The sequence below is a fragment of the Larimichthys crocea genome, chromosome XXI, assembly GCF_000972845.2.
Source record: "Larimichthys crocea isolate SSNF chromosome XXI, L_crocea_2.0, whole genome shotgun sequence".
Lineage (NCBI taxonomy): Eukaryota > Metazoa > Chordata > Actinopteri > Sciaenidae > Larimichthys > Larimichthys crocea.
This window is the reverse complement of record NC_040031.1, coordinates 21054226-21126314: the sequence shown is the minus strand read 5'-3', so window position 1 is coordinate 21126314 and position 72089 is coordinate 21054226. Positions and strand designations below refer to the sequence as shown.

Below are 72089 nucleotides of genomic sequence, written 5' to 3'. Positions count from 1 at the left end.
CAAGCAAAGACAAAGGCCCGTCAGCAGCCGGCAGTACACCTGCAACAAGTGTTGCCAGCTCAAAAGACTAGAGACTGGCCACACCCGCATCGCAGGTGTCTCCTACTGTGCCACTGTCGGCGGGAAAACTGGAGGAGTGGAGGGAGGAGATGAAAAAGAAGAAAGGAGGCCAAGGGGACTGATTTTTGACATGCTTTTATTTTGACAGGACTAATTTTTTGTTATTTGATTTTAAACACACATTTTACACACACTTTTTTTGCTTTTTTATTTTGGTGTATCGTGTTTGTGTCCTGTTGGACCTCTTGTTTGGGTGTGTTCAATAAAATCACTCAAACTCATTCTGAAGTTTGTTTGGAAGCTTTATTTCTTATTAACATTAAAGTGCAACACTTCGTCTTCTCCCGCTTATCCCGACTCGGTCTCGCAGCAGCAGCTTTAGCAGGGATACATTACAGGGTTAGGGTTAGGGAATACATTTTATTCATTCATTCATTGGTTACCTTTTGGGTTAGGTTTAGGGGTTCGGGAATACATTGTATTCATTCATTGGTTACATTAATTCATTACTTACTGTTACTTACTTACTGTAGTAATGCTATGTTAATTACTATGTTCTTACCTTGTCCCGAGCAGGGATCGAACCGCCTGCAGCACAGAGATACCAGGATGCGCCAGGGGGGCTACATCAGTGTAGAAAAGTAGAGCAGCAGTGCAATAAATATTTCACTCAATATTATCAATTTATAAAATAGATATATGTAATGTGAATGTCTTTTTGTGTTGTAGCTGTTAAACCAACTGTACACTACCTGAGCCAGATATGTTTCTCAGCAGGTGATGGAGATCAAACCGGAGCTCCATTAAGGTTATTTTACACATGCATTTATTAAGCACAAAGCTCCTGTAAATGTGACTTTAAAAAAGAAAAAATGCATATATGATATAAGTTGAGCACTTCATTGAGTATCCACAAAAATGTTTTAGTTCATTTGGTTGTTCAGGCCATTTTTAAACAATTTGTGAGGTGTGGCTGATCCAAGTGGCAACTTCCAGTGCTGGGAAATTAAGTCAATGTGCGAAAAAATACAATTCCTCCAGTGGCCATAAGAGACAGGCTGCAGAAGTGATCCAGTCTCCAAAAACTGCCATATTCAAATGTCCAAACATGTTTACAGCCTGTTTCAAGAAACAGTTTTTTGGTCTCTATAGCTAATTTCCCTGTTCATGACAACTGTTCTGAGGGTGAATTTTTTTTAACTCACACATTCAGATGAAATTAAACCTTAAAGTTATGCATATTTAACAGCGTGACTGCTTTGATTGACAGGTGGGTGCGGTTACAGATGGCTGGTGCAACCTGGCATCACTCTGCCCTACAGCTTCTGCCTCGTTTCACACTGTACAGAGGAAAAGATCCAGTCAACTGTTGAATCAGTAAATCATCTGGGTCTGCTGGATCAGCGAGTGATCCACAGGTCTCCTGAGTCTCTTGACTCTTTTGATTCTCTCCTGTTTCCCGCTCTGTATGGATTTACTTGATGGATCTGAATCTGAGTCTGCAGGAAGTTACGCTGATCGGCTGTGTCGTCTTTCTCCAAAAGTTGTTGTTTTGGGGTTTTGTGTGTTTTTGGTATTTGCAGCATTTTTCTTTTTCATTTGTTTTGTGGGTTTGCATGTTTTTGCTTCTGCTTCATTTCTGTGATTGCAGCATTTTTCTCTTGCAGCGTTTTTCTCTTGCATTTGTTTCATATGTTTGTATGTTTTGGGTTTTGCATCATTCCTGTGTTTGCAGCGTTTGGCCATTTGTGGCGTGTTTGCCCTTAACGGCTACCGTAGGTCAGGCAGGCAGTTTTCTTGCAACAACACTGCAGCTGAAAGGTTTGCTTCAGTCTATAGGACAGAAGATTACCCGCTCTTTTTCAAACAGTGATACACACAAAAAGACTGGCTGTGTGGATGTCCAGCAAGGAACTGCCTTTTCTGCTTTCCCTGCCTTCTTTTCTCAACCTGTGACAATGTCTGGACCCAGATGGGATATTGTGAGATGAAAAATTTGCCAAGAAGCCTCAGCAAATAGCGGTCTACCACTCACATTCAAAGCCAGATTGCATTAAAAACAAGTTGAACATGGGATCTCCAGGATCAACTTGGCTTCAGATGAACAGCAGAGACTCAACATCAATGCTAAGGTAAAGGAGAACCAAGAGAGATTTTGAATGCCACCTGCTTCCTTGCCAAACAGCAGCTGGCATTTCATGGAAATGATGAAGGTACAGGCTCTGCTAATCATGGCAACTATGCTGAGCTCCTGTATGCTTTTGCTGAGAAAGATGACTAGCTATACATTTGGATAAATCCACTGTATTTTCTGTTTGTCAAACAGAATACAGAATGATTTAATTGAAGCGGACGGTGAGGTCATTATAAATTACATTAAAAAGGAGATCAGTGCAGCCCCAGAAGTAGACGAGACCACAGATGTCACAAACAAAGCTCAGATTTCTGTCATTTTGCGCTGTGTGGCTAAAACTGAATCAGAATGTGAGGTGAAGGAGGCGTTTTTGGGCTTCAATGACGTGAGTGCGGACAGACGTGCTCCTGGGAGTGTTGGAGAAATATTACCGTGTCGCCAAGCTTGTAGCTCAGACTTATGATGGGGCGGCTGTAATGGCAGAGCTTAATGGGGTACAGGCTAAAATTAAAGAGAAGGTGCACACAAGCTGAACCTGGTGCTGTTGCATTCAGCAAAATGCATGCCCAATTCTCGCATGTTTTTTAAAACAGTGGAGGGACTAGGGACATTTTTTTAGCAAGTCCACAAAGCGCACCCACTTGCTGGATGATGTTGTCAAGCGCTGTTTACCCAGAGCAGCGCCTAGAAGATGAAGCTCTAAGTCTAGGCTGCTGCAGGCCATAAGCATGCACCAAAATGACCTGTGCGCATTATTCCACATCATTGTGGAAAATCCTGACAGCTGGGATAATGACATGCTGATGATGGCAGCAGGATACGATCAGTGGTTGTCAAAAGCATCGACATACTTTCTCCTCACGGCATATGAGCGCATTTTCAATTAAACTGACACACGTGCTGCAAAACAAAGTGATGGATATTGAATACTGTCTTGCGTGCATCTGCGTCACCGTTGCAGCTCTCGAGTGCTTCAGACTGGAGTTTGACAGTTCCTATGACTGATTTGAGCAGAAATGCGGTGCCTTGGCCTGACAGAATGTGGAAACAGAGTCAGACAGTCGGTCAGAGATGAACAGAGACAAGTGCTCTGTAACATTCTGGACAAAATCAGTGATCAAATGAAGGCCAGGTTTGATCATTTCAGTGAACTAGCTTTCCTTGGTTTGGTGGATTGCGCAAAATTCAGGACATTTTTGTCCAGAAGGATTGGCGCATAGACTTCATTTATAATTAAGATCATGATAACGTTTTTTTTTTTTTTTTTTAATGAAATGTGCGTCACATGGGCTACAGTTTGTATGTGTAAAGAATGCTGATATGAGATATGAAACATAACCTGTTAACTGCAGCCGATCAAATGGTTAATAACCTACTCAGTTGGGTTCATATATTTGTATTTTTGAATCTGATGGAGTCAGTGCTTCACCAGCCATGAACCTCACCACACGTCACTGGTCCAAGTGCCCCTCCACAAAAATCTCATCTCATGAAAATGCTGGACCGGGGCCTTTGTTTAGGCACAAAGTGGGTGATTATTGGGGATTCAAATTTGGCTAACTTTCCAAAGTGATGATTTACAGGTTGACAGGTACCCAGGGGCCACATCTGCACATGCTGCTAAACCTTATTAACAAAGCCATTACATCCACCAGGGTGGAGAAAACCATACTGACTTTCAGCTTAAACAACATCCGAAATCAACCTCAACCCAACAACTACTAGCTGCAAAAGGCAGGTGATGACTGCTTCCCGGAGGCTGAGGTCTGGGTGCCAGTAATCTATTCCCGGTTCCTACCTCAAAAAGAACGAAACAATCTAGTCCTCAGTCACCAGATTGTTAAAAACTGTTCACAAATACCTGAACTCCCATTTAAGTCCTCGACCACATCGACTGGACGGCTACAGCTCAGCAGATGTTCACATTATTTTGTTTATAACAATTTCCGGCCCCATAGAACCAAACCAAACCTAAATTCAGAGGAAGCTTCAGCCCCTTAAGGAACTGATAAATAATAAGTATTATTATAAAACCAGCTGATAAACGCAGCTCGGTCATTAGAATTTTCACTGTTTTCAGTTTACGTGACACCGCAAAGAAAACGAAAGGGGATTCTTCTTATCTTCTTCTTATTGATTTTAGTCCAGATTGACAGCAGTGTTTCTGTTCAAGTTGTGAGGAACTTCTCAGGCTCTCTTCTAGTCTTAAACACCAGATGTGTTGCCAAGAAGGCGCAACAGAGTGTTTCCGAGAGTTCTCAAAAAATATGATATGAGACACCAGAGACAGTGTCTTTACAGGAGCTGCACTGGATGTGGTTTCACAACCTGACTGAACAAGACCTCAAACTGAGGGCAGTAAAAACACCTTCAAACACTATAGTTCACTGCCACAGCTCCAAGACATTTACACCACCCACTAGAAGAAGAAGGGAACACCAGCCACTCTGCACATGGTGTGTTTTCTTCAGAAAAGCATTCGAGCTCAGACCAGAAGCCTTACAGACAGTTTGTACCCCCAGGTGGTCAAAATAATGAACAGTAGGCACCTTACATAACTTGCAGAGACTTATTATCATTCTTTTAGTGTTGTTTATTTATGCTCCCTGATGTAAAATCACATTACTGTGCACTAAGTCACCTAACGTTACTTTAATTATAGTACAAGTACACATGGTAACACATTTTGTTTGGTTACATTTAATATTTTTGTGTCCTGTTCTTTTGAGGGGATGAAATCTGTAAAAATGACACTATGTCACATTCACATATTCACACACATACACTGATGGCAGATGCTGCTCAACAGAGAAAAACTACCCCGGTCATACAGCCTTCAGGAGCAGTTTGGCGTTCAGTTGAAGATCACTTCAACATGTGAACTGAAACAGCGATCTTCTAATTACCAACCCGCTCTACAGCTGAGCCACAGTCACACCTACACAGCATGTGAATATTTTCATTGCATGTGTCTGAGCTGCTCGCCTTACACTGATGGAAATGGAGCAGCTGAAGTGTGTTTGTAGTGTGCCATCTAGTGGTCAAACGTGGATAAATGGATTGAAAAGGTGCACTGCTGCACCGCTATCATTGTTAAACTGTAAACATTTTTGGGATGATTAGGTTAAATAACTATTAAAAAAGAAGAAAAATAATTTTAATGCTAAATGATATGCAGTGATTCTTATGGTTTTAATCTCTGAAATAGTAAGAACACTCACTTGTTGGGGTCATCTTAAACGAAGCTGTACACATATTATTTTTATTACTATTACTATTAAACATTGGGATAAAAGAAACTGGTTTTGGGCAAAGTGAGGAAATATGTACCTCAAATAATTCTAAAATATTATGCATATGTGTGTATATTATATATGAAGGTAAACATGAAACAGTGAATACTGGGGCGGCCGTGGCTCAGTGGTAGAGTGGGTCGTCCAATAACCTGAAAGTTGGTGGTTCCTTGAACATGGCACCGTAGCCCCCTAACATCTGTTCCCCCACCGCTCCAGTATATATGTGTATATGGCATCTGTCTATGTGTGTGGTCCTGTGCATTTGTGTTCTGACAGATGCCAGCTGGTTTGGTTAAATGCGGAGGAATAATTTTGTGTGTATAAACATGATTAATTAAGTTTCAACTTAACTTAACTTAATACATTCCAATAACAATAAAACAAAGTGTTAAAAATAGATAAAATAAATCAGTACAATTAAATAAAAGCTCTGACAGAAGAGGCCAGAAAGTGTGTGTAAGACAATAGATGGCAGCATTAGTAAATGAAGATCTCTAACAACGCTCATCTCCATTCAGCTGTTTGATCCCAAGTCCTCATCTTGTTGTACTTAAATAGATGTGTTTTGTTTGGGTCTCCAACTCTGCTAGCACATGTGCATCGTGGCATAGCTATGTTTGTTCACAAGTAAACTCAGCAGAAGCTGTCATCCGACATAAAAATCATGCGGAGTACAAGTCATGTCTTCTGTGGAGGAACTTTGTTAAAGGTGTGAAAATAAGAACAGGAAGTCAAACAATGAACACATTCTGGTTGCATTATGGTACCTTTTTGGTCTACGGACAACTCAAAGTGCTTTCAAAACACGATCACCCGTTCACAGACGCAGTAATGGCTGAGGGTGCCATGGAGGTGCCACCTGGTCAACAATGCCTCCTATCCAAAGCCCTCATGCTGATACCAAGCTCACCCAAACACACGTTGGTGTCATCCATCAGGAGCAATGCTCAAGGACACTTTGATTGGACTGATGGAGCCAGGAATCAAACTGCCACCCTCTACTTCTAGACCACCTAAACTAGGGTCCAGTATCTTTGGATCTTGACCCAGGGACTATCTATTTGAAGTCCTCATCTTTTTGGAAGTACTAAACTAAACCTTCCTAACAACGGTACCCAGTGGTGTACTCTAATGGTACTGTTGACATACCATGTTTCTGGGCAGGGATAATAGCATTTTCACAACATGACTGACACTGGGCAGATTTTTCACTTTTATTGAGATACAGTCAAGGTAGAAAACATGGTAAAGACAAATAGAAAGCTAATACAAACCGTGCAAACACGAAATAGAACAAACACAGAAACACTTGAGTACATGTGAAAATTATGCAAGTTAAAGGCTTACTCTTGAATTTGATAGAGCAGCCATTAGCAGCCCCAAATTCAAAACCTTTGGCTGGACAAATTCCTGATATTGACCAAAAGGGAATGAAACTGTAAGACAACATAAACTCTAGTGCTGTGTGAAGTGGATATGATGGTTACGTTCTGTAACAGTCCAACAGAGAAGGAGAAAAACAATGGGAAAGAACACGCATTAAAACACTCTAAATAACAATCACTCAACACAGTGTGAGTGACAGATAAATGAGAGACATCCTGGAGATATGAATGAAAACAGCGTCTTGAAACTGCACTGATAACATTTTGGACTCAAACGTAACTTAACCATGCAATATGCTATTTTAGTACACTTTCCGAAATTTGCAGATGAACATTTAGTGTTCAGGAATTCACATTAGACACTAGTGCTCATCATGCATGGTCCAAGATAGGTCTCCACCTAGTCTTGTTCTCCCAGCTCTGAGGTTTACATTCAGTGATTTGGGGGTGCTGGTGGCTGCTATAGCAATGCATGTTTGTATATACAGTATCTTTAACATCACATAGGTTCAGGGTAGAGTATAGATTCAATATTCAGTATAGATCAAGAATGTCCTTCTAAAAATGGATAGAGATAGATTCTGACAAGGTTTTTTAGGAATCAGTGCTTAAAAAACGCCTGGATTAACATTATAAATGTATTTAAAACCGACTCATTGAACAAACTCCTTTAATCAGGAAAGGGAAGAAAAGAGAAAGGGGTTAAACCTCAGAATCTTGTTAATCCATAATCCTTTTCTCCATTCTCTTCCCACCTCATAGCTCACTGGCCAATCACAGCCATGTTAGGCTGTTGTCACAGTGGCACTTGAATCCAACTGGGTGTTGTCTCCTGTCATCAGAGGGCTGCCCGGCCTATAGGAGAGCAAGGAAGGAGGAAAAAATTAGTCTTAGTGCATGAGCGGATTACATGGAGTAACAGGCACAGGAGCTCACCTAACCACAGGGGTGGAGAGGTAGGGTAGGAGGGCTAATCCAATTTGGATTAGACCAGGTGGTTTCTAGGGGAGGAAAGTAGTTTTGCAAATCTGCAGGTCTCCAAACTCTTTGTGATCAAATCAGACTGACAAAGAATTAGAAGAACGAAATATAAAGATTGTTATATAGGCATAAGGTTTTCATCAGCTTTCTGATAGAGTGCTGCTTGGGTGGCTGTGTCTGCTGCCACTGCAAATGGTCAGATGTGCTGATGTTATTCACTTAAACAGTAAAGAATGCAGCTGATTGATCTAATAGCAAAAAAGCAGGAACAAAGACCAGAAAGACCTGAATGCACAACTTTATGATATCACTTACCTAAATTTTGTGGTAACAGACTCATTTCCCTTGGCCTGGCTAGACACTGAACTGTCATCTTTAGTAAACTCTGAATGGGAGATCAAGGTAGGACTCTCTGATTGGGTGCGACGGGTAGAGTTGTCTATTCTTCTCATGGACAGCCTGCCTCGTGAGGTCTCTCCCCATGGCCTGGGAAGTACAGACCGTCCAGAGGAGATGGAGGGCTGAGAGTTTTGTGACTCGTTTAGACAGAAGACTGAACGGGCATCACTAAAGGACACAGATGGAATGATCTCTTCTGTGTTGTTATCTGTGGCACGTGTCACCATTCTTGGAGAACCTGGGCGAGATGAGGGCCTAGAAGGGGTCTGAGGTCTGACCACAGGAGGGCTTGGAAATCTGTGGCACACAGAGGGACAAGATGGTGGTAGGCGTACTCTAGAGACAGGAGGTGCTGTCACAGGCAGGCTGCAAGAGGACATCTCACCCTCATAAAATTCATTGCTTTCACATCTCTGACCTAATCTGGCTTGAAGGGGAGAAGGTCCTCTGCTACTTAGTTCTGCAATGTTCCTCTTGTCACGACATTCTGCTGCATTGCGCAGGTGAATGGTCTTCCTTGCCTGTTGGTAGAGACAGTTAGTCTTGTCCATCTCTCGGTGCAGATCAGTATCTGGTTTCTGGTCTGCATCTTGCATCCCCATATCGGCATCCTGCCTAACAGGACGGGCAGATGAGATACCAATCAATCTTGATGTCACGCTGACACGACTTGGCAGCACTTCCACATTCTGCATGGATGCTTTTAGACGCTGGGAAACTCTGGTGTTTTTAATTATCATTTCCTCATTTCTTTCATTGCTGTCAGTACTCTGGAAGGAGTTGTCCATCAGAACCTCTGGAGGTGGAGGTGGTAGGTTGTCTACATCCAGATCATACTTGCTGTCAGGCCAGCTGTTGTTATTATTGTTGCCATTGATGACTAAACCCCTCTCATTACCATTTACTGTGTCAGATAGGAGAAGGATCTCACTTTTTCTGGGCCTCCTGATATGAGGTGGAATATTAGCAAGGCTCTGCCCTGGTCTACCATCAACCCCTTGGCTGAAGGTATTTATCAGCCTCCTGACAGACTGGCGTTTGGGCGGTTGGGGTGTTAAAGGTGGTAAGGAACAAGGGGATTGATTTGCTTTGATTGGGCCTTTTTGTGCACCTGCTGATCCGCTTAATGAATGCCGTCTTAGTCCAGCTCTATACAGGTCATAATGAGGCCCTGCTAACTCTTTGTATCCTCGGGTTTCAGCCATCTTCTTTATTCGCTTATCCAACTCCCTCTGGCTATTTTGTAGCTCCATAATTATGTTTACACATCTGGTGGATGAAGAGTGTTCCGGTTTTCTTACAGTGACTGCAGTCAGGGGTCGTTTGACTGTAGACTGCAGATCCTGCATGCAATTTGCATGTATGCATAGGAGAGGTTGACTGGGATCTGGTGGGGAAGAGTTTGACCTCTTCCTTTCAGGCTGAATACCTTCATCTTCATCATCCTCATCCTCTTCATCATCATCATCATCTTCCTCCTCATCCTCTTCATCATCTTCATTGTGGCCTGCCAGGTTGGGTAAATTACTGGGCAGAGTCTCAAATGCACCACGAATGTTGATTCCAGACCCACAACTTCCAGATCCAGCACTCCCTCGGTGGTGGCGGTGTCTCTCAGACCCTGTCAGACTCTCATTTTCTCCGCCAATACCGCTGTCCTCACTGTGCAGAGCTGAATCCTCTGGGTGAGATTTCCTCATTGCAGCTCCCTCTACCCATGCCAACACTTGAGCCAACCTCTGTTCTGCTGATTGCTTGGCCTGCAGCTTTTCAACCAGCAGATTAGAAAGGGAAGAAAAATATTCTGCTGCTTCCTCAAGAGTGGTGTCACCCAGTGCCTGTACTGAGCCCCCGACAAGCCTCATTTTCTCAGTTGAATGCTGCAGCAGTTGTTGTAACAGATCTGGAGGTGGATTAGGACAGCCGGCTGTTGCTATGCTAGGTTTAGCTTGCATAACGACTGGGCCCAACATCCCAGAAGGCAAGGCCATATAGTCCCCATGCTCCTTCAACATCAGCTCCCCCTCCTCAGCCATCTCCTCTAGACCCTGGTTGATCTCCTCAAAGCGCAACACCAAAGCAGACATCAGGGGCTGAAGGGACAGCTGTGTCTGGGCAGCCTGGTCCAGCAGGTTCAACAGAGTCTCATATTTAGAAATGTTTGGGTTCAGAAAGGCATAGGCTGCTTGGTGAGCCCTCACCATATTGGGTGGGAAGTCCAACTTTGCCTGGACAATAGAGGACTTCTGCTTTCCCAAAGAGCGTCGCTGACCTTTATTTTTCTTTCTTTTCTCTATCCTTTTAATCTTAACTGGTTGTACAACCTCATCTGCTACTTCTCCGGGCACCTCTGTTTCTTTAATCTCCTCTGCATTTTGGGGAGCTGTTGTGTTTAAGGCCAACTGAGAACCTGCAGTCTCTTCAATGAGATGTTCTTCAGTGGGTTCATTTTCTTTTGCATCGGTCGTCAAACATTTCTCCTCCCCTACAGGTCTAGAATCAATGACATCCTGTGGTTCTTCAGCCAGCAGAGCCTTTTGCAGTCCAGGGGCATCTGGCTTTAAAAATAACTTCCCTTTGGATGGAGAGCAGCCCATTTTCAAACGGAGAAAAATGGAGAAAAATGTGTTACCTTTGTTGACAAAAAATTTGTCAGAAGAAAAAGGTAAAGACAAAGTGTAAATCCATAGGTTAGGACCTCTGTAGGCGGTTAGACAAGGTCTTTTGAGCCCTCCAACATTCCAAATCCAGCCTCCACATGTTAGTTTTCATATATTTCTTCAGTAGACACCTGCAACCTGTTGAGTGAACTGTCTACCAAGCAGGGCTTGCAATGGTAAGGAGCTGAGAGGATAAGAAGGATCGAGGGTTGGGGGGGTTCTTCCCTCTCTCTTCTCAGCACACAGATGGTCATGTTAAGTGCATCAGCACACACACACGCAGGCATTCACATGTAATACTTTAAGCTCATCAGGCTAATCAGAGCTGAGTTTATCAGGTGGCGTTTTTAGCTTCATCCACTGTGCTGTTAACATCCTGTTGGGTTCACTAATAAACAACAGCTTAGTGCCATGCTACATACTTTCAGGTTTTGATGATGTGTCCATGTTACGATGAGAGTTTGGTGCTCTTGACTTCTAAACTGGAGGTTATCCAGCCTTAAACCGCACCTCATTAACAGCATAAAAAAAACAGGCCTTGTGAGGTAATCAAGGTTTAAGATCAACAGTATGTCACAAGGTTAAAAAATGAAGAGGAAGAACACACTTACAGCAAACAATACCAACTATAATGACAACAGACATCAGGCTGTTACAGTATACACAGTAAGACCTTCTTGATTTGTATCCTGGTTGGCCTAAATACTGTAGTTCTCTAGTTTGATATCCCATATTTGTTTTGCTTGTTATGTCAACATAACAAGTTCTTTGCTTGTTATGTTGACTTATACAAAACATGCATGCTACAGGATCGTAACCAGAATTCTAGATATATACTAAGTTTAAGAGTCGTCCACAATAAGTACATTTTTCATTCACTTTTCTTAATAGTTTTACTGTTTAATTTCATTTTCTGTAAATTCTACTTTTTATTATTTATTTTTTTTCCCATCATGGAGGTCTTAGTGCTGTTTTAAGCCCCGTTCACACTGCCAAGGTTGTAGCCACAGCCCTGATATGACTCACTAATAAAAATATACTGTTGGATGAGGCTGTGATGCTTATTCTTGGTCTTTTCACAGATAGTAGGTGACCCAAAAAGCTAATTACAGACACTTGAATGCAAATGTGTGAATGTTAGACAGGCCTTTACTGAGAAAAAGCAGGTTGATCGATTAACAAAGTTATATATAAATTATAATAAATAAAAAAACAGCACTCTCACATTGGGGGTAATCTCAACGTTACAGAATCCCAGAAAGCCTGATTACAGAGATGTCTTGAAGCTTCTCTGTAATCCTTGCCACCCAAACCCAGGTGTATGAACCGGTCAAGCTGTTGGCCAACAGAGCAGAAGGAGCTTAAGCTGCTGGAGTTCTGACATTTGCTTCATGTGCTGAGTGTTCTGTAGAGTTTAGACAAATATGAGGTACTTAAGTATTGTTAATATGTGCTCTGTTACGCTTGTGGTCCATCTCATTCTTTTCTAATTTGTAATCACTGTAATTAACTTTGTTGTTCCTAAACCTATCTAGACTTTATTGGAAGTGTATTTAGCTAGCGACTGTATCACACATTCTTACAAATGCATAATTGTGATGAGAAATGCTTTCTGCCTGTTAAATAGAAGAACAGAATGTTGCCTTCCCATCAACGTGGTGTCAAAGAAGTATGCAATTGTTCTTGGCCAGGCTGTTAATCGTTCATGTGAACGTACATGTTTTTGAAAAGCTCACACTTGAATGGTAAAAATATGCTCTGAGGGGGTAAAGGTCTAATCAGAAATAAAATGATTATTTATTTATTTATTTATGTGGATCAGTGAAGACAAGCCAGTGTGTTTGTGTGTCGGCAGGACAAGTGGCTTTAATACCTTAAGTTGAATCTTTTATTTTATTTTTGTTTATTTTATTTTTTTTTGCGCATGCGTGAAAGCTTCACGCTGCCTGTTAGCTCCTCCAGCCTTTGAGGTCGCTTTTTTGACTTTGACTTTTTTTTGACTTTTTTCTCTTTTGTTCGTTTTTGTTTTCTTCGCTGTGGCTCTGTGGAGTCCTGCCCTCTCTGGCAGGGTTGTTTTTAGAGAGTTTTTGTGTTTTTGTCGTGTTTTCTCTTCGTGTTGTTTTTTTAAAATGCTGCTTCCACCTGGACATGCTAACTTTGTTTACTCCAGGAACAGCTGATCACGCTAATGCCGGCCGGCATAGAAGCAAGACCAGCTGATATACCAGCTGAACTCTGGAGGAAAACACACTGAGGATGCAGAGGAGGGTCGGGACGGGACGGGCTTATAGAGAGGACAGGATTTGGGCCGTGTCTCCCTCTGTTGTTACTGACATGTGCGGTCTCCTAGCAACAAATGGACGAGCTAACCGCGCTAACGTGGAGCCACGCAGAGTATGAATGCAGTCTGATGTCTTCACAGAGACATGGCTGCACAGGGACACTACAGACCGTTAATGGCTTCCACACTGTCCAGGCAGACCGGGATTGAACCTGTCACATCACAACCAAAGAACAGCTCTGGAGACGGATGTTGACCTGTTGACCTGCTAGTGGTTGGACTCCCCCTGGGATTATTAAAGTATTTCTGATTCTGATTCTGAAGATCTGCCAACACTTGTGTAACAGCCTCAGATTGCAGTGTTGTCATTTCCCTTCCAGCTCTTTTACAAAAACTCTGAAGCTGTAAATTCATTTACCAGTAAATGAATTTAAGAAATCACAAAATGAAATGGGAAGGTAAATAAGACTCACTGCTAGCCACGGGTAACAAAATCATCCCCTCAGGCCCCATCCCCACCCACAACAGGGGAATCCAGAGGCTTTGCCCTACACACCTGGTTGAAACACTACTGGGCTACCTCTGGGATCCCATTTATTAACAAGTTTCACCTGTTTTTGCCAAGGCCTGTTTGTCTTTATCCAAATGAGGGAATGACACGACAGCGCAGTAGGAAATGTTAAATCACACTCATATAACTACCATCATTTCCTACCATAGACCCTCTGCACACCCCTCAGCTGCCACTCACAAAAATTGAATTCAAGAATCAACAACCTCGGATTTTTCCCTGCCTCTGATTTGAATCCATGAAATTTTGATACTTTAAATATATCAGATTTATCACTTCCAATAAGTTAGGGTTAAGCATTCCTCCATCAATCACCAATTGTGTGACAGTCTGGTATGGGAGCTGTTCTGTTGCTGACTGCAAGGCACTGCAGCTGGTGCAGATTTTGATCACACTATTTTAATTAACCATCTTAAAGGCATCAAGGACACTGCACTTGGTTGGTTTTGCTCTTACCTTTTAGAGATAACCTTCTGGGTCTCCATAGGTACTTACTCATCCTCATGCTCCCACTGGGCCATATCAAACATCATGATATCTCTTTTCATTTCTACGCAGATGACACACAGATATATATCTTCCCCTGAGACCTGGTGACCCAAGAAGCCTAGCTGCTGCTTTCATTAATATTATCAAGATAGAGGAACTAATACAAAGGTAAACTCAGAAGCGAATATAATTTTTTCACAATTAATCCATCAATTAATGCCAGCATTTATTTGTAGTGTTATTTATTTTATTTTATTTATTTTTTTGGTGCATGTTAATATGAGCATATTAATTTATTTATTAAGCATGGCTGATAGCATTCCCGCTGATCTCTGGCGTATCTGCATGACTGCACGCTGGATCTCCGGCATGCTGCCGTTGACTGTGAAACAAAGGAAAGAGTGCACGCCCTTCGTTCTGGCCAGATTTATCTTGACATTTCTCTGAATCCAATAGAAGCAGCTTTAGGTCTACTTTAGGCCTACTAACCAATCAGAAGTAGGGTTGTAGCCTGCAGTAACAAGCATTGTAGCCTAACCCACAGGATGGACCACAGGTTCATGAAGCCCAGGAATGACACTAAAGATGTCGAGAAGGGTATCAAAAATAAATGGCACTGGGCGTGGATGGAGGAGGTTGGAAGTGATGGCAAGCCCTTTGGCAGCTGGTGCCAAAAGCTTCTGGAGGCAGGTGCACGGTGTGTGCAAGGCATGTCATGTATGGATCTAGTGGAAAAAAAGTGCCGTCTCGTCACACGTTAGACGCTAGTCATAAAGCTTTCCTCTATCAGCCCTGACTGAGTAATCATTTTGATTTTAGCAGTAACTCCTCCAAATAAACTCAGCATTGAAAAATATGCATTATTAAATTATTTGTTTCTCTATATATTACTAGCACTTGAACAGCAGTGAGCCATCATTAATATTATTAGGAACACCTGTGCTTTTCCTGCTGTGATATGTTAAAATGTTTGCTGGGGAAAAGGCTAGTGGGTTGTCCAGAAGACTTACGTGTTTGCATGCTGATTAATGTAAGTCCCTGTTAAAAAATAAAATAAATCACTTCTCACTTCAGTCACTTTTGCAGGTTAAAATCTCTCAATCCTCTCTTCTGATTTTGGATTATGATTCATAAAAAATTGTGCACGTGATGTAAGCTAATTACAACAAGACAACATGTAATGAGCATTTTTGTTTTAATACAACTTGTAATTGTATACAGTCATCTATATAACAGAATAGGGTTTTCAGCAGAAAGCATATTTTAACTTTACATTTTGAACACAAAGATCTCATAAAAGTTTTTAAAAGAGTTTAAAGAGCAAACGGGTATAATAAAATCTCAGTACACATATTTTTTTCCAGGAACCAGTTTTATAAAGATATACTCCTACTTCTCTGTCTAATTTCTGTTCCCGGAGTGTTAAACAGAGGAGAGACATTGTGACCTTGTGGCATTATGACCACCCCTGAATCAGTTAGGCTGACATTGCTCAGTGTCCCTGAGCTCCTCAATATAGTTGTTGTACTTGATGTAGAAATCCTGCCACTTGATTCTGAGAGTGTGCTCATTCCAGGGGTATTTATACCTACCTCTATCTCTGAATCAAAATCTGGATTTGTTCGGGCTCGCCATCTCCTCAGAATACTCTGTAGTGTGTCTGTCTTTGACTCCCAAATTGCTTCGTAGCACTTGGGTAAAAAATGGCAGAAGATGACGCCATAGCTGGATACTAAAATGGCTGAAGCTTGCACAGTAGTAGCATTTTCACGATTGATGATATAGACTGGAACAAAACATGCCCATACAAACAAGTACATCAGCATGCTAAAAATGATGTAGCCTGTTTCACTGAACTCCTGAGGAACAGTCCTGCCTTTGAAGGCCAAGAGAAAGCCAACCAATGCAAGCAGGCCGATATAGGCCAACATAATGCCAAAACCTATGAATGTGGTGCCTTCACTACACTGCATTACTTTCTTCATGCTTTCTGGGGGTGGAGGTGTGCGATCAATATGAGGAGAATCAAATATCATCCAGAGAAGACAGATGATCCCCTGGAGAATAGTTATGAGAAAGATTATAACAGGTGGCTTGTAAAGTTTGTGTAGTCGCCTGTTTGTTATCCGACCAAAGGGAAGGAAAGCCAGGAAGGTACGATAGGCTTTGACTAGGATGCAGGATACACAAAGAGTGAAGCCCATTGCATACATTAGCTGGCGGGCCCGGCAGAGGTGTACACTGGGCTCGCCCATGAAGCATATCACACTTGCAAAGCTCACTGCAAGACCAAGCATCATAACGCAGGACAATCTCACCTCAGCTCTTTTCATAGGTGGGGAATTTCTGTACACCATAAAGATAACGAAGATAGCCAACAAGAGCAAGACACCAAAGGCTGCAGCTGACATCATAGTGATAGGATGAGGATCGCTCCATTTCAGGTAGGACAGCTCTCTTGGTTTACACTGACTCCAACCCTTACCAGACCAAGTTCCATTGGGACACATTTTGCAGTCATGAAGATCTGTTAGAGAAGATGGTGAGAGTTATATTAGCAATGTCCCTAAAGGGATCATTTGGTAAATGGTAAATGGACTGTACTTATATATTATAACTAGTCTTCTGACCACTCAAAATGCTTTTACATTACATATCTCATTCACCTATTCACACACATTCACACACTGATGGCACAGCCTTCAGGAGCAGTTTGGGGTTCACTGTCTTGCCCAAGGACACTTTAACATGCAGACTGGAGGAGCCGGGGGTCGAAGCACCGATCATTTGATTACTGGACGACCCGCTCTACCGCCAGTGGGTTTTTTGATGTGGGGATATATGATATACTCATTGTGTTCCCTACAATAAACAGTGGTCAGTGCACTCCCAGGTCCTACATTGTCTCAACTGTAGAATTTATGTCTTCTTACGACTTAGCCCAACTGTGCTGTGCATTGCATGTTACGCCACAGTTCTAACAGCAAGTTAAAGCAGTGAGAATATGCTCACTACAGCGTACACAGGTTGGCCTTTTTCCTGACTGACTGGCTAAACCACATTTTTCTTCCGATCATATCCACAGCAGTGCTTTGCTCAACAAGATTTTCATCTGCTTCTCCAAACTGGGAGTACACTGATTACTGTAAGTAACACAATGTCTATGCTAAGCACCTCATACAAATCCACATCAGAAAACCCTTTAATACTCACTCTTCAGGTGAACAACATTATTCAGATGCATGCCTACTCTATAGGTCCAGCCAAAATGCCATCAGTCCCCAAGTGACTGAATCAGAATATCAATCAGACATACCCCAGGCATCTGAGTAGTTCCCCTCTGTACATTGGATGCAGCTGTAACAGCAGGATACGTTCAAGATCTTCTTCATTTTTCCAGGGGGGCAGTGTGCTGAGCATCTTGACTGAGGGATCTGACAAAGCAAAAACAAGAATACAACCTTTAACTGATCAGTTTGCCATCTTGGCTTCCTTGTTGCTACATCCCATTACCACACTGACAAGAACTCTTTGTCTTTTGCACCGTACAAATGTCTGGATAGACATTTTGAACCGTACAAATGTCTGGATAGACTCGAAGATATTTGAAGTATGATAAAAAACTAATCCTGAGAGGAAGTACAAACCTGCCTTATTTCACACCTCCACAGCAATGTGACCAATCACTGGGTTATGTCTGTTTCAGAACAATGTCTATGAAGATTCCACCATCAGAAAGAGGGTGTGTTGTATGATTTAACAAGCACTAAAGCATACTGAAGATGTTACATATGTTTTTGGTGACCACATGACCTTTTCTTTTGACTGAGGAACTGTCTGGCCTAGGGACACAAAACAGTGACTACCCTTGTGAGTGGATGATGTGAGTACAGTGTTGTCTTACTGTGGCATTGGTTGTTGAAAGCCAGGTGATATTCATCACATCAAGTTTTATTTGTTCATCAGATATATGGTATTTCCCAATCCTTTGAAATCTTCTGTGCTGTCCATCCTTTTCCCACATGATCAGATCATAGCCGCTCACAAAATCACCATGGTCATCAAAGAAGAAAGTTTGGTCGTCAAGCTTGAACTTAACTTTTTTCAGTTCTTTGAGAAGCTGCAAAGCAAGAGACAAAACGTCAGTTAAATTTGTCCTTTTACAGAGATTGGTTAGAGTAACAGATCATTTTAAGTATTATTCACAAGAATTTGAAGGGTAGAAAACATGCATTTCAATCTAATTCCTAAAATATATGAAAGTTACACTTTTAATCTGCTTTCATCTGAAGATGATATCAACCCTCACCTTCCATGGTTGGAAGTTAATTTCTCCCAGGCAAGAGGAATTGTCGCACTTGAGCAGGTTTTTCAGAGCATTTGCTATGGCCCACACAGCTATTTTGTTAGACAGGGTTTCATTTGTATCCAGAGCTGTTACGAGATAGTCATCATTTTGTTCTTGGGGATCCTTGATATTGCATGCATTCTCAGATTTCATTTTTAGGATGTTAGCTTCAGGACAATAGGATGGTGGCTTGTCTGAAAAACATTCTGGGGTGCAGTTGAATCTCAGGTTCTTGTATTCTTCAATAAAGTGGTTGTATCCCCCTGGGGTTGCTGTAAGATTCTTAAGATAATTATCAAATGATTCACTTTTGCCTGCAATAAAAGTAAAGCCCAAGATGTCCCCAACCTCATTAATACCATCCATTTGGGCAAGCAACCAGTTCCTGGACCAGCTATCACTTGCAATCCATGTCCTCGATGTTTTGGTCCTGATCATTTCCTTAAAAAGGGCCTTCACCAGGTCTGCCTTGAGGATTAGTAGTACCACCTGAGCATCGGAGGAGCGGATCCGCTGTGCGACTTCCTTTATACGTTGCATGCTGTGTGCATGATCAAGGTAATGAGGCACCACCTCCTGGTAGGCCAAGCACACACTATTTACGTCAGCATCCCTGAGGAAGCTCTGGAAAGCCGCTCTGCCGTAGTCGTCGTCCCCATACACAACACCGACCCAGTTCCAGTCAAAATGATGCATGAATCTGGCCACTGCTTTGGTCTGATGTTTATCGCTTGGGATAGTGCGCATAAAAACCGGGAAGCGTGTTTTATCACTCAGTTCTGGTGAGGACGATGTGCCACTCAGCTGATAATGAGATGAGATGAAAGTTTTAAATGCATAGACAACAAACATAAATATGTATTTTAAACATTACAGTCTGTAAAGGCACACTCCTACAATTTGTTACAGCACCCAAAGATCCTCATAAATCCCATAATACTCGGCCAGCACCCTGATTTGAATTTCGATAAAACTGAGGAATACATCTATACAAGTCCTTGTAGTAATATTAAAGTATTAACTAGAATACAACAAAAAATTAGGAAAGACACTTTTTTGAGGTCTTAAAGATCATACGACATAATTTAATCTCTGGGTTCAGTGCAAAGATTGTTCCAGGATGTGCTTCATTTAGTTTAAAGATGGGAAGTTGGGGCAAACAGCTAGCCAACGGGTTCAAATTTGTTCTAAATGTTGCAATGTATCAATACACCAAAAATGACTTGTGTTTAAAAAAAAAAAAAAAAGCATGCAAATTCATTATAAATACAGACCTTCTAAGTATTAATATGTAAATATGACAGCTTTGGATTTTGTATGAGCACAACCCCCACTACTCCCAGAAATAACTTAGCTGAATGAGTGATCATGGATGAGAACAAAACAGTGCTTCATGTATTTGCTTATGAGAGGGTATTTCTCACTTACCAGAGTAACCATGTACACGTTCAGCAGTCTGGCCACAGCGATAGAAACCTCAGAGTACAATGCTCCTACAATGATCTTGACTCTGGGCCTGAAGTCAGTGTAGTCACACTTAACATTTAGAGACATGTTAACTGCGAGCATGTGCCCCACATTCTGCAATGCTTTACTCGCATATGAGCATGTGTCACACATCATATACCCAAGTCGCACTCCTGGGAGGAAGCGAGCTGCGTTTATCTCCTCAATTTCGTGGATTACAGCCAAAGATTTCACAAATGACTCGAGATCAAAACTGTGAATGGAAAGTGTAAAAACACATGAATTTTTTGTGTGTTTGAGGATCTGTGGCAGTAAACACATTTACAATACATAATACACATTTTAGGCAGGTAACGTAAAGGGACAATGATAACTGAAGGCATAAATCATATATTTATCATATAGATATATCTAAAAACAGATAAATAAAATCATAAATGACTGGAATGATAGCAATGGAGGTCAGAGAGAATTTTCATAATCAGGTGAACTGACCCTTAAAATGATGGTTTGGGTATTTTGAAGCTGCATGAGGTACTCATCTATTGTCAGTGTGTTAACTGCAATAGACAGTTCTATATAGTAAACTGTGAACACTAAAACTGACACTGAGCCGTCCACAGCAGTACATTGCTTAGCTACATGCTGGTCCTCCTGTCTGTTTCTCTAAAGTGGAGGCGCGCCAACCACCATCGATCATATAACCTCACACATCTGTAATTTAGAATTTTCAGTTTGAATTTATTGTGTAATTATTTATTTCTAATTGTTTGATCTTTGTTTTGGGCTTTAAGTTCAAATAAATTACAATAAAAACAGAATTTACTGAAGTGGTCTCACAGACAAAACAAATGCACACACCAAGTATGAAATATGAAAAAAAAAGTTTTACATATCCACTGTTCTCTCTTTGTATCTTTTCTTTACTTTTCATTCATAAAATACTGTATACTTTACCTGTCTAATTGTGATTTTCTATACTAAATGTTGATGAAGGAAGATTTAAAAAATTAAATTAAAGGACAGTGATGTACAACCCTCAACCCGATAAAGTGAAAGATACCCTCCCTGACATATGAATGTCATCTAATGAGGCAGATATCTGTTCTTGTACTCACTCTGAGCAGTGGAAGCTTTCAGGTGTGATCCGGGCATGAAGAGCCGTCACTTTGCGATGACATGGCAGCATTATTCCAATCTCAACATCACCAGGACTGTGAGCGCCACAGATGCATTGTGCCGACTCATGCCCGTCCACATGAGCCGGGATGCTGCTCAGAATTATCAGAGCCGAGAGGAGCCTGCTCAGCAGACAGCGCTTCAACATGCTGAATGTTGTGTGTGTGTGTGTGTGTGTGTTTTTGTGTGTGTCTCAGCAGGCTGTAGGCAAAAATGAAAAAAAACCTGTTTTAAAGTGGAACCGAAAGAATGTTACAGATAGGTGTGTGTGTTACAGCTTTGTGTTAACACTCTAGGTTTAAGTGAATGAAGAAGCGCGAGTATCGTTCATATCATAGTGTGTTATTGCCTCCTAATATGTGTATTTCTCATTGCCATGTCTGTTGTCTTTACCTTGTTTAAAGCGTACAGTGTTATTTCCTGCACTTTGAACTTGTTTTATTCTAGTCCTTAATTGCTCGATGAGAGCCGACACATGCTTGTTTTTTTACCCCCGCTTAGCCAGCAGAGGGCAGTCTGCATTTTGGTCGTTGTGAGATAACTGTGGATGAATATGCAGGGGATAATTCTGTATTTATGTTTACTGTTCATACAAGAAATTAACAAAGTGGAATTATATTGTTTATTATTATTTGTTATTATTTCAGAAACTGTGTATACCTGTGTGTGTGCGACCCTTGAGTGTCAAATAAAGTCTTGCCACCTTGAAGAGACGCCGGTCTTCTCGTGACCGACACACCATCTTGGATGCTGTTATCACATTAAAAAATCAGCCTTAGTAATCTGCAAGAGATGCTGGCTGCAGACCTCCACTGTCAGGCACCTACCTCCACTGTCAGGCCCGGAAATGAACGGGATACAATTCAAAATAAAACTGCAGACCTCCACTGTCAGGCCCGGAAATGCAAGGGACACATTTCAAAATAAAATCGTGAATTTGTGAATGCACTTCCGGTTGAATTGTTTTCCTCACAAATGAATTAATTAGTAAACAATGACATAAAATCTTTCAATTCCCGGTCTATTGTATATATTGTTTTTATAGTAAACTATTTCGGGATCTGGTTATTATAGACACAGATTAAATGTTAAATATAAATGTTTCAATATTTATCATCACAGTAACAGTGTTACACACATTAGTAGCTGTAAACACTCAGCATTAGAAAAATACATACGTTGGTTTGGTGCTTACATAAGGAGTAAACATTTATAATCATCACTTTAAAAGTTACATACGTTGTTTTTGGTGCCTGTTTGTTTCCCAGATATATTAGTGTGTGTGTGAATGGGTGTATAAGAGACATTAACTTAAAGAACTTTGTAGAAAGGCGCTTTATGAAGTTCAGTCCATTTCCTGTTATTAGTTTACGGGCAGATCTGCCACATCCAATATGGCGGACGCGTTAACGTAACGCAGCAACGGACCAACCTGCTCAGTGAGGCATCTGAAAATCATTTTCATCTGAAAATGAAAAGGGTAATTTTCATCTGAAAATGAAAATGACCCTCTCAAAATGTCCTCTCCTTCTCCCCACCCCCCAAAAAACGTCATCACTTCCGGGCCTGACAGTGGAGGTGCGTGACAGTGGAGGTAGGTGCGTGACAGTGGAGGTCTGCAGCCAGGTGCCTCTAGTAATCTGTGCAACATTCGTTCTTTCCAATTTCAATTGGCAACCAAAACTCAAATAATGAAAAATTGACTGGTTATTTTGTTTTTTAAACACCAAAAACAAAAAAAAATGCCTGGTTTTTCATATTTCAAATTTAGGCTCAGATCAAAAATATGAAATGGAGACAGACACCAGGACAGAATTTGATTTCAATATTTAATTGGTCAGGTTTACGTAACCCGTAAATGGCTCTGTGTCGGACCAAACGCATACAGTAGCACCTCTACACATGCACACACACACGGCTGCAGAACTTTGTGGCTTCCCTGATTACTAATTTGTGATTTCCCCACACCTGCCCATTAGTAATGGGAATTCTGGTTCTTTTTAGTGAGCCGGATAATTTGGCTCAGCTCACCAAGAAGAGCCGGCTCTTTCTGCTCCCAAACGGCTCTTCATTTTACCACTTATATTTATAATTCAGCCAAACTTAGCACTGTTTTGACTTGTGATTTGTATTTCAACACATATATCACTTAAACTTCTGCAGCCGATGTATGCATTAACTTGCTTGAAGAACCACTCTGCTACACAAAGTGATAGAAACGAGTAGGGTTGGAAATCACTTGTAATCATTTTAGCCAATTCTTCATCAGTTCTGTGCTGTCTTGCTGGGGTTATTGCCTTTGACATGAATTGGCTTATAGAGCTCTGTGTTGTTGTCGTGTACCTGATGCATGGGGGGTAGTAGCAACAGCAGCAGTGGCAGCAGGTGGAGTAGTGGCACTGGCAGAAGCAGGCGTGCTAGCCTGCCTTCTTTCTTCCAGCTGAACTGCTGGATGCACAGTTCTCATAGGTCTGTGTAGGTCATTTGTGGACCCTGCTCCATATGAGAGCTTGACTTTACAAATTCTGCATTGTGCCTTCATGTTTTCAGGTTGAGCTGTCAAAATGCATCCAAAGACTGCTTCTTTTTCTCTTGTCACTCATCTTTGCACTGCACTCTTCTCTCGTCTTCACTCCTCTCTCCTTCAGCATGTCTCCCTTCTCTTGTCTCCTGTCACCATCTCATAAGGATAAAGAACTTTTGCTGAGTACGAGTATTATACGAGTAATACGAGTCAATATCTGTACTCGGATTAAAAGAAAGTCCTCATTGGGTAGCTGACTGTGTCTGCGTTCTGTGGTAGGCTAGTCACAGCCCCTCTACTACACACATACAGATGTATTATGTTGCTGTGTCCCGCTCCGCTCACTCACACAGAACAGCTCTCTGTCTCTCCCTCAGTCACTCAGGTTCATGGGTCTTTTCAGGGTTTCTTCAGCTTCAGGTTTGTACTTACTTCAGTTTGTACTTCCTTATTACCCGTAGAGTTCTGGTAAACGTGAGTTCGTTCAGATTCAGCAGCCCCCCCTAATTCTCCCAAAATATATTGAGGCTGAACTTGCAACCCTGGGGCCCCCTGCTGGCTGTGGGGCTCTATGCATCAGCTTAATCCGCATATAGCAAGAAACAACCCTTTGTATTTCTTTTAAAATACAAAGCAAACATTAAAGCTGTAGTTCTGATCCTGCTTTGTGATGTCATGTTTCAGATATCTGGACATTGCCAACTGATCTCACACCCAACCCAAGATTTAGTATTTCTTTGCAGGAAGTGAATACAATTTTTATTTGTATGTTTTCATTATTGAGCAAGATACTGAACCCCAAATTGCTCCTGAAGGCTGTGCCATGTGTGTGAATGGTTAGCTCCTCAAACTGATGAGCAATTGGCACCTTGCATGGCAGCCAATGCCATCAGTGTATGAATGTGTGTGAATGGGTGAATGAGATATGTAGTGTAAAAGAGCTTTGAGTGGTCGGAAGACTAGAAAGGTGCTCTATAAGTACAGTCCATTTACCATGTCTACAAGTTGTTAAGGCTTCCACCAAAGACAGTAAAATATTTCAAACTAGCTGTTTTAGTATTTTTTCTTATGCAAAGGATTTCAACACACTCCACAGCGATCTTAGACTGAGCCATCTGTGAGTTCATTTGTAGTAGCTAGCACTGACACCAAAGTTACACTGAACAGCTTCTTATGTCAGCAGCACGACAGTCTGAGAGACATGTGTGATAAATGTTGGACGATGCTGCCATCTACTGACAGGGTACAGTAACACATGCTGCTGCAAACAGCTGAGATGCTTCTCAAACTTTTTCTGCCATGCTGAAAAGAGTTCATGCCCCCACCCAACATTTTTCTTCATAAACATGATGGAGGACGTGCCTAATAAAAAAAGTTGAAATGTAATTAAAAACACTTTTAAAATAATTTTTAGTCTCTCTTTATATTTTCCCTGATCATCCACTCAGTGAGTAGCTGAACCATAATGTCACTTATGAGGGAGCATGTGTGTGTGCTGTTATCACATGTTTATACACTTGTGTTAGTCACGTAAACTGTTGAGTAATCAGTGGAGGAGAGCAGTACGGCAGCAGTGATGTGTAAAAGCACAAACTAACAGATAACTGTGTCCTTCATCAGCAGTCAGCCTGGATGTCGTACGTCTTTATGTCATGGCCTTGGCTACAAAAGATAAAGAGAGAATATCAGCTGATTTTTAATTGCTTACGTACATTTTCTGAAATGCTGTTACATTTAACTGCTGTGTCAGAGATAAATAACTTCACATCAATAAGTTAATCACTGACTGTCTCTTTATCACTGGTTGAGCTGACTGTTTGTTAGATTTAACAAACAAAGGAGGGGAACTGCACGTTAATGTTATTACCAGAACTACATGAATGATTTTATGCAAAGACTTTAGATTTCTGCCGAGTTCATGTTGGTTTTTTCACCTTTACCATTAAGTTGGAATGAAAAATACCCTTCTGCTGTCTTTCACTGTCACTGACACAAAAATTTAGCATAGGAATGAATGGGAAACCCCGAAAAAAAGAAAAAATTTCGGGAGACATTTATTAACAATTAACTGCTCTGGCATACTTTCACTGAAAGACTATATTTAAACTTGTAGGTACTTAAAAATGTAGGTACTCTTGCCTTCTCTTTAGTGATTCACTTTACTTATTGACAGCTTTTATACTTTTTGTTCAATCACTGATCAGTTATGATGATCAATTTTGTTACATTTCTGGGTTTACAATGGATGTGTATTGCGCGGAATGTTTGCGCTAGAGTGGATGACATCATCAGCTGACGAGCAGAGAAAAAAAAATCAGTGAAAAAATAAAACGTATTTGACTACCGTGGCCTCAAATTTCACACTACAGACTTAATTTAGACATAGAAACGTAGGAAAATTTGTCTTCTCACCCACATTCGTCTGCTAAAGCTGTCAGCCTTATAGTTTTGGGGTCAGACACAAAGATGCGCCAGCAACACCCATCCACAGTCCCATAGACTGCCATGTTAAAAAGGCGGGAACATTTCTGGAGGAAAGCAGAAGTAACGTTTCTTTGAATCGCGTTTCTTTGAATCGAAGTAACGTTTCTTTGAATCAAGCCTGAAGGAGGGGGAGGACCATCCGTCCTCATTCTGAAAAATGAGCCAAAGAAAATGTTTGTATGTGGAAATTTTGCACTAAAAGCTTTTGCACTTTATTATAGCCTGCTTTGTTTTTTTTAATTGTGTATTCATAAGTGTTTAGGTGTTGAAAACCATAAGTCAAACACACATACACACACTTTATACAAAGGATAAATAGTGATCTCACTGTCAACTCAGAGGGATATAGCAGTGGAATATTTACAATGAATCCATATCAGACTTTAAATTCTTGTCCACACGTCAAATGAAGCTATAATCAATATTTCAGAATAATTCAAACTCAAATATTGGTGGGAAGCTGAGTTTGAAATTATTCTGATCCAAATTTCAGCCCATCATTCCTCCCTGTGATTATTTCCAGGATAAAATGAATTAACCCTAAGCTAGCTTCTTAAAAGTGAATAAATATAAAAATGAGTCAAATGAGCCAGTTTTCTGAACGGCTCTTTGAAATGAACGGATCACAAAGATCCGGCTCCCTCCAAAGAGCCATAAATCCCATCTCTGGTTTATAGAGAGGAGAAGATATAAGACGTGTCTCCCCTCTGTTGTTATGGGAAATGTGCGGTCTCTTAGCAACAAATGGACGAGCTAACACGAAGCCACGCAGAGTATCGGGAATGCAGTCTGATGTGCTTCATAGAGGCATGGCTGCACAGGGACATTAAGGACCAGAACGTCTCTGTCGAAGGTTTCCACACTGTCCGGGCCGACTGGGATTGTACTGAGAGCGGTAAGCGGAAAGGCGAGGGGCTTGCTGTTCTAGTTAACAGCAGATGGTGTAATCCCGGTCACATCACAATTAAAGAACAGCTCTGTAGCCCGGATGTTAAACTGCTAGCCGTTGGTCTACGTCCGTACTATCTGCCTAGAGAGATCCCGCATGTCATCATTGTTGTCCTGTACATCCCTCCCTCTGCAAACCCAACATTTGACTGCAGCACCATTCATACCATCATCTCTAAATTACAGACCCAACACCCCATTGCCCTCATCATCGTGTCGGGAGACTTTAACCACATCACCTTGGATAGAGTCCTGCCGACTTTCAAACAATACGTGAGCTGTCCTACCAGAGAGTAGAGGACCCTGGATCAGTTATATGCTAACATTAAGGTACATACATCTCCTCTTCTCTCCCCCCACGAGGCAGCTCTGATCATAACCTGGTTCCCCTTAAACCTTGCTATGTGCCTCTGGTGAAGAGGAAGCCTACGACCACAAGGACTGTGTGGAGGTGTTTGGAGGAGGCTTATGAGGCACTGTAGGGCTGCTTTGAGGTGACTGACTGGCCTGCACTCTGTGAGCCCCACAGGGAGGACACTGATAGGCTCACAAAGTGTATTACTGACTATATCAACTTCTGTGTGGACTGCAATGTCCCAGCTCGAACTGTCCCCTGTTTCGCTAATAATAAACCTTGGAGGCCATCCTTAATGACAAGAAGAGAGTGTTCAGAGATGGCAACCATGATGTGGTGAGGAGAGTGCAGGGGGTACTTAAACTTAAAATCAGGGAGGCTAAAGAAAATTATGTGAGAAAGCTGGAGAATAAACTCCAGCGAAACAACATGAGGGATGTGTGGAGTGGCATGAGAACCATCACCGGGTTCCAGAAGACGGTAGCACGGGGCTGGAGGGACGTGTAGACCGAGCCAATGAACTGAACCTATTTTTCAATAGGTTTGATACTGTGGCCCCTACCCCTCAAGACTCTGCTGTTGGCTGTCCAACAGCTACTACCACTCCACCTCCCTCTACTCCTCCTCCTTACAGACCTCTTGTCTGCCCCTCACCACCTCAATTCACTACCACCTACTCCACCCCTTCCCCCTACTCTGCATCATGTCCTCCACAACCTGATGACCTCACCGCTCCCCCAACTGTCACCTCTACAGTATCCTTCACACCTGACCCAGTGAGAAGACAGCTGACGAGACTCCACCCTGGCAAAGCTGCAGGCCCCGATGGTGTTTTTTCCAGGGTGCTTAAAGCCTGTGCCTCCCAGCTGTGTGGAGTACTGTGTCAAGTCTTCAGCCTGAGCATGCACCTCCAGAGGGTCCCAGTGTTGTGGAAGACGTCATGCTGTTCCTGTCCCAGCGGCCCTCAGGACTACAATACCAATGGCCCTGACATCGCACATCATGAAGACCCTAGAGAGGCTCACCTGGAGCAGCTAAAAACTATGGTCAGGCCCTTCACTGACCACTACAGTTCGCCTACCAGCTGGGAGTTGAGTTGAGGACGGCATCATCTACCTGCTGAACAGAGTCTACACTCATCTGGACAAGCCGGCGAGCACTGTGAGAATCATGTTCTTTGACTTCTCCAGTGCTTTTAACACCATCCGTTCAACCTACTGGGTGAGAAGATGACTGCAATGCAGGTGGAGACCCCATTGTGTCCTGAATGTTGACTACCTGATGGGAAGACCACAGTACGTACGCCTACAGAACTGTGTGTCTGACAGGGTGGTCAGCAACACTGGGGCCTCTCAGGGGACTGTTTCTCTCTCCCTTCCTCTTCACCCTTTCACCTCAGACCGAATCCTGCCACTTCAGAAGTTCTCTGATGACTCAGCAATAGTTGGTTGTATTGGAAAAGGTGATGATAGTGAATACAGGACTGTTCAAATCAAATCAAATCAAATCAATTTTATTTGTATAGCCCAAAGTCACAAAGTACATTTGCCTCAGAGGGCTTTACAATCTGTACAGGGAGTGACACCCTCTGTCCTTAGACCCTCGGTCGAGTGAGGAAAAACTTGCCCACAAAAAACCTTTAACAGGGAAAAAAGGTGGAAGAAACCTCAGGAAGAGCCACAGAGGAGGGATCCCTCTCCAGGACGGACAGACGTGCAATGGAGGTCACGTGACAGGACAAATCAACACAAACTATTGTACAATGACTGATAAATGACAATGAATAAATGAATGAAAAAATGATTACATTATATAGATATGGTAGTATAATGACAGTATAATATATGTGTGGGCGTCTGCAGGATCACAGCAGCAGCCACGTCCACGAGAACCTGCTGGACAACAGAGCACAGAAACTCCAGGGAAGTTTGGTTAGTAACATGCATAATGAGACATGTCCACAGATGGAGAGATATGGAGAGATATAGAGATATAGATATATATATATAGAGAGTGAGATATAGAGAATATAGAGATATAGATATATATATATAGATATATATATATATATATATATATAATATATTATATATATATATAATAATATATATATATATATATATATATATATATATAGAGAGAGAGAGAGAGAGAGAGAGGGAGAGAGAGTTTTCGGAAGGGAGATGTGTGCATCTCACCAATACCGTGCCTGGCTAGGCATAACCCTCAGGTCCCCCGGCAGTGTAACCATGGCAGCATAACTAAGGGATGACCTAGGCCAGCCCTAAATAGGCTTTATCAAAAAGGAAGTCTTAAGTCTATTCTAAAGGTGTTGACCGTGTCTGCCTCCCGAACCCAGAAAGGATTTGTTCCACAGAAGAGGAGCCTGATAGCTGAAAGCTCTGGCTCCCAATCTACTTTGGAAACTATAGGAACCACAAGGAACCCAGTGTCCTGAGAGCGCAGTGTTTCTAGAGGGGTAATAAGGTATTATGAGCTCTTTTAGATAAGATGGTGCCTGACCATGAAGAGCTTTGTAAGTAAGGAGAAGAATTTTAAATTCTATTCTAGATTTAATAGGCAGCCAATGCAAGCCAAAATGGGAGAGATGTGATCTCTGATCTTGGTTCCTGTCAGAACACTGTGCAGCATTCTGAATTAACTGCAAAGTCCTAAGAGACTTATAGAGCAGCCTGATTTTCGTGCATCCGCCTGAGAGACAATGCGTCTGATTTAGCGATGTTACGTAAGTGGAAGAATGCAGTCCTCGAAATTTGTTTTATGTGGACGTTAAAGGACAAATCCTGATCAAAAACAACTCCAAGATTCTTTACAGTGGAGCTGGAGGCCAGGGTGATCCCATCTAAAGTAACTAAGTCTCTAGAAAGAGAGTTTCTGAGGTGGTTCGGGTCCAATTACAAGAACTTCAGTTTTGTCTGAATTTAACATCAAAAATTGTAGGTCATCCAACTTTTTATATCCTTAAGGCATGCTTGGAGTTTAGTTAACTGATTGGTTGCATCAGGCTTGATCGATAAATATAATTGGGTGTCGTCAGCATAACAATGAAAATGATAGAGTGATTCCTAAAATGTTCCTAAAGGAAGCATATATAACTGAATAGAAGTGGTCCAAGTACAGAACTTGTGGGACTCCATGACAAACTTGGTCTGCATGGAGGATTCATCATTGACATGAACAAACTGAGATCGATCTAAAAAGTACGATTTAAACCAGCTTAGGGTGGTTCCTTGATGCCAATTCGATTTCCAGTCTCTGTAAAAGATTGTGATTCAATGGTGTCAAATGCAGCACTAAGATCTAACAGGACAAGTACAGAGATGAGTCTTTGTCTGATGCCATTAGGAGGTCATTTGTAACTTTGACTAATGCGGTCTTGTGCTATGATGCACCTAAATCCTGACTGGAAACCTCAAATAGACTATTGTTATGGAGAAAGTCAAACAGCTGATTAGCTACAGCTTTTCTCAAGTATCTTAGACAGAAAGGGAAGGTTTGATATGGGTCTGTAGTTTGGCTAAGACCCTGGGTCTAGAGTGGGCTTTTAAGAAGAGGTTTAATTACAGCTACCTTAAAGGACGTGGTACATATCCTGATAATAAAGACAGATTAATCATATCCAATAACGAATTACTAACTAAAGGTAAAACTTCCTTGAGCAACCTGGTTGGGATGGAGTCTAAGAGACAGGATGACGGCTTAGCTGCAGAATGATAAAGTTATTTGATGAAGGTCGATGGGGGAAAAACAGTCTAAATACATACAGGTTTTACAGCTGTTTCAAAACTTGCTGTATCAGAATGCAGACACAATGCGTTTGAGGGCAAGAGGTGATGGATTTTGTCTCTAATAGTTATAATCTTATCATTAAAGAAGCCATGAAGTCATTGCTACTTAGACCTAAAGAATAGATGGTTCAGTAAGGCTGTGATTCTCTGTTAGCCTGGCTACAGTGCTGAAGAGAAACCTGTGGTTGTTCTTATTCTCCTCAATTAAAGAAGAGTAATAGGCTGCTCTGGCATTAGGAGAGCCTTCCTGTATGTTTTGAGATTATCTTGCCAGACTAGATGAAGATTCTCCAGTTAGGGGCACGCCATTTGCGTTCAGATTTACGTGCCTCTTGCTTTAATTTACGAGTCTGCTGGCTATACCATGGTGCTAGCCTTCTTTGTTTTAATTATCTCTTTTCAGAGGTGCAATAGAGTCTAGAGTTGTCCGTAATGAGCCTGTAATACTATCAACAAGATGGTCTATTGTGGGTGGCTAAAGGAAGTAGACAAGTCCTCTGTTACAGTTAGACATGGCATTTGATTCAATGCTGAAGGAATCACTTCCTTAAATTTGGCTACAGCACTATCAGTAAACCTGTAGAGCTTCTACACAAAGGCTTATAGTCCGGTAGTATGAACTCAAAGGTTATTAAAAAATGGTCAGACAGAAGAGGATTCTGTGGGAAACTATTATATTATCAATTTCAATGCAATATGAAAGAACAAGATCAAGAGTGTGGTTCAGACAATGAGTCGGTTTATTTACACTTTGACAAAAGCCAATTGAGTCAATAGAGAGATAAAGCAGTACTAAGACATACATTGTGGTTGTCCACATGAATGTTAAAATCACCTACAATATTACTTTATCTGTTTTAAGGATCAAGCCTGAGTGCAATTCTGCAAATTCAGATAAAAATTCAGAATAGGACCGGAGCTCGATAACTGTAACAATAAAATTGGCTGCAAAGTTTCCAGGTTGGGTGAGTGAGGCTAAGGACAAGACTTTCAAATGAATTATAATTTAGTTTAGGTTGTGGATTTATATAGACTGTGATCAAATATGGCTCCAACCCTGCCACCTCGACCAGTACTTCGAGGAACATGATGAAATATGACTCGGAGAAGTGGATTCATTTTAAGCTAACATATTCATCCCTTGCAGCCAGGTTTCAGTGAGGCAAACAAATCAATAAAATCAGATATTAATCATTGACTAGACAGCTTTAGATGACAAAGACCTGATATTCAATAGTCCACATTTAATTCTCTTATTTTGGACTGTTGGAGATGTTGATTTAATTTTATTAAGTTTTATGATGAACTCCTTCTGTTTGTTTTATCTTTAATAATGTAGGTGGACGGGGACAGACACAGTCTCTATACTAAAGGACTGGGTGGGCAACTGCTCTAATGGAGGCGCAGAGAAGCGTGTAAGACTGCAGCTCGCTTCCTGGTCCAACTCTGGGTTGTCGACATGGTTTTGTCAGTAAAAACTTGGCCATATTTCTAGATATGAGAGCTGCTCCACCAAAGTGGGATGGATGCCGTCTCTCCTAACAGACCAGGTTTTCCCCAGAAAGGTGTCCAATGTCATTGAAGCCCCATCGTTTGCTTGCACTACCTCGACAGCCAGCGGTGAAATGACGACATGCGGCTAAACATGTCATCGCTGGTCACATTGGGGAGGGGACCAGAGAAAACTACGGAGTCCGACATCGTTTTGGCGTATTCACACACCGATGAAACATTAATTTTAGTGACCTCCGATTGGCGTAACCGGGTGTCATTACCGCCGACGTGAAAACAATCTTACGGTATTACGCTTATCCTTAGCCAGCAGTTTCAAAAAAGATTCGATGTCGCCGCTCTGGCCCGGGATGCATTTAACTATGGCCCCCGGTGTCGCTAACTTCACGTTTCTGACTATGGAGCTGCCAATGACCAGAGTTGGCCTCTCAGCGGGTGGTGTAGCTGAGCGGGAAAATCTGTTTGAAACATGGAGCGGTTGGTGGTGTACCGTGGGCTTCAGTTTGGGGCTATGCCCTCCTTCGAACAGTCACCCAGCCTCCGGCTGCTCGGGAACTACCGGGGACGGCTAACTGAAGTACCTGTGGCTGTACCGCACCGGCTACAGGGGACTGGCTAACTATCTGAGCTACTGACTGTTTCGGTGGTGCGGTACCGTGCCTCTAACTCACTGACCCTCGCCTCCAAAGCTACAAATAAACTACATTTATTACAAGTACCGTTATCACTAAAGGAGGACGAGGAGTAACTGAACATGTGCACACAGGACAGAGAGAGCAGGAGAGGAGAGAGGAGGAGAGGAGAGAGACGCATTGCTATAGCTAGGCTAGTTAGTGTGGCTAACAGAAACTGGAGAAACTATCAGATTGTAGTTACTAGAGTTCAGAGACCTGTTCGTGCACAGACAGAACAAGTCCAAGAGTAGTGCAGAGATAAGTAGATAGTCGCTGATGTGAGAAATATACGGAAATCTGTTCAGGTGAGCAGAGCAGAGAGCACCGTGGCAACAACACAGATACCGAAGTGACACAATACGTTAACGCAAAGCACGCAGAGGAGGAGTCTTTCTCAGTCCAACTGTTGTGGGCAACTTTGTCACTTGGACTGAGCTGAACCATCTGCAGCTCAATGTGACAAAGGCGAAGGAAGCTATAGTGGGATCTGAAACACCAGTGACCCCTGTTTTCATCCAGGGGGTCCCTGTGGATACTGTAGAGTATAAGTACTTGGGGGTGTACTTGAATAATAAGTTGGACTGGACTAGAAACACAGAGGCTGTCTACAAAAAGGGCCAAAGCCGACTCTTTTTCCTAAGGAGGCTAAGGTCCTTTAACATCTGCCGGACAATGCTGAGGATGTTTTACGAGTCTGTTGTGGCCAGTGCGATCTTCTTCGCTGTCACATGCTGGGGCAGTGGGTTGAAGATCGCAGACACCAACAGCCTAAAACTGATCAGGAGAGCTGGTAATGCCGTGGGGAGGAGCTGGACACTCTGATGACTGTGGCAGAGAGGAGGATGCTGTCCAGGCTTCAGTCCATATTGGACATGTTTCACACCCTCTCTACGACACACTGGCTCTGCAGAGGAGCTCCTTCAGCAGCAGACTCCTGTCTCTTAAATGCACCAAGAGCGACACAGGAAATCATTCCTGCCTGCGATCATTAAACTCTATAATGCCTCCCTCAGTGAGTCAGATACACCCCCTTCTGTAATCTGACCAAAACACAAACAATACTTTTGCATTTGTTGCACATTATTTAACTGTAAATTTGATCTTTATATATACTATATAAATATATAATAATTTAAGACACACTTTTTTTCAAACTGTGCCTGAAAATCGGCAGTACGGCACCAACACAGCATTAACAGTAGTAGGTCTATTTCCTTCTCTGACGGTCAGATCGATTGCCTTTAACTTAAAAGCTGCATCATATGCATTTCTTTGTGTGTTTTCCATGATCAGGGTGTGTGCATGATGCGCAAAATGACAAAAATGACATCAAAATCAAAACTAGTGTCTTCTTCGGCGCATAATCTTTCCCCACATGTCTGTCTCACTTTTGGAGGAGGAGCTAAGTCCATCCAGTCCCCCTCCGCAGGTACTTACACAGAAGATGCACTTCTGTGTTGCAGTGACAACTGTCTGCATGGAAATGTTGAAAATGTTGAAATTTAGTGTGCTGCATTTAGTGTTTTACATTTTAACTATGTTGTTCATGATCTAACTGCTATGACTTTTTTTTTTTGGTGTTAATGTTTAATTAGGCGGTCCAAACGGTGTCGTCTCAGGCTGAGGAGTCCAGGAAGAAGCCCATCCCAGCAGCGAGACGGTCCAGGGCCATGGACACCCCATCCCCCGCCCCCCGATCCCTGTCACACACACAAACTGATTTTTTAACAACACGCTAGTTATTATACTGAGACACACTGTCTCTGTCACTGGCATTGTTTAATTTGTTAATTATCTGTCATCAGTTGGTTGGATGGTCCGGCCAGCCCTGTGGAGACCAGATGAGGCGCGTGCCACGCTTAGTGCAGTGAGTATTTCCCTATTTTATCCTTCAATAGATAAACACTTATTGATTAATTCATCCTTTGTATTTATTTGTAGTATATATTTATGAAAACCTTTTCAATGACTTTTCTTTCCTGCCCTTTTGTACTTGTAGAAGAGAGTTATTCTTGTTTGATATTTCCTGGTTTGGACTCCTTCATAAATTTTACCTTACTCTGTTTTGTCTTTTTCTAAACAGGCCATGGTATCGGTTACCGCCACTCAGCCAGGACATGGCCAACTTCCCCCTTCACTGGTCGGCAGCACAAGTTGGTCGTGCCACCCGAGTCTCCGACAAGAAGTATTATTATTTCCGATTATGAGGAAATTGTTGATCATGAGAGGGATTAATGATTGAGGCTAAAGAAATTATCTTTGTTTTTGCAGTTTGTTCTGATTGTCGGAGACTCCCATCTACGTGCCCTTGTAGATGGTTTGGTTGACATGCCAGAGGGATGCCTTTCCTTTGGTTTTATGTCAACCTCGGGGGCCTCTGCCTCCGAGCTGCGGACCGAGGTGCAACATGCTGTGCTTCCTCGGATCCCTGAGGCAGGCCCCCAGCAACAACCTGACCGCCAGCAGGACTGTCGAGGAGGCTGTCGTCGACTTTTCCAAGCTCCTCACTACGGTGAGGAACCGCTGGCCCAAGGTACGCTTTATTTCATGTCTTGCTTGTTCTTTGGTCATATTAGTATTTGCACTAGTAATAGTACATTGGCTACTCTAATGAGATTGAATGTATGAGCTTTTAATAACAATGTAATTTATTATAACACGCATGTGATTTTAATGAAAATGGTAATGACCATGTTTTGTTCTCTACAGATCAAAACAATTTTATTTGTATAGCCCAAAGTCACAAAGTACATTTGCCTCAGAGGGCTTTACAATACTTACTGTATTTTTAATAATTACTGTACAGGGAGTGACACCCTCTGTCCTTAGACCCTCGGTTCGAGTGAGGAAAAACTGCCCACAAAAACCTTTAACAGGGAAAAAAGGTGGAAGAAACCTCAGAAAGAGCCACAGAGGAGGGATCCCTCTCCCAGGACGGACAGACATGCAATGGATGTCACGTGTACAGGACAAATAACACAACATATGTACAATACAATGACGGACAAAATGACAATGAATCACAAGGAATGATAAAAATGATTACAGTAACAGATAGGTAGTAATAATGACAGTAATAATATATGTAGTGGATGTCGTGCAGGATCACAGCAGCAGCCACGATCCATGAGAACCTGCTGGACGACAGAGCACAGAAACTCCGGGGAAGTTTGGTTAGTAACATGCATTAATGAGACATGTCCACAGATGGAGAGATATGGAGAGAGAGAGAGAGAGAGAGAGAGAGAGAGAGAGAGAGAGAGAGGGTTTTCGGTAAGGAGATGTGACTGTATCTTCAACCAATACCGTGCCTGGCTAGGCATAACCCTGGGTGGGGGGTGGAGTCCCCCAGCAGCCTAATCCCAGCATAACTAAGGGATGACCTGAGCCAGCCCTAAATAGGCTTTATCAAAAAGAAAGTCGTGAGTCTATTCTTAAAAGTGTTGACCGTGCTGCCTCCCGAACCCAGAAAGGTAGTTTGTTCCACAGAAGAGGAGCCGATAGCTGAAAGCTTGGCTCCCAATTTACTTTTGGAAACTATAGGAACCACAAGGAACCCAGCATCCTGAGAGCGCAGTGTTCTAGAGGGGTAGTAAGGTACTATGAGGTGTTTGTTGTCGATTTCCCTCCCCGCCTGAACGTCGAGGTGTCCTACCAAGACCTTCTTCGCCAGGAGTTCCACCGTGTTTCCGCTTGTATGGGTATGTATAAAAATAAACTATAATAATGAATTAATATATAAATTATTTTTTCATAGAGCTACATTTTAAACATTCATATGTACTTGGACTAAAAGACTGGAAAAATATACTTAAATATGAACGGAGATGGAGTATGGTGGGGGGGGGCATATAATTGTTTTTTTTTTTTACTCCTCCGTGGCACAACCCGACTGGAGCTGTGGAGCAGAAAAGATGGTGTAAGTATAAGTGAAAATTCTAAAAGAAAATGTAGTGAAAGACTGATTTGCACTTCTTTGTCGTTGATATGAAAAGCTCAGTCAACAGCAGCGGCTTCTGGGGGTAAACTAAGAGTTTGTAATCTGCAGGTCCACCTGAGCGATCATGAGGGGATGGAGATCCTCGCCCAGTTGCTGTCGTCTGCCGCCATGCAGCAACTGGAGACACCACCACCAGCACCCCAGGTATCTCCCAGGCCCTCGCAGCCAGTTAGGAAATTCTCTCCTAAGTGGTTGTGATGGGAGATGTCTTTGCTCCATGGTCACCCACCCATTCCAGTGGAGGACGGCTCGTCAGGGCAGCAAGTTAATGTGTACACAGTATAATGTGTGGCATGAGACTTAGTACAAATTGGATTTCCTGAAATGATTACAAAAATAAAAAAGTAAAATGTACCTATTTGTTTTAACAATGTGATGCTTTTTTTTTCATCCAGGTGAGTCAGCCTGGTGAACCTTTCCAGTCCCAGGGTGTAGCCCAGCAGCAGGTTTGTTAGCATTTCTTTGGGTTGTGTTAATTGGTTATTATTTTATACCTTGTGTATTTGATGAGACAACTCATCAGTGGTCTTTGTACTTTCTGTTTCACAGGAGGAAGAGTGCTCCTTCCCGCTGAACCCAGTCTGGTTCAGCAGCACAACCTTGCATGCTATGGAAGAAGTCTCCCCTTCGAATCTCTCACGCCGTGTGGACTTTAGGTTAGGCTGCATGACTGCCTTCCAATATGTTTTAATGATGGTAGTTGTTTTGAAAAGTGTGTGTGATAAAAATCTTAAAGATTTAATTTTGAAACTCAGTGTTGTCCATAGCTATCGAGAGAAGATGACGACAGATCCTGGAAGAAGACCCAACAAGACCCCCACAGGACCAGAGTAGAATTCTCTTCACCATCGACTGCAATCCAGCCGAAAATAAGAGAGGAGCATTTCATTATTTGGTTTTAACTTACAGAATTTTCCTTTTGAAGTTGATGATCAGATATTTACACAATGCTGTGAAACATCTAACTGACTAATGTCTTTTATCAATATCTTTGAAATCTAGGAAAAATAAGGTAAAGATAAAGATCCAGGCAGAACACAGAGCAGATTTCCAGAGCACTCCACTGAGGATGCAACAACCCTGCAGACAATGAGAGAGAAACACTTTCCCATAAGTTTTAATGACCATAGATTGTTTTGAAAAGTTTGTGATGAAATGCCTAAACAAAATAAAATTTCGAAATTCAATGTTGACCATAGCAATACAGAGAAGATAACTGCAGATCCAGGAAGAAGACCTCCACAGCTGAAGACAGCAACAACTGAGCAAGTAAGGGACCTTAACCAATATGTTTTCAATGACTGTGCTGTATCTGATGAGTTTAACTTGACACAATGCATGCTGCCATAAAGCTGTCTGTCTTACAGATGTCTCCTTTTGCAGACAACATCAAAGATCATCACTGCCCTGCTGCCAGTGTTTCCTCTGTTACTGAAACGGTTGTAGTAAGAACCCAAATGCAGCACACTGGATGAAGGCAATAAATGAAAGTCACTTTTATTACACTTGGCAGGTAGATGAGAGATAGCATAGTTCAAAGCAACAGCTGAGGAAAGTCTCTCTGGTCACGGGTGTTGTGGAGAAATTGCTGAAGTCAAAGGTCAATGTTGAGGTCAAGAGGGAAGAAAGTGTTCAGGAGCCTCTGATGTCTTATGCTGTATTATTTATTGACGCTTGGCCAAGGAGAACTAGAGACACTCTCAAAGTACACCTGAAGTGCTTGAGTCGGTCTCGCATTCTGACGAACTTGTGATGGTGGATATACTTTAAACCCAAAGATCACACCCCAAATACTATACGCCCCAGAATTAGTCAAAGAGAATGTCTTTACTCTTGGAGGTGTTATTGTCAACATATTCTAGTCTGGGGACACAGATGTCCGCTTACGCAGATTGGAACGGCAACAACAAGCTATCTATTATGACTAGGAAGGCAGCAACAGGTCTCTTCGACCCTGGCCACCACAGTGTTGAGATATGGTGGCACCTAGTCAAAGACAAACAATTAATACTGCAGAGGACCACAAGGCTCACACGTGGCCTCACCTACTAAGGATAGAAAATTCCATAACAATCCCCTCTTATTGATCATAAGATCAATACTAACTACCGAATAATAATAATTACCAAATTTAGAGACCACCAGGGAGTACAGTCAGAATGGGATTGACACAAACATTATAAAACATTCGTAATCACACAGAATTATTCAAAAGGCCATCCATAAAAATCATCCTTCAAACAAAGCAATCGGTTTAGATTAATTCATACAATCAGTGAGAAACTTTAAGAACCCCTCTTATGTACCCCATCATCCCATTCCCATGATGTGTGAGTTCCACTTTCAGGTCAACAAGGGCCTTTAAGATAGCGAAGATCCCCTACAACACAAAGGTGTTAAAGAAGGTCATCAGGGAGGTCACAGATCATGTGCAAATATGCCACTGGGAGAGGAGAAAGATCAAATTTATTTCACCTAGTAGATAAAACCCTAGCAATTAGAAGGGGTTCCATAAACAATTGATTTAACATTTTTAGAGCAAATTTCTTCTCTCTTTTTAAATCAATCACAACAATCATCGTTGAAATCAAGACACTGCAAAATCTTCGACCCATGTACATTATGTACAGTAGAGGGTCACCACCATGGAGAGGTTACTAGCACATACGATGCATGGTGGCATGGAATCCATCTTCGTAGAACTTTTCCATGACCAGTCGATATCTATCAGTTGCATATCATCATAACCAAATTGTAACTTTGAACTTTTAAGCATGTATTACATTACTGTGAAAACCATCATTGAAAATAGATTTTAAAACTGATTCATAAAATGGCAATTTCTAAATGATTAAAATCACATCTCTTAGAATATTAAACAACCAGTAAAGCCAGAATCATCACATAAAGTTAACCTAAAATGGAACACAGAGATAACAGAAAACATAGACACCATCCATTTACAGACCATAAGTCTCCTCTTCATCATTTTCACCAAGAGAAAGATCATCAAGGTCAAAGCCTCGAATCCTTTCCCCAAAACCCTCAAAATGATAATACCGCTTACCAACTGGATTGGCAACCTCTGGGCGTATGCACACCTGGGGTGCTTGGACCACTGACTTTGTTGTCTTCTTCACCATTAGTTTAATCAATGAGATCATACAAGTGCAGAGGAAAAGAATAAGGAGTCCACCGACAAATAGAGTAGTCAAAAATTTAACTAACCCGGATCCCCATGACCCCAAGGTACCATAAAAATCCCCAAAGTTAAACCCATGTTTATCATGTAACTCTTTGATACCTTGAGCTGTGTCATGCGCCATATCCATGACCTCAGCAGTCGCGTCGGAGATGTAGGAGCAACATTCAGTACCAATAACTTTACAAGTTCCTCCCTGTGCTGCCAACAGGAGATCAAGCGCCATACGATTCTGTAAAGCTACAGTTTTGACTTCCTGCAGCTCCCTATGTTCAGCTAACATAGCTCTGCTGGAGGCATTGAGATGATTCTCCAGGACTTTAGACAGAGATTCAAGCTCCTGTTGAGTTATATACATACCGTACCAAGGCAAGAGGAAGCTGGCTATCTTTTGAGATGTTGAGATTTCTCTTTTATATTTATGTAGAGGCGGGTATAATGAAGCAATCTCAGCGGATTTCACTTCCCTGATCAAGGGAATTAGGTATGCTAAATAGCAGACGCCATGAAACAACTCATAGGGCATGCAGCGATAAGCTTTATCTCCACAGACTAGATACACTCTCTCAGGTAACGACGACTGTCTCAGAGTGACATTTACTACTGTATTACAACTGCTTTGTCCTAAATTATCAGGTCCGTCTCCTACTCCCTGAAAACACAAGGAAACATTTTGCAGCTCATGGGTGAACACCGGAGGCACATAAGTTGAGCAATCACGTTGTGGAGTTCGCTCCGTCTGTTGTGGCACTGAGCAGTTACGTTTCTGTATCTGAACTGACTCTATGGACCTAACACCGGACCACGGCTGCACAGAAACTAAGGCCTCCACCATTAAAGATGCAATATATGGTTGGGGAACACACACCTGATCTCCAAGAGGTTTTGAACAGTTTGTTTGGGCCAAAACTATTTGAACTCTATATTCAAAACCTAATTTCACATACATCTGTATATGAATAATGCGAAATAGTGTAGTATAATTGAAACCGCTCGGTAGGTACTGTTCATTAACTGTTTTAGCAACGTATAAGGCAATTTCAGCATTACGTGAATACTTTGCAGAATCTACAGGGTAGGCAGGAGTATAGCACTCATCTGCTTCATCTTCAAATCTCATGGCCAAATTATTCCAATTGAACATTTCATAATCCGTTCTAGTGAATGGAATTGGATGAGACATTGGTGAGTGTATGGACGAAGGCATATTTTGACATAGCCAACAGTTACTGAGATTACGATCACGAGCATAATCAACCATTAGACTGAGGGCCGAATTAGTTTTTTGCACTAGAGTTTGAGAAACTTCACCTGTACCTCCATCACGCCTTGTTGATTTAGGTTTGGCTGCCTCAAGTGTATTTATGGAAGAAAAATGACCAGCATAGAGAAACCTATCACCTTCATCCGCTTTTTCCTCATCAGAGGTTTTACAGCTGTGCGCCTCCCCTGGGAAATCTTGGTAATTAACATTCCACAATTTACAATCTGGGTCATTTTCCAATTGCAGTTTGGTGAAACACCACAGCTCCAGAGGTTCAATCATAGACACTGTAGGTGTGAATGTTACCTTCATTAACCTGGATGCACTCAACTCCGTCTTAATCAGAGCTTTATCATGCGTTTTCCACGACCATTTACCTTGGGAGAAAATCAAGGGGTGAGCAACATAACAATCATTCTCATCACATCTGTCAATTGGACATTCAAACACAACAGGCTTAACAGTTCGTTTAGTTCGTAAGAGAGCAGGAAATACAAATTTGTCAGTCTTTTCAAGCACTTTTCCTTTAAGTTCTCTTATAGCAACATCATCAACTTGTGTTTTTGCTATGTCAAGACTCACGTTGCTGCAGCTTCGACAGGAACCTGTCAAACTGTTCTCACGTTCAGAGTTGAGCTCAGTGTTCGCCTTTCCAAGAACACTCAGCAAAGAACGCCCCTCTTTTTGGGGTGAGGGGTCAATGACACCGACTGTGTCCTGAGCAGGAAAGCCTCCCTGCTCTTTGCTTTGCGGAGTCGGAGAGCCGTCCCGCTCCCCACGATCCAGAAAGCCCCGATCAGCTCCTTGTCCAAGCCTGGACAGTAGGAGGAAGACGAAAAGTAACCTCCCGGTTACTCGCCAGGGTTCAGCAGTCTTTCGCCAGCGGTTGGTGGAGCCAACCTGCATCTTGTGGCGTGAACCCATTCTGCTCTGCCCTCGACTTTTAGGGCAGTCCTAGTTGTCAGCAACACCTGGTAGGGACCTTTCCACCTGGGAGACAAAGACACTTTTTCCAGACATTTGATTAATACAAAATCTCCTTCCTTAAAAGGATGAATTGGCTCCTCAGAGGGCTTTGGGAGCCTGTCAGCTACCTGAAAATGATATTTTCTCAAAATTTCAGTTAGTCTTTTTACATATTCAGTCATAAACTCATCCGTCCAAAGCAGAGAAGTTTTGTGTGGTGTCAAAGGGGGACTTATCCCTGTGGACATTGGTCTCCCCATTAACACCTCATGAGGACTTAGTCCTGTTGTTGCGCTTGGTGCGCTTCGGATGGAATACAACACAATAGGCAGTGCATCAGGCCATTTTAGGCCTGTTGTCAGCACTGTTTTGGTCAACCGATCTTTGATAGTTGCGTTCATTCTCTCAACTTGACCAGAACTTTGTGGGTGATATGGAACATGTAACTGCCACTTGAACCCTAAGATATCTGACAGACCCTGCGTTATTCTTGATACAAAAGCCGGACCTCTGTCACTATCTATTCCCTGTGGCACTCCAAACCTAGGGATCACCTCTTTTAGCAGACACTTAACAACTGTTCGAGCGTCTTCTTTCCTTGTCGCGAAAGCCTCAACCCATTTTGAGAATCGATCTGTCACAACTAACAAATATTTGTAGCCTTGACAACTTGGCATATGTACAAAGTCTATTTGCAAATTTACAAAGGGACCTGTTGGAGGTTCCAGATGGTCATGCTTCACTGTGCTATTCTTCTTTCTGGTCTGTTGACACGTCATACAACTGTCTACAAGTGTTTGTGAGACTTGTGTAATGCCTGGTGCAAACCATTGTGAACGAATAACATCATTTATCACCCCTCTTCCTACATGTGTTGGTCCATGTGCCACACGTGCCAAGACATGTAGGAGAGCTCTTGGGCAAACTGGTCGCCCATCCGGGTGGAGCCACAAGCCAGACTCCGAATCAACTGCACAACCTTTACGCAACCAAAGACTTCTCTCCCTGTCATCAGCGTGATTTTGCATTTTCACGACATCATTAGCGGAAGGTACTGGAATTGGATTGACGGGTTGTGTGGAGGTATATTGATGGACCATGGAGGAGGAGGAAAGTGCGGCTTGTTTGGCTGCAGTATCAGCCATTGCATTTCCTTGTGAAACAGGATCATTTCCTTTAGTGTGGGCTGCACATTTTACAATCGCGAGCTGTGACGGGCGCAAAATAGCCTCTAATAGATCATTTACCAACGCGTGATGCTGTAATGGCTTACCAGAGGATGAGACAAAACCTCTCATTTTCCATAATTGTCCAAAGTCATGCGCAGCGCCGAATGCGTATCGCGAGTCAGTGTAGATAGTGGCAACTTTACCAGAAGCAAGTATGCAGGCTCTACTAAGAGCATACAGCTCAGCTGCTTGGGCTGAAGTTCCATGAGGCAAAGATCCTGCTTCAATGACTTCAGAATCATTTACTACTGCATAACCAGCCAAATGTACGTTGTCAGATGGTCTGCTAGCCGAACCATCAGTATAAAGAACCATATCAGAATTTGGTATCGGTGTTTGCAGCAGATCTGGTCTCGGAGATGTGCACATTTCAATAAGGGCGATACAGTCATGCTCATCATCTGTATCAATCAATGGTAGCAGAGTAGCTGGATTTATTGGAGGTGAGCGCTTTAAAGTTATGTGGGGACTTGAAAGAATTATTGCCTCGTAACCTGAGCGGCGTGCTGCTGTCATGTGCTGTGTTGCAGATGTGTTCAAAATGTGTAACACTGCATGTGGAACATGCACGACACAGTCATGAGCCAGTACAATGGGAGAAGATTTGTCGATCAAAATGGCAACAGCGGCCACTGCTCTTAGACAACCTGGCATACCGAGAACTACAGGGGTCAGTCGAGAGGAGTAGTACGCAACGGGACGATAATGAGAACCATGTTTCTGTACCAGAATGCCAGTGGCGAAGCCATCTCTCTCATGCACATGTAGATGGAACGGCTGATGATAGTCAGGCAAACCCAACGCTGGAGCCATTGTGAGAGCATTTTTCAGATCTTGAAAGGCTTTGTGCATTTCCTCAGTCCACTGTACCACGGGTGGAGCTGATTGCAGTGTGGCGGCTCTCAAAACAGAGTCCATAGTTGCATATTCAAAAATCCAGTGTCTGCAGTAATTAGCCATCCCCAGAAAAGAGAGCATCTGTTTCTTGGTTGCGGGGGGAGGCATGTTAACTAGCAGTTTCACCCTCTCCGGTGACAAAAGGCGTTGTCCATCCTTCAGAACATGACCCAAATATGTCACCTCTGGTCGACAGAATTGCAACTTTGCCAGCGACGCTCTGTGACCACACTCGGCCAGTCTCTGTAGCAGCAAGATAGAGTCTGTGTGGCAAGCTTCTTTTGATGGAGAAGCTATTAGGAGGTCATCAGCGTACTGCAAGAGAGTGGAGCCACCTGGCAGGTGGAGCCCATCTAGATCTCTTTTTACCGCCGCTGCATACACCGTGGGACTCTCGACAAAACCCTGTGGCAACCGTCGCCAAGTGTATTGCTTACCTTTGAATGTAAATGCAAACAGATACTGGCTATCTGGATGCAACGGTATCGAGAAAAATGCAGAACTCAGATCAACGACTGTGTAGTGCGTGGAGTTAGGTGGTAAAGAAGCTAAAATCGAATTGGTGTCAGGCACAATTGGAGCTGCAGGTACCACTATATTATTAATCGCTTGCAGGTCCTGCACGAACCGCCATTCATCAGGGCGATTTGCTTTGGGAATTGGTAAAATGGGAGTGTTACATGGGCTGGTGGTTTGAACTAGCACGTCTTGATCCAATAGAGACTGAATAACACTTTCAATTCCTACTACAGCTCTGTGAGGCAAATTGTATTGTCTAATCATAGGTAGCTTAGCATTAGGCTTAAGTGTGACTTTATGTGGCGGAGCCGAATTTACAAAACCCACATGATTTTTATGTTTAGCCCACAAAATAGGTGGAACCTCAGACAATTCAGAAGGAGGTCCATACTGTGTGGGAAAAGGCGGCTGGTGAGTAACAAATGTAGACATCGGTAATTGCATATGTTCATCTAAGGACAACATATACAGTTCCTCCCCTAAATATGTTACTGTTTGGTGTTGAGAAGCTGGTACAGCTTCTCTCAATGCCTGGCACTGAGCCACCATGTCTCCAAGGTGTTTCAGCTCACAGCCAGGTGTGACGGCCACAACGATATGTGGATATGAATTTTCAACATTAAACAACCTCTGCTGTTCACTAGATAGTTGGACTGGTATGGCACATCCCTGCGGACCAACAAACAAACATTGTTCACATTCTAACCCCTCTTGTTTATTTAAAAACCTGGAAACCGATTGTTTATACTGCTCAGAAGGGTTAAATGCTGCAGTACAATGACAATGCAAAAGAGGCCTCATTGTAGACATCAATGTTGCACATGTTGGAGATGATTTGGCGATTTTCTGAATATCTGAAACAGTGAAACTGGGAAGCATATTAAAACCTATCAATTCCCAGCAATACAAACTGTCTTCCGTACTCTGCAAAAACTGAAATGCTAGAGCGGCTTTTTCATCAGGGAGGGTCAAAAACAATCCATCCGGGGTGCACTGAATAGTAGCATGCAGTTTACAAAGCAGATCCCTCCCCATGAGATTAATTGGGCTTTTATCAGATATCAGAAAAGAATGCATCACTTCAGAGCCTTCAACAGTTATTTTAGTCCTCTGAGATAACGGTTCCGCAATGGGAACCCCGGAAACACCAACAGTGGTGATAAAGTTGGATGTAGGTGTGCATACATGCTCTGCAGTTTTTACAGTAGAAATAGTTGCTCCACTATCTACCAAAATTTCAACGGTATTTCCGTTAACTTGAACGGGCATTATCGGGTCTTCGGCGGGATTACTAGAAAGTTGAATAGTTGCAGCTTGAATATGAAATGGTTGTTCTGATCCCGCCCCTCCATGGCCTCCCTATGCTTGATTGTAATATGTTGGCTGCGTGTAAGCAGCTTGTGTGGGTGGGGCTGGAAGAGCAGGAAATGACGTAGTCGCTTGTGGAGCGGGTAGAGCCGGAAATGATGTAGTGGCTTGTTGTTGGTTCTGGTTATTGGATTTATTCCGACGACGACGACCGCTCTTACACTCTTTAGCCCAATGTCCCGCTGCACCGCATTTGTGACAATTTCCACGTTTCGGATTATCCCTGTTTTTGTTATTGTTTTGACCACCCTGCTGTCGTACATACTGCATCATTTGTTTTGAGCTAGGAGCATTATTACCAGTGGAGAAAACATCATTCCTATGCATAGCCATTATTTTGTTTATAGTTGACTTCCAGTCGTTGGTGCTCCAGTCAAGGACTGATAGTTTGTAAGCGGCTTGAACATTCGGTCTTAGATTTTGCACAAAAATTTGCACCATGAGACATTCATGTTCATCTCGCTTTATTCCAGCATTGATATCCCATGTTTGTATGAATCTCTGGATGAATTCCGGCACTGACTCTCTTGCTTCTTGAACGCAGTGAATTACCTTTGAAAAGTCAGCACGCTTTCGTGCACATTTGGTTATTGCATTTTTTGCTTCCACATTTAACCAATCAGTCAAGGTTTTGGTTGGGGGCCACTGGCCACCCTCAACAGCTTCAGGGAAAACAAACTCATCTTTACACATGATCCATTCGGTTTTGTATGTAAATCGGACCAATTGTTGAACATCAGGTATCAGACAGCTATAAACCGTACATACTTGTTCTAGCCAAATCCAATATTCATCTGGGCTTGTAATTGGATTGGGAGCTCTGCTTGTCATATCTATGATTTCAGAAGGAGTCCATGGTTTACGGACTGCTGTGCTGCCAATCATTATTTTAGGAGCATTTATTGGAGAAGCTTGTGATTCTTCTGAGATAGGGGTCTCTGATGTTATTTTTCTGTGGGTTTCTGTAACTCTGCTACTCCTAGTCAGATACCCTCTCATTGTGCCTCTCCTTCGTCTCGTGTGTGTTTCAGAAACAGCCTGCTTTGTTTTTGGTTTCACAGCCTGGACCTCCTCGTCACTAAGGTCTGTGTTAGGCTCCTCCTCTCTGGGCCTGGCTCGTTCTCCTTTCGAGTCTGATTCACTTGACTGTCTGCTGTCTTCCTTCTCCTGTCTCTGTCTGACCTTGACTAGTTTTTCTAAGTCTGCCGTCTCATCTTTATCTCTCTTTTCTTGCCTGATTCTCTCTTTTTCTCTGATCTCTTCCTGTTGCTTTCTCGCCCTATTTTCGCCTGCCTGAGCCTGCCTTGTCCTCTCTTCAGCGGCCTGTCTCTGTCTGTTCCTTTGTTCAGTGGCCTTTCTGACCCTTTCTTCTTCTACTGCAGCTGCTATTACAATTACTCGTCATCTGCTTTAGTTTGTGATGTGCTTGGTTGTTCATCTATCTCAGCATTGCAAGAGGGCCGACAGTGTTATCCCTACCTCGGCTAAAATATTCAACAAATCACGAGGAGCGGGAATTTTGGCTTGGCGCTTTGCCCAGCCATACATCATAGCTTTTGCACAATTTTCCAAATTATCAACATGTTGCTGCTTTATCTTAGCCATTTCTAAAGCTCTAGTTTGCAACTTAGCTTCTAGTACAGGCATATGAGAGGCAGTAACACATTTAGCAGTCAGATCAATCATCTTTCTTAAATCATCCGGTCCAATCTCGCAGCTTTTGTCACGCACTCTCACACCACATCTTTCACGGGCCACAGTCAACCACACTTGCATACACTCATTCATGTATCTGAAGTCCCAGGATGGATTTCCAACACTAGAGTTAACATTCATTTCAGCCATTTGCAGCTTCTCTCTCTCGAATGCTCCCTCATACGGCCACATGCCATTCGTCCATTCACACATAAGAGAAGTGAACGGAAACATGAAATCCCATCCTTTCAGTCTACCGATGAGTCCAGCTGGCACATGCGTCGAAAACATTGCTTTGAGTTGTGATATCTGGTCAGATGTGTATGTGTGTGTGCCTGCTCCGGCATGCTGCGTATCAATGACAGGTTGACCATCTAACGTCACGTCAGTTCTTCGATCTTCTACAGAAAGATGTTTTGTCTTTGACTTCGCTTTTGCTGAGTCAGTTTGCATGATTTCAGGTTTGTCTACTGCTTTGGACAGATCATCACCCATTTTCGCTTGCGCAGTAGGACATTACACATACAGACAAACAGATTTCAAACCACAATACAGCAGCATCAAAGGTCAGTCTCCACACCTTTCTAACTACAGCAGTGGTGATCTGAGGTGAAAGGATGAAAAATGTATTTCTTTTTCTCTCCCAGTGTATACACATTTAAAATCAACGTTTCCCAAAGGACACAGAGTAGATCCCCAATCTTGATTCAAACGAGGGTGTATTTAAACTCCCCCGAAAATGTCTTTTCTATAGTTTAAACCTCAGGTGGGTCTCTCTGTGCCGAGTGCAGCCCGAAACTGCCCCGGAAACAAACAGCCACGTAGTGGCAATGCAGTGGGTCATAAACCCAACCTGCCCCCCTTCAGATCCACACACTGTACACTGCTCTGTAATCAATTATTGTTACAGCTCCATTTATTCTTAAAGTCGTTTTTTACACCATTGTCAGCTTTCTTGATTTCTCACTTTAATCAATATGCCGAATTGAACATCTAACTGGGATGTTTGTATGACACATACGTTCCAAACAAAGCCAGAGGTTTCAGCCAGGACGTTGTCCCCAAGACACTGAAGCTCCTGACCCCCTGGTGGGTCTTAGATGTTTTTATATTCCAGGCAGATTAAATAAGCACATAGTTTTTTATGATTTCGTCAAACGCAGACATGGTAAGGCATAGTAATCCGCCTCTTATTGTCAAGATCAATACTAACTACCGAATAATATAATTACAAATTTTAGAGACCACCAGGGTACAGTAGAATGGGATTGACCCCACATTATAAAACAAGTCGTAAGCAACAGAATTAGTCAAAAATCATCCTTCAAACAAAGCAAGCGGTTTAGAGTTAATTCAACAATCAGAGAAAGGGGGGGGGGGGGGGGGGGGGGGGGGGGGGGGGGGGGGGGGGGGGGGGGGGGGGGGGGGGGGGGGGGGGGGGGGGGGGGGGGGGGGGGGGGGGGGGGGGGGGAAGGGGGGGGGGGTGAGACAATTTAAGAAGACCCCTCTTATGTACCAGCCAGTCATCCCGTTACCATGATGTGGTGAGTTTCCATTCAGGTCAACAAGGGCTGTTAAGATACCGTAAGATCCCCTACAACACAAAGGTGTTAAAGGAAGGTCACAGGGAGGTCACAGATCATGTGCAGATATGCCACGGGAGAGGAGAAGATCAAATTTATTTCACCTAGTAGATAAAACCTAGCAATAGAAGGGTTCCTAAACAATTGATTTAACCATTTTTATGAGGCAATTTCTTCTCTCTTTTAAATCAATCAACAACAATCATCGGTTGAAATCAAGACGCGCAAAATCTTCGACCCATGTACATTATGTACAGTAGAGGGTCACCACCATGGAGAGGTTCTAGCACATACGATGCATGGTGGCATGGAATCCATCTTCGTAGAACTTTTCCATGCATCGATATCTATCAGTTGCATATCATCAAACCCAAATTGTAACTTTGAACTTTTAAGCATGTATACATTACTGTGAAAACCATCATTGAAAATAGATTTTTAAAACTGATTCATAAAGGCAAGTTTCTAAATGAATTAAAATCAAACTCATCTTAGAATATAACAACCGTAAACCAGAATCATCACATAAAGTTAACCTAAATGGAACACAGAGATAACGAAAACATAGACACCATCCATTTACAGACCATAAGTCTCCTCTTCATCATTTTCACCAAGAGAAAGATCATCAGGTCAAAGCCTCGAATTCCTTTCCCCAAAACCCTCCAAATGATAAGACCGCTTACCACTGGATTGGCAACCTCTGGCGTATGCACACCTGGGGTGCTTGGACCACGACTTTGTTGTCTTCTTCACCATAGTTTAATCAATGAGATCATACAGTGCAGAGGAAAGAATAAGGAGTCCACCGACAAATAGAGTAGTCAAAAATTTAACTAACCCGGATCCCCATGACCCCAAGGTACCATAAAAAATCCCAAAGTTAAACCCATGTTTATCATGTAACTCTTGATACCTTGAGCTGTGTCATGCGCCATATCCATGACCTCAGCATCGCGTCGGAGATGTAGAGCAACATTCAGTACCAATAACTTTACAAGTTCCTCCCCTGTGCTGCCACAGGAGATCAAGCCGCAACGAGGTCGGTAAAGCTACAGTTTTGGACTTCCGCAGCTCCCATGTTCAGCTAACATAGCTCTGCTGGAGGCATTGAGATGACTCCAGGACTTTAGACAAGATTCAAGCTCCTGTTGAGTTAAGGACAGAACCGTACAAAGGCAAGAGGAAGCTGGCTATCTTTTTGAGATGTTGAGATGTTCCTCTTTATATTTATGTAGAGGCGGGTATATGAAGCAATCTCAGCGGATTTCACTCCCTGATCAGAGGGAATTAGGTATGCTAAATAGCAGACGCCTGAAACAACTCATAGGGCATGCAGCGATAGCTTTATCCCCAACTAGATTACAACTCTCTCAGGTAACACGACTGTCTCAGAGTGACATTTACTACTGTAGTTACAACTGCTTTGGTCCTAAATATCAGGTCCGTCTCCTAATCCGAAAACACAGAAACATTTTGCAGCTCATGGTGAACACCGAGGCACATAAGTTGAGCAATCACGTTGTGAGTTCGCTCCGTCTGTGTGTGCACTGAGCAGTTTACGTTTTCTGTATCTGAACTGACTCTATGGACCTAACACCGGACCACGGCTGCACAAAACTAAGGCCTCCACCATTAAAGAGGCAATATATGGTTGGGGAAACACACACCTGAATCTCCAAGAGGTTTTGAACAGTTTGTTTGGGCCAAAACTATTTGACTCTATATTTCAAAACCTAATTTCACATACACTGTATGAATAATGCGAAATAGTGTAATATAATTGAAACCGCTCGGTAGGTACTGTTGCATTAACTGTTTTAGCAACGTATAAGGCAATTTCAGCATTACGTGAATACTTGAAGAATCTACAGGGTAGGCAGGAGTATAGCACTCATCTGCTCCATCTTCAAATCTCATGGCCAAATTATTCCAATTGAACATTTCATAATCCTTTCTAGTGAATGGAATTGGATGAGACATGGTGAGTGTATGGACGAAGGCATATTTTGAACATAGCCAACAGTTTACTGAGAGTACGATCACGAGCATAATCAACCATAGACTGAGGGCCGAATTAGTTTTTTTGCACTAGAGTTTGAGAAACGGTCACTGTACCTCCATCACGCCTGTTGAGTTTAGGTTTGGCTGCCTCAAGTGTATGTATGGAGAAAAAATGAACAAGCAGAGAAACCTATCACCTTCATCCGCTTTCCTCAGCAAGAGGTGTTTTACATGCTGTGCGCCTCCCTGGGAATCTTGTAATTAACATTCCACAATTTACAATCTGGGTCATTTTCCAATTGCAGTTTGGTGAAACACCACAGCTCCAGAGGTCAATCATAGACACTGTAGGTGTGAATGTTACCTTCATTAACCTGGATGCACTCAACTCCGTCTTAATCAGAGCTTTATCATGCGTTTTCCACGACCATTTACCTTGGGAGAAAATCAAGGGGTAGCAACATAACAATCATTCTCATCACATCTGTCAATTGGACATTCAAACACAACAGGCTTAACAGTTCGTTTTAGTTCGTAAGAGAGCAGGAAATACAAATTTGTCAGTCTTTTCAAGCACGTTTCCTTAAGTTCTCTTATAGCAACATCATCAACTGTGTGTTGCTATGTCAAGACTCACGTTGCTGCAGCTTCGACGGAACCTGTCAAACTGTTCTCACGTCATGAGTTGAGCTCAGTGTTCGCCTTTCCAAGAACACTCAGCAAGAACGCCCCTCTTTTTGGGGTGAGGGGTCAATGACACGACTGTGTGCTGAGCAGGAAAGCCTCCCTGCTCTTTGCTTTGCGGAGTCGGAGAGCCCGTCCCGCTCCCCACGATCCAGAAAGCCCCGATCGCTCCTTGTCCAAGCCTGGACAGTAGGAGGAAGACGAAAAGTAACCTCCCGGTTTCTCGCAGGGGTTCAGCAGTCTTTCGCCAGCGGTTGGTGGAGCCAACCTGCATTTGTGGGTGAACCCATCCTGCTCTGCCCTCGACTTTTTAGGCAGTCCTAGTTGCCGCAACACCTGGTAGGGGACTGTTCCACCTGGGAGACAAAGACACTTTTTTCCAGACATTTGATTAATACAAATTCTCCTTCCTTAAAAGGATGAATTGGCTCCTCAGAGGGCGTTGGGAGCCTGTCAGCTACCTGAAAAGATATTTTCTAAAATTTCAGTTAGTCTTTTTACTATTCAGTCATAAACTCATCGGCCAAAGCAGAGAATTTTGTGTGGTGTCACAAAGGGGGACTTATCCCTGTGGACATTGGTCTCCCCATTAACAAAAAAACTCATGAGGGCTTAGTCCTGTTGTTGCTCGTTGGTGCGCTTCGTGGAATACAACACAATAGGCAGTGCATCAGGCCATTTTAGGCCTGTTGTCAGCACTGTTTTGGTCAACCGATCTTGGATAGTTGCGTTCATTCTCTCAACTTGACCAGAACTTTGTGGGTGATAATGGAACATGTAACTGCCACTTGAACCCTAAGATATCTGACAGACCCTGCGTTATCTGTGATACAAAGCGGACTCTGTCACTATCTATCCCGGTGGGCACTCTCAAAAACCTAGGGATCACCTCTTTAGCAGACACTTAACAACTGTTTCGAGCGTCTTCTTCCTTGTCGCGCAAGCCTCAACCATTTTGAGAATCGATCTGTCACAACTAACAAATATTTTGTAGCCTTGACAACTTGGCATATGTACAATCTATTTGCAAATTACAAAGGGACCTGTTGGAGGTTCCAGATGGTCAGGGCTCACTGTGCTATCTTCCTGTTCTGGTCTGTGACACGTCAGTACAACTGTCTACAAGTGTTTGTGAGACTTGTGTAATGCCTGGTGCAAACCATTGTGAACGAATAACATATTTATCACCCCCTTCCTACATGTGTTGGTCCATGTGCACAACGTGCAAGACATGTAGGAGAGCTCTTGGCAAACTGGTCGCCCATCCGGGTGGGAGCCACAAGCCCAGACTCCGAATCAACTGCACAACCTTTACGCAACCAAAGACTCTCTCCCTGTCATCACGTGATTTTGCATTTTCACGATCAGTTAGCGGAAGGTACTGGAATTGGATTGACGGGTTTGTGGAGGTTAGTGATGGCGCATGGAGGAGGAGGAAAGTGCGGCTTGTTTGGCTGCAGTATCAGCCATTGCATTCCTTGTGAAACAGGATCATTTCCTTAGTGTGGGCTGCACATTTTAACAATCGCGAGCTGTGACGGCGCAAATAGCCTGATAGATCATTTACCAACGCGTGATGCTGTAATGGCTTACCAGAGGATGAGACAAAACCTCTCTTTTCCATAATTGTCCAAAGTCATGCGCAGCGCCGAATGCGTATCGCGAGTCAGTGTAGATAGTGGCAACTTTACCAGAAGCAAGTATGCAGGCTCACTAGAGCATACAGCTCAGCTGCTTGGGCTGAAGTTCCATGAGGCAAGATCCTGCTCAATGACTTCAGAATCATTTACACTGCATAACAAGCCAAAATGTAACGTTGTCAGATGGTCTGCTAGCCGAACCATCAGTATAAGAACCATATCAAATTTGTATCGGTGTTTGCAGCAGATCGGTCTCGAGAGATTGCACATTCAATAAGGGCGATAAGTCATGCTCATCATCTGTATCAATCATGGTACAGAGTAGCTGGATTTATTGGAGGGAGCGCTTTAAAGTTATGTGGGGACTTGAAAGAATTATTGCCTCGTAACCTGAGCGGCGTGCTGCTGTCATGTGCTGTGTTGCAGATGTGTTCAAAATGTGTAACACGCAGTGGAACATGCACGACACAGTCATGAGCCAGTACAATGGGAGAAGATTTGGTCAATCAAAATGGCAACACGGCCACTGCTCTTAGACAACTGGCATACCGAGAACCACAGGGGTCAGTCGAGAGAAGTAGTACGCAACAGAACCGATAATGAAACCATGTTTCTGTACCAGAATGCCAGTGGCGAAGCCATCTCTCCATGCACATGTAGATGGAACGGCTGAGGATAGTCTAGCAAACCCAACGCTGGAGCCATTGTGAGAGCATTTTTCAGATCTGAAAGGCTTTGTTCAGTTCCTCAGTCCACTGACCACGGGTGGAGCTGATTGCAGTGTGGCGGCTCTCAAAACAGAGTCCATAGTTGCATATCAAAAATCCAGGTTCTGCAGTAAGTAGCCATCCCCAGAAAAGAGAGCATCTGTTTCTTGGTTGCGGGGGAGGCATGTTACTAGCAGTTTCCACCCTCTCCGGGAAAAAGGCGTTGTCCATCTTCAGAACAGACCCAAAATGTCACCTCTGGTCGACAGAATTGCAACTTTGCCAGCGACGCTCTGTGGACCACACCGCCGGCCAGTCTCTGTTAGGCAGCAAGATAGAGTCTATGTGGCAAGCTCTTTTGATGGAGAACTATTAGGAGGTCATCAGCGTACTGAAGAGAGTGGAGCCACCTGGCAGGTGGAGCCCATCTAGATCCTGTTTAACCGCCGCTGCATACACCGTGGGAGCTCTCGACAAAACCCTGTGGCACCGTCCCAAGTGTAATTGCTTACTTTGATGTAAATGCAAACAGATACTGGCTATCGTGGATGCAACGTAGTCGAGAAAAATGCAGAACTCAGATCAACGACTGTGTAGTGCGTGGAGTTAGGTGTAAAGAAGCTAAAATCGATTGGTGTCAGGCACAATTGGAGCTGCAGGTACACGACTATTATTAATCGCTTGCAGGTCCTGCACGAACCGCCATTCATCAGGGCGATTTGCCTTTGGGATTGGTAAAAATGGGAGTGGTTACATGGGCTAGTGGTTTGAACTAGCACGTCTTGACCAATAGAGACTGAATAAACACTTTCAATTCCTACTACAGCTCTGTGAGGCAATGGTATGTCTAATCATAGGGTAGCTTAGCATTAGGCTTAAGTGTGACTTGTATGTGTGGAGCCGAATTTACAAACCCACATGATTTTATGTTTAGCCCACAAAATAGGTGGAACCTCAGACAATTCAGAGGAGGTCCATACTTGGTGGGAAAAGAGCGGCTGGTGAGTAACAAATGTAGACATCGGTAATTGCATATGTTTTCATCAAGGACACATATACAGTTCCTCCCCAAATATGTTACTGTTTTGGTGTTGAAAGCTGGTACAGCTTCTTTCAATCCTGGCACGAGCCACACCATGTCTCCAAGGTGTTTCAGCTCACAGCCAGGTGTGACGGCCACAACGATATTGGAATGAATTTCACATTAAACAACCCTCTGTTCACAGATAGTTGGACTGGTATGGCACATCCCTGCGGACCAACAAACAAACATTGTTCACATTCTAACCCTCTTGTTTATTTAAAAACCTGGAAACCGATTGTTTATACTGCCAGAAGGGTTAAATGCTGCAGTACAATGGACAATGCAAAAAGAGGCCGCATTGTAGACATAATGTTTCACATGTTGGAGATGATTGGCGATTTCTGAATATCTGAAACATTGAAACTGGGAAGCATATTAAAACCCTATCAGTTCCCAGCAATACAAACTGTCTTCCGTACTCTGCAAAAACTGAAATGCTAGAGCGGCTTTTCATCAGGGAGGGTCAAAACAATCCATCCGGAGTGCACGAATATAGCATGAGTTTACAAGCAGATCCCTCCCCCATGAGATAATTGGGCTTTTATCAGATATCAGAAAAGAATGCATCACTTCAGAGCCTTCAACAGTATTTTAGTCCTCTGAGATAACGTTTCCGCAATGGGAACCCCGAAACCCAACAGTGGTGATAAAAGTTTGGATGTAGGTGTGCATACATGCTCTGCAGTTTTTACAGTAGAAATAGTTCTCCACTATCTACCAAAATTTCAACGGTAAGTTTCCCGTTAACTTGAACGGGCATATCGGGTCTTCGGCGGGATCTAGAAGTTGAATAGTTTGCAGCTTGAATATGAAATGGTTGTTCTGATCCCGCCGCCCTATGCCTACCTAGCTTGATTGTAATAGTTGGCTGCGTGTAACGCTCGTTGGGTGGGGCTGGAAGAGCAGGAAATGACGTAGTCCTTGTGGAGCGGGTAGAGCCGGAATGATGTAGTGGCTTGTTTGTTGGTTCTGGTTAGTGGATTTATTCCGACGACGACGACCGCTCTTACACGCTTTTTAGCCCAATGTCCCGCTGCAGCCGCATTTGGACAATTTCCACGTTTCGGATTAACCTGTTTTTGTTATGTTTTGACCACCCTGCTGTCGTAGATACTGCATCATTTGTTTTGAGACTAGGAGCATTAATTACCAGCGGAGAAACACATTCCTATGCATAGCCATTATTTTTGTTTATAGTTGACTTCCAGTCGTTGGTGCCCAGTCAAGGACTGATAGTTTGTAGCAAACCCAAAGATCACACCCCAAATACTATACGCCCCAGAATTAGTCAAAGAGAATGTCTTTGACTCTTGGAGGTGTTATTGTCAACATATTCTAGTCTGGGGACACAGATGTCCGCTTACGCAGATTGGAACGGCAACAACAAGCTATCTATTATGACTAAGAAGGCAGCAACAGGCCTCTTGACCCTGGCCACTACAGTGTTGAGATATGGTGGCACCTAGTCAAAGACAAACAATTAATACTGCCGAGGACCACAAGGCTCACACGTGGCCTCACCAACTAAGGATAGAAAATTCCATAACAACGGGGAAAGTCCGGGGGCTCTGGCTGGTGAAACCAGTCCGGCAAGCAGGTAAACAGGCTATGAAGCGACGAACCAGATATGAGTTGCCGGTAGCCGGGCTGTCACCAGCTGGCGGAACCTAGAGGAGCCAGAAGCTGAACTCGTGGTCGGGTACAGAAGGCAGGGTTGGTTTCCGGGATTCCGGCGAAACAGGTTAGTCCAAGACAGGCAGAGTCGGCAACAAGAGATCTGATCTGCTTGATTAGATAAATACTGGCTTGATTGGTGATGGGAAGCAGGTGAGTCAGGCAGGTGAGGGGAGTTGGCCTGAATGGAAAAGTACTGAGAGGCAGGTGAGAGAGGAGTAGACTGTGACACCGAAAATACACAGCATGCGGAAAGGCTGCAGAACGGCTCCGCTCCGGAACGACTGCATACTCCACTGTCCGCCAACTCACACATGATTCGTTTGTGATGCGCTCAGGTGCGTCTCCGCCGGCTACCAAGCGTCGCGAGAACGTACGTGATCTCGCGAATTCATGCATAATCGCGCGATATTGCTGGCTGTAGTCTCTTTGACTCATGCAATGGCATTCCACGCTGCATCTTTTTTCTGGTGTCCTTATAAAAAGGATGTGAGTGTCATAAATGATAGATTGATTTTGGACCTCCAGAATTTGAAAATCAACCGGGGTTTTATTTTGTATTTTGTAGCTGATTTCCTTCCCCGCACAATCTGCTCTGTGCTGATTTTATGCACCGTGCTCCGGCGTCCGTGAAAAATAGAAGCTTTATGTGTGACGGAGGGCTGCCGGTCGCCACAGTCATTCCGGAGCCGTTACGCATGCAGTGTATTTTAGCCTTGATAGTTACATGAGCATGCACCCCTGAGTGAGGGATTCTGCTAACCATGTCTTGTATTAAATGTTTAATTATTATATTTATAAAATTGTGTATTTAATGTTATTTTAAATTAAATGTTCAATTATTCTATTTATATAAAGCTGCTTTTTAAGTGTTAAATCATACCATAACTGTGTGTTTTTTCATTTTAAATGAAATGTTAAATCATTATATTATAAAATGTTGTACTTATTGTGATTTTAAATTAATGTTCAATAATATATTAATAAAATTGTGTATTCAAAGTGATTTTAAGTTAAGATAAGCTTTGCGCAGGACTGCCTGATGGAAGAGGGTTGCCAAGTGAAAACTGATAATTGCCTCCATTTTTATTCCTGGGTTTTGTGATTCTTGTTGATGTTGAACCAGGGTTCATAATAGTTTTGGATTTTCAGCATAGTTTTCGTTTAGTTAGTTTTGGCTTTTAGCTAATTGTTTTATTTAGTTTTAGTTATTTGTAGAGCAAATTTTTAGTCTTAGTTAGTTTTAGTTTTGTCAAATGGTTTAGTTTTGTATTTAGTTTGTTAGTTTTAGTATTAGTTTTAGTTTTCCCATACCTTGTGAATTTGTGTAGTACAAGAGATTCAAATGTTCAAGTATGAAAACAAAAGGCTTACTGTATTTAATACAAACCATGGATAATGTAAGACATTACATTTGTCCCATTTCTCCCAACACAGCCAGAAACCTGTGGGCTTACACAATCAAATGACCAACCTTATTGTGTTTAAAAAAATAAACAAACAAAAATAAACATTGCAGTTCTGCAACAACAACTGATCATCCCAATCCCAATGAAAAAACTTTCCAAAACTGCAACCACATGAAACGTTAGCATGTCAAAAGCCAAACAGCCTCAAGAAACTCCCAATTTCAACCAGTAGTTAAGAAACACTCATTTAAAAAAACCCAACTCATTTTTAATTAAACAACACTTCTTTTTAAATGTAAAACAAAAGGAAAACGTTAGTGTGCGTTAATGTCAGTGTATTGTATGTGTGTGAGGTAATGTTGATTTTGTGCATCTATCCATCTGCCTTTGTCTCGTGTGTCCATCTCTGTTGTGTGTGTGTGTGCGTGCGTGTGTGATGAGCATGAGGCCTCAGAATGTGTCTGTGTGTGACCATGTGTGAACCAGTATGCAAATGTCAGAGAGATGGGTTTACGGTAAGTCTTTTTATCTTCAGGAAAACATCGCTGCTCCAGAGATTTAGTCGCTCTATTCCTCCGACCAGAGGACAACAGTCCACACAATGAGAAGATTCTCTCAACAAAGGCCTGTGAGGCAGGGCACTGACGAGATCTAGTGCCAGAGGGAGAAAGCTTTGGGTACACAGCCTCTCTGGACTGCCAGAATTTGCGGCGTCTCATCAGACACACCACTTTTGATTTCCTCCTCATACCTCCGTAGTTCTGCCATCAGGATCCATACTCAGGGCCATTTTGGAAAAGTACATTGACTTCCATACGAGTGGCAAGAAAGCGATACTTCTGGAAGACACGCATTGCTGAAGGTGTTTCAGATTCATTGCGAAACGTCCTGAGGAGTTGTTGGTGGGTTGCACTGGTTTGTACTGAGCTTCCATCATGTTCTGAATGAAAGACAGTGTCGGCCATTTTGAGTGGCAACATGTCAGGTGTAAGAAGAACTTACTGACACATTTGGATCGAGCAGGCAAGCAGCTGCCGGTGTTGCATCAAATTGTAGGAGGCAGGGCTCGAATGCCAGCAAAGCGCTCTCTTAAGGACTTAAGTATGTGTTGCGCCAGCGGCTTCGCAGCAACAGTAGTGGTCTGCAGGTGCGCCTCAAGGTTGGCAAGCATGGCACTACTTGTGACAGTGATTGGCTGTCACTCTGAAGTTGGTCTGGTGAATGGCAAATGGCTCAAGCAGCGTGACCAGGTTCTCCATCTTGGACCAATCACTTGTGAGAAGTGTGTCCTGCCCAGCTCCTCCAGTACCTGGTTCAGTTCTGTTCTGATCTCCAACAGCCTTCGCAACATATCAAATGTGCTATTCCATCGTGTGCTGCAATCACGAACCAGGGTTTTTACCACACTTCTTGATCAGTGCTTCGTTTGCCAACGATGATTTCCTCACTGAGTGTACCAGCTTTCTTGCTCTTGTTAAAGCACGATCTGTGCTTGGGTGCTCATAGCATCTTTCAGGCTGAGCTGAAGGGTATGGGCCAGGCATGGCATCCTCTGGAATTTGCCGTCATCTGGCAGACCACAAGTTCTAACAAAGACAGAAGAAAACAAACACATTGAACATTTCAAATGTCAATTAATTTTCATCAATTCGAAAATACTTAAATTGGCTTTAGAGTTTTGTTTCACGGAGTTGAATAGAGTTCCCCATTAAATACATTTAATCTTGTATTTGTATAACTGAAGAAGATTTCAGATGGAAAACCTTCTACATGGTCATCTCCCTGACACATTAGTTAACAATGTGTGTGAATCCTGTGTATACTTAAGCTTAGACTTAGACTTTCCTTGTTGAAACCTACTACCAAATTTTATATGCATAAGTTTTGAAATTCCAGACTCCAAATGTGCTAAGTGACACATACCGTGAAGAAGAAATATATGCAAAGTAGGCCTAATCTAGCCCTATATAGTACACACACAACACACACAACACAGCCAACAATACTTAGCTGACACAAAACAGACAACAGTGTCCATATAGCATTAAAATGCAGTCTAACTATAGTACACAACTCCCAATACACAGCCCAACAACACACACCACAGCACAGACACACGGTAAGAGACATGCCTACGCCTACTTAAAATATATCTTTCAAAAAAGTGGTAAGTCATCAGGGAAATGGCATCGATATTCAGTGCACACACACACACACCACACACACACACAGTCTTTAGAGCAAGCCACACAAACGTTTTGGCTATAACTGTACTACTCACCAAAGTCTCCACTTTCGCTATATCCCCGTTCTCCTCGTCAGACTCTGACTCTGGTTCTTCCTCTTCCCACGATACGTCATCCGTCCATCTCCAGGTGGAGCCGTGTACTGTGTGCAGACGGCTCGATTTCTTGACGGGTCTTTCGCTAAGCAGCCGCACTGCTTTAACAATGTTCGAGCCATTGTCAGTCACAACAAGCAGCACTTTGTCTCCAACGATATCCCATGCCACCATGGTCTCATCGATACAGCGGAGCAATGCATTCCCCTGTGTGAGGATGGTCCAACGATGCAAGCTTAGTAGAGCGTGGTATACCCGCCCTCCAGGTGGATGGTAGAAGCAGGCTGACACACCTAGGAAAGTGCGGTCACCCCTTCTTACTCCATCCATCGACGCATAGGGTTAGCTTCCTGGCATCTTTCAGGATTTCTTTCAACCTTTTTTTGCGTTCCCTATCCGCCCTGATATGAGGTTGTTCAGGCGCGCAGCCCCTGGGACCCTAAACTTAGGCTCAAGTGCACAGCTATATTCTTTAAAAGCCGGTGTCTCGCAGAGGCGGGTCGACATTCCAGTGTGAACGAAAAGATTCACAAGAGCTTCCTCCCTCTTTGAATGCTCTTGTGAATTAACAGACCAGCTGTCTTTCCGGCATTTTAGAAAGTCGAACAGTTTCGGCGTTTCCCGCTCCGACTTACTCTCTGCCCGTGCTTCGATGGGGCTCGACTAGCAGCTATTGGGCCAAATAGCGGACAGTTGGTGTCTTTTGTGGTAACTTCTGAGATGGACTTTCAAGTTCGTGGGATTTTTTCCTTTTAATTGCGTTCCACATACCTTCCCATCCTCCTCCACCATGCACACACTCCTGTCCGTTTCACTGGAATATTGAAAGTAGTCCCATATAGGGCTGGCCTTCCTCTTCTTCACCTTTGCCATGTCTCCCACTCTACCGGTCTGCCTCTGACTGGCGTGAGGCGTGGTCAATTGAGGGGTAAAGGCCGCTTCGATGTTTTTTTTTTTTATCGCCTTTAGCAAGGTTGGAACAAAGACGAAAAACGAATGGCAGTTCATTTCTAATTTCAGTTAGTTTCAGTTAGTTTTGTTCACAAACATTTTCGTTTTATTTAGTTTTAGTTTTTTAATTTGATGATCGTTTTAGTTAGTTTCAGTTAACGAGGAGTTTTTTTCAGTAATCGTTTTCGTTTTTTCGTTCGTTTTCGTTTACGAAACAGAATATATGTGCAAATAAACCTGTTATGTATAATGACTATTTGGGATGTGCTTTTTGTTCTAGCTGCTGCTCATGGTAGTAAAGGCATGTTAATTGCTAACATTTGCAGCTAATGCTAGAATTAGCGTGTAAATAAACATGTTAAAAATGACTATTTGAGGTGTGCTTTTTGAATACAGACACCCAGCAACAGCCCACTCTGCACTCTCAAAATTTCTGCTGGAATTTTTTATTTAACGTTGTTGTTCCTAAACCCCAAATGCGATCTATCTTCAGACTTTATTGGAAGTGTATTTAGCTAGCGACTGTATCACGCATTCTTACAAATGATTCCTATCAACGTGGTGTCAAAGAAGTATGCAATTGTTCTTGGCCAGGCTGTTAATCGTTCATGTGAACGTACATGTTTTTGAAAAGCTCACACTTGAATGGTAAAAATATGCTCTGAGGGGGTAAAGGTCTAATCAGAAATAAAATGATTTTTTTATTTTTTATTTATTTGGATCAGTCAAGACAAGCCAGTGTGTTTGTCTGTTGGCAGGACAAGTGGCTTTAATACCTTAAGTTGAATCACAAGATTGGCCAACACTTGTGTAACAGCCTCAGGTTGCAGTGTTGTCATTTCCCTTCCAGCTCTTTTACAATCAGACCATTGTAAAACTATCCACGGGTAACAAAATTATCCCCTCAGGCCCAATCCCCACCCACAACAGGGATCCCCTTTATGAACAAGTTTCACCTGTTTTTGCCAAGGCCTGTTTGTCTTTATCCAAATAAGGGTGACGGTGATGTTGCTTCCTATATACCTGAGCCCCTAAGTGACAGCACAGTGACACCACACACACACACACAGCGTGATCTTCACTTTAAAAACAGACACCCATTACAACATATTTGGCCCCTATAGAGAGAATGACACAACAGCACAGTAGGAAATGTTAAATCACTACTAACATCCTCTCCAAAATGGGACTGATACACTGTCTGATATAACTACCATCATTTCCTACCATAGACCCTCTGCACACCCCTCTGCTGCCATTTACAAGAATTGAATTCAAGAATCAACAACCTCAAATTTTCCCTGCCTCTAATCCATGAAATTTTGATACTTTAAATATATCAGATTTATCACTTCCAATAAGGTAGGGTTAAGCATTCCTCCGTCACCTCCATCAATCAGTTATTTCTTATTTACAGACAACATTTTAAATGCACACCCATTTCATGAAATAGTTTTAAGTCTTTTGAACGTCTTGGTCTTATTTTAGGTGATTTAACATACATGTCTGCTGCCCATCTCAGCCTTTTGTTCTGTCTCAGTCTTTCAATCTCATTCGGGCAATACAAGAACCAACACATTTGGAGGGTCACACACTGGACCTTGTATTGTTTATCTGGGCGTCTGATCATAAAGCTGTTTTATTCAGTGTGATTTTAACTTGACTACTTTTTAATCAAAGTATTCCTATGAAGTTTCCTGAGCTTTTTTTTCCTGCTGCTTCTTAAACTGACTCAGCTATCACCTGATCCACCTATCTTTTTACAAAGGCCTCACAATCTTTTTATTTATTTATAAAAAAAGGGTCAATAATATGGGTCAACTGATAACTCCCCCAGACCATGTTCTCCATGCCAGCAGACATTAATAATTACTTTGTCTTTAAATAACAAAGTAATTATTATATTTTAAAGAAACCTAACCTTGACTCTTCATAGAAATTTTAGGCCGATTTATAAGCTAAGTTTTAGAGAAGGTGGTTTGATCCCAACTTTTAACTTTTAATAACATCTTTGAGAAATTCCAGTCAGATTTTGGAGCTCTACACAGCATAGTAATCCCTAAAAACTATTGATCTCCTTTCAGCAGCTGAAGGCAGCAGTGAGCCATCATTAATATTATTAGGAACACCTGTGCTTTTCCTGCTGTGATATGTTAAAATGTTTGCTGGGGAAAAGGCTAGTGGGTTGTCCAGAAGACTTACGTGTTTGCATGCTGATTAATGTAAGTCCCTGTTAAAAAATAAAATAAATCACTTCTCACTTCAGTCACTTTTGCAGGTTAAAATCTTTCAATCCTCTCTTCTGATTTTGGATTATGATTCATAAAAAATTGTGCACGTGATGTAAGCTAATTACAACAAGACAACATGTAATGAGCATTTTTGTTTTAATACAACTTGTAATTGTATACAGCCATCTTTCTATATGAAAGAATTTACAACAGAATAGCGTTTTCAGCAGAAAGCATATTTTAACTTTACATTTTGAACACAAAAGATCTCATAAAAGTTTTTAAAAGAGTTAAAAGAGCAAACGGGTATAATAAAATCTCAGTACACATATTTTTTTCCAGGTTTTATAAAGATATACTCCTACATCTCTTTGTCATTTTTGTTCCCAGAGTGTTAAACAGAGGAGAGACATGAATCTTTTCACTGGACATAGGCATTATGACCACCCCTGAATCAGTTAGGCTGACCTTGCTCAGTGTCCCTGAGCTCCTCAATATAGTTGTTGTACTTGATGTAGAAATCCTGCCACTTGATTCTGAGAGTGTGCTCATTCCAGGGGTATTTATACCTACCTCTATCTCTGAATCAAAATCTGGATTTGTTCGGGCTCGCAATCTCCTCAGAATACTCTCTAGTGTGTCTGTCTTTGACTCCCAAATTGCTTCGTAGCACTTGGGTAAAAAATGGCAGAAGATGACGCCATAGCTGGATACTAAAATGGCTGAAGCTTGCACAGTAGTAGCATTTTCACGATTGATGATATAGACTGGAACAAAACATGCCCATACAAACAAGTACATCAGCATGCTAAAAATGATGTAGCCTGTTTCACTGAACTCCTGAGGAACCTTCCTGCCTTTGAAGGCCAAGAGAAAGCCAACCAATGCAAGCAGGCCGATATAGGCCAACATAATGCCAAAACCTATGAATGTGGTGCCTTCACTACACTGCATTACTTTCTTCATGCTTTCTGGGGGTGGAGGTGTGCGATCAATATGAGGAGAATCAAATATCATCCAGAGAAGACAGATGATCCCCTGGAGAATAGTTATGAGAAAGATTATAACAGGTGGCTTGTAAAGTTTGTGTAGTCGCCTGTTTGTTATCCGACCAAAGGGAAGGAAAGCCAGGAAGGTACGATAGGCTTTGACTAGGATGCAGGATACACAAAGAGTGAAGCCCATTGCATACATTAGCTGGCGGGCCCGGCAGAGGTGTACACTGGGCTCGCCCATGAAGCATATCACACTTGCAAAGCTCACTGCAAGACCAAGCATCATAACGCAGGACAATCTCACCTCAGCTCTTTTCATAGGTGGGGAATTTCTGTACACCATAAAGATAACGAAGATAGCCAACAAGAGCAAGACACCAAAGGCTGCAGCTGACATCATAGTGATAGGATGAGGATCGCTCCATTTCAGGTAGGACAGCTCTCTTGGTTTACACTGACTCCAACCCTTACCAGACCAAGTTCCATTGGGACACATTTTGCAGTCATGAAGATCTGTTAGAGAAGATGGTGAGAGTTATATTAGCAATGTCCCTAAAGGGATCATTTGGTAAATGGTAAATGGACTGTACTTATATATTATAACTAGTCTTCTGACCACTCAAAATGCTTTTACATTACATATCTCATTCACCTATTCACACACATTCACACACTGATGGCACAGCCTTCAGGAGCAGTTTGGGGTTCACTGTCTTGCCCAAGGACACTTTAACATGCAGACTGGAGGAGCCGGGGGTCGAAGCACCGATCATTTGATTACTGGACGACCCGCTCTACCGCCAGTGGGTTTTTTGATGTGGGGATATATGATATACTCATTGTGTTCCCTACAATAAACAGTGGTCAGTGCACTCCCAGGTCCTACATTGTCTCAACTGTAGAATTTATGTATTCTAACGACTTAGCCCAACTGTGCTGTGCATTGCATGTTACGCCACAGTTCTAACAGCAAGTTAAAGCAGTGAGAATATGCTCACTACAGCGTACAGTTGAAGTGTTTTTTTAGGTGGGCCTTTTCACTGGCTGACTGGCTAAACCACATTTTTCTTCCGATCATATCCACAGCAGTGCTTTACTCTACAAGACTTCTATCTAATTCAAACTGGGAGTACACTGATTACTGTAAGTAACACAATGTCTATGCTGAGCACCTCATACAAATCCACATCAGAAAACCCTTTAATACTCACTCTTCAGGTGAACAACATTATTCAGATGCATGCCTACTCTATAGGTCCAGCCAAAATGCCATCAGTCCCCAAGTGACTGAATCAGAATATCAATCAGACATACCCCAGGCATCTGAGTAGTTCCCCTCTGTACATTGGATGCAGCTGTAACAGCAGGATACGTTCAAGATCTTCTTCATTTTTCCAGGGGGGCAGTGTGCTGAGCATCTTGACTGAGGGATCTGACAAAGCAAAAACAAGAATACAACCTTTAACTGCCATCTTGGCTTCCTTGTTGCTACATCCCATTACCACACTGACAAGAACTCTTTGTCTTTTGCACATTTTTGTATTCCCAACATAACTGATCACACCAATTGGGATAGAACCGTACAAATGTCTGGATAGACTCGAAGATATTTGAAGTATGATAAAAACTAATCCTGAGAGGAAGTACAAACCTGCCTTATTTCACACCTCCACAGCAATGTGACCAATCACTGGGTTATGTCTGTTTCAGAACAATGTCTATGAAGATTCCACCATCAGAAAGAGGGTGTGTTGTATGATTTAACAAGCACTAAAGCATACTGAAGATGTTACATATGTTTTTGGTGACCACATGACCTTTTCTTTTGACTGAGGAACTGTCTGGCCTAGGGACACAAAATCAGTGACTACACTTGTGAGTGGATGATGTGAGTACAGTGTTGTCTTACTGTGGCATTGGTTGTTGAAAGCCAGGTGATATTCATCACATCAAGTTTTATTTGTTCATCAGATATATGGTATTTCCCAATCCTTTGAAATCTTCTGTGCTGTCCATCCTTTTCCCACATGATCAGATCATAGCCGCTCACAAAATCACCATGGTCATCAAAGAAGAAAGTTTGGTCGTCAAGCTTGAACTTAACCTTTTTCAGTTCTTTGAGAAGCTGCAAAGCAAGAGACAAAACGTCAGTTAAATTTGTCCTTTTACAGAGATTGGTTAGAGTAACAGATCATTTTAAATATTATTCACACCTTCCATGGTGGGAAGTTAATTTCTCCCAGGCAAGAGGAATTGTCGCACTTGAGCAGGTTTTTCAGAGCATTTGCTATGGCCCACACAGCTATTTTGATAGACAGGGTTTCATTTGTATCCAGAGCTGTTACGAGATAGTCATCATTTTGTTCTTGGGGATCCTTGATATTGCATGCATTCTCAGATTTCATTTTTAGGATGTTAGCTTCAGGACAATAGGATGGTGGCTTGTCTGAAAAACATTCTGGGGTGCAGTTGAATCTCAGGTTCTTGTATTCTTCAATAAAGTGGTTGTATCCCCCTGGGGTTGCTGTAAGATTCTTAAGATAATTATCAAATGATTCACTTTTGCCTGCAATAAAAGTAAAGCCCAAGATGTCCCCAACCTCATTAATACCATCCATTTGGGCAAGAAACCAGTTCCTGGACCAGCTATCACTTGCAATCCATGTCCTCGATGTTTTGGTCCTGATCATTTCCTTAAAAAGGGCCTTCACCAGGTCTGCCTTGAGGATTAGTAGTACCACCTGAGCATCGGAGGAGCGGATCCGCTGTGCGACTTCCTTTATACGTTGCATGCTGTGTGCATGATCAAGGTAATGAGGCACCACCTCCTGGTAGGCCAAGCACACACTATTTACGTCAGCATCCCTGAGGAAGCTCTGGAAAGCCGCTCTGCCGTAGTCGTCGTCCCCATACACAACACCGACCCAGTTCCAGTCAAAATGATGCATGAATCTGGCCACTGCTTTGGTCTGATGTTTATCGCTTGGGATAGTGCGCATAAAAACCGGGAAGCGTGTTTTATCACTCAGTTCTGGTGAGGACGATGTGCCACTCAGCTGATAATGAGATGAGATGAAAGTTTTAAATGCATAGACAACAAACATAAATATGTATTTTAAACATTACAGTCTGTAAAGGCACACTCCTACAATTTGTTACAGCACCCAAAGATCCTCATAAATCCCATAATTCTCTGCCAGCACCCTGATTTGAATTTCGATAAAACTGAGGAATACATCTATACAAGTCCTTGTAGTAATATTAAAGTATTAACTAGAATACAACAAAAAATTAGGAGAGACACTTTTTTGAGGTCTTAAAGATCATACGACATAATTTAATCTCTGGGTTCAGTGCAAAGATTGTTCCAGGATGTGCTTCATTTAGTTTAAAGATGGGAAGTTGGGGCAAACAGCTAGCCAACGGGTTCAAATTTGTTCTAAATGTTGCAATGTATCAATACACCAAAAATGACTTGTGTTTAAAAAAAAAAAAAAAAGCATGCAAATTCATTATAAATACAGACCTTCTAAGTATTAATATGTAAATATGACAGCTTTGGATTTTGTATGAGCACAACCCCCACTACTCCCAGAAATAACTTAGCTGAATGAGTGATCATGGATGAGAACAAAACAGTGCTTCATGTATTTGCTTATGAGAGGGTATTTCTCACTTACCAGAGTAACCATGTACACGTTCAGCAGTCTGGCCACAGCGATAGAAACCTCAGAGTACAATGCTCCTACAATGATCTTGACTCTGGGCCTGAAGTCAGTGTAGTCACACTTAACATTTAGAGACATGTTAACTGCGAGCATGTGCCCCACATTCTGCAATGCTTTACTCGCATATGAGCATGTGTCACACATCATATACCCAAGTCGCACTCCTGGGAGGAAGCGAGCTGCGTTTATCTCCTCAATTTCGTGGATTACAGCCAAAGATTTCACAAATGACTCGAGATCAAAACTGTGAATGGAAAGTGTAAAAACACATGAAATTTTTGTGTGTTTGAGGATCTGTGGCAGTAAACACATTTACAATACATAATACACATTTTAGGCAGGTAACGTAAAGGGACAATGATAACTGAAGGCATAAATCATATATTTATCATATAGATATATCTAAAAACAGATAAATAAAATCATAAATGACTGGAATGATAGCAATGGAGGTCAGAGAGAATTTTCATAATCAGGTGAACTGACCCTTAAAATGATGGTTTGGGAATTTTGAAGCTGCATGAGGTACTCATCTATTGTCAGTGTGTTAACTGCAATAGACAGTTCTATATAGTAAACTGTGAACACTAAAACTGACACTGAGCCGTCCACAGCAGTACATTGCTTAGCTACATGCTGGTCCTCCTGTCTGTTTCTCTAAAGTGGAGGCGCACCAACCACCATCGATCATATAACCTCACACATCTGTAATTTAGAATTTTCAGTTTGAATTTATTGTGTAATTATTTATTTCTAATTGTTTGATCTTTGTTTTGGGCTTTAAGTTCAAATAAATTACAATAAAAACAGAATTTACTGAAGTGGTCTCACAGACAAAACAAATGAGTGTTTCATACAGTCATGACATATCTTATTAATACAATGACCAATTTAACTGACGCACCAGAGCTCAGGCTCGCATGGTGTATTTGCTCCAGGGACAGAAATTTGAGTGATGGAGCTGGAAGACCGATGGTGAGTACAGCCTGCTGTGATGTTATCCAGCTGTCCCTCCTGTAGTGGCCTTGTGATCGGGTGGTACAGCGTGAGCGTCAGTGACAGTGAAAGGAAAAAACAGCAGAAGGGTAATTTTTCATTCCAACTTAATGGTAACGTGCAAAAAAAACCACCTGCAACTCGGCAGAAATCTTAAAGTCTTTGCATAAAATCATTCATGTAGTTTGTTAATAACACTTAACGTTGCAGTTCCCTCATTTGTTTGTTAAATCTAACAACAGTCAGCTCAACCCCCCCCCCCCCCCCCCCCCCCCCCCCCCCCCCCCCCCCCCCCCCCCCCCCCCCCAGTTATAAAGAGACAGTCAGTGATTTAACTTCTTGATGTGACGTTATTTATCTCTGACCCGCAGTTAAATGTAACCGCATTTCAGAAACTGTACTTAAGCCAATTAAAAATCAGCTGATATTCTCTTTTCTCTTTTTGTAAGCCAAGGCCAATGACATAAAGACGTACGACATTCCATGCTGACTGCTGATGAAGGACACAGTTTATCTTTTAGTTTGGCTTTTACACATCCACTGCTGCCGTACTGCTCTCCTCCACTGATTACTCAACAGTTTCCGTGGACTAACACAAGTGTATAAACATTGTGATAACAGCACACCACCATGCCTCCTCCTAAGTGCCATTATGGTTCAGCCTACTCACTGAGTGGATGATCAGGAAAATATAAAAGAGAGGACTAAAAATTATTTTAAAACGTGTTTTTAATTAAATTTAAACTTTTTTTATTAGGCACGTCCTCCCTCCTGTTTAGAGAAAATGTTGGGTGGGGGCATGAACTCTTTTCAGCATGGCCCGAAAACGTTGAGGACGCATCTCCAGCTGTTTGCAGGCAGCATTTGTTACTGTAACCCGGGCAGTAGATGGCAGCATCGTCCAACATTGATCCCACACATGGTCTCTCAGACTGTCGTGCTGCTGGTACATAAGAATCTGTTCAGTGTTAACTTTGTGTCAGTGCTAGCTATACAAATGAACTCACAGGATGTTTTTTTAGCTCAGTCTATAGATCGTGTGGAGTGTGTTGGAAATCCTTTGCCTAAGAAAAAATACTAAAACAGCTAGTTTGAAATATTTTACTGTCTTTGGTGGAAAGCCTTTAACAAACTTGTAGACCTGGTTAAAGGACTGTACTTATAGAGCACCCTTCTCGTCTTCCGACACTCAAGCTTCTTTTTTACACTACATATCTCATTCACCCATTCACACACATTCTACACTGATGGCATTGGCTGCCATGGCACGGTGCCAATTTGCTCATCAGTTTGAGGAGCTACACCATCATACACATTCACACACTGATGGTGCAGCCTTCAGGAGCAGTTTGGGGTTCAGTTTATC

General features: G+C 42.5%; 4 protein-coding genes across 4 annotated transcripts; all 4 read right to left on the bottom strand.

Moving 5' to 3' along the window:
* Positions 1-6723: 6723 nt before the first annotated feature.
* LOC109138119 (photoreceptor cilium actin regulator-like) lies at positions 6724-12915 on the bottom strand. Its single transcript, XM_019257489.2, has 2 exons — positions 8172-12915; positions 6724-7730 (listed from the first exon to the last, which is right to left on the bottom strand). The coding sequence occupies exons 1-2, from the start codon at positions 10850-10852 to the stop codon at positions 7661-7663; spliced, it is 2751 nt and encodes a 916-aa protein (XP_019113034.1). The 5' UTR covers positions 10853-12915; the 3' UTR covers positions 6724-7660.
* A 108-nt stretch (positions 12916-13023) lies between these two features.
* LOC104938796 (G-protein coupled receptor family C group 6 member A) lies at positions 13024-21496 on the bottom strand. The gene is made up of 6 exons (XM_027273176.1): positions 21190-21496; positions 20033-20324; positions 18566-19408; positions 18161-18376; positions 17573-17690; positions 13024-16783 (listed from the first exon to the last, which is right to left on the bottom strand). The coding sequence occupies exons 1-6, from the start codon at positions 21396-21398 to the stop codon at positions 15630-15632; spliced, it is 2832 nt and encodes a 943-aa protein (XP_027128977.1). The 5' UTR covers positions 21399-21496; the 3' UTR covers positions 13024-15629.
* Positions 21497-42039: 20543 nt separating this feature from the next.
* LOC109137026 (uncharacterized) lies at positions 42040-47848 on the bottom strand. Its single transcript, XM_027273175.1, has 2 exons — positions 44475-47848; positions 42040-44360 (listed from the first exon to the last, which is right to left on the bottom strand). Exons 1-2 carry the CDS (start codon positions 46900-46902, stop codon positions 42874-42876), a joined length of 3915 nt encoding a protein of 1304 aa, XP_027128976.1. The 5' UTR covers positions 46903-47848; the 3' UTR covers positions 42040-42873.
* A 17230-nt stretch (positions 47849-65078) lies between these two features.
* LOC113744168 (G-protein coupled receptor family C group 6 member A-like) lies at positions 65079-70195 on the bottom strand. Its single transcript, XM_027272547.1, has 5 exons — positions 69680-70195; positions 68213-69055; positions 67909-68124; positions 67314-67431; positions 65079-66512 (listed from the first exon to the last, which is right to left on the bottom strand). The coding sequence occupies exons 1-5, from the start codon at positions 70037-70039 to the stop codon at positions 65350-65352; spliced, it is 2700 nt and encodes an 899-aa protein (XP_027128348.1). The 5' UTR covers positions 70040-70195; the 3' UTR covers positions 65079-65349.
* Between the last annotated feature and the right edge of the window lie 1894 nt (positions 70196-72089).

Bases quoted from the DNA above. Each gene is read 5' to 3' on its own strand.
- LOC109138119 (XM_019257489.2), bottom strand. From the start codon at position 10,852: ATGGGCTGCTCTCCATCCAAAGGGAAGTTATTTTTAAAGCCAGATGCC. The intron at 7,731-8,171 runs GTAAGTGATATC...GCTCTCCTATAG, and splicing joins TCTGTTACCACAAAATTTAG to GCCGGGCAGCCCTCTGATGA.
- LOC104938796 (XM_027273176.1), bottom strand. From the start codon at position 21,398: ATGTTGAAGCGCTGTCTGCTGAGCAGGCTCCTCTCGGCTCTGATAATT. The intron at 19,409-20,032 runs GTAAGTGAGAAA...TCTCATTATCAG, and splicing joins ACGTGTACATGGTTACTCTG to CTGAGTGGCACATCGTCCTC. The intron at 16,784-17,572 runs GTATGTCTGATT...CTTCTCTAACAG, and splicing joins GAACTACTCAGATGCCTGGG to ATCTTCATGACTGCAAAATG.
- LOC109137026 (XM_027273175.1), bottom strand. From the start codon at position 46,902: ATGCCCGTTCAAGTTAACGGAAATACCGTTGAAATTTTGGTAGATAGT. The intron at 44,361-44,474 runs GTTATGCAGTAG...TACTTGCTTCTG, and splicing joins TGACAACGTACATTTGGCTG to GTAAAGTTGCCACTATCTAC.
- LOC113744168 (XM_027272547.1), bottom strand. From the start codon at position 70,039: ATGTGTTTACTGCCACAGATCCTCAAACACACAAAAATTTCATGTGTT. The intron at 67,432-67,908 runs GTAAGACAACAC...TTGCTTTGTCAG, and splicing joins TTTCAACAACCAATGCCACA to ATCCCTCAGTCAAGATGCTC. The intron at 66,513-67,313 runs GTATGTCTGATT...CTTCTCTAACAG, and splicing joins GAACTACTCAGATGCCTGGG to ATCTTCATGACTGCAAAATG.